Source organism: Peromyscus eremicus, chromosome 2 (assembly GCF_949786415.1).
Source record: "Peromyscus eremicus chromosome 2, PerEre_H2_v1, whole genome shotgun sequence".
Taxonomy (NCBI): Eukaryota; Metazoa; Chordata; class Mammalia; order Rodentia; family Cricetidae; genus Peromyscus; species Peromyscus eremicus.
In genome coordinates, this window is record NC_081417.1 from 62,862,208 (window position 1) to 62,933,759 (window position 71,552).

At 45.8% G+C, this 71,552-nt stretch overlaps 2 protein-coding genes across 4 annotated transcripts; both read right to left on the reverse strand.

Annotated features, from left to right (window-relative positions):
* Nucleotides 1-10,329: 10,329 nt before the first annotated feature.
* On the reverse strand, nt 10,330-16,627 carry LOC131903546 (protein SPATA31F1-2-like). The gene is given in 5 exon segments (XM_059254173.1): nt 10,330-11,141; nt 11,143-14,179; nt 15,229-15,289; nt 15,760-15,805; nt 16,390-16,627. Coding segments are annotated over 5 exon segments (3,930 nt in total). The 5' UTR covers nt 16,534-16,627; the 3' UTR covers nt 10,330-10,499.
* A 20,099-nt stretch (nt 16,628-36,726) lies between these two features.
* Spata31f3 (SPATA31 subfamily F member 3) lies at nt 36,727-43,209 on the reverse strand. Of its 3 annotated transcripts, none has more exons than XM_059254175.1 (5): nt 43,020-43,209; nt 42,489-42,544; nt 41,793-41,846; nt 40,295-40,785; nt 36,727-37,283 (listed from the first exon to the last, which is right to left on the reverse strand). In XM_059254175.1, exons 1-5 carry the CDS (start codon nt 43,152-43,154, stop codon nt 37,054-37,056), a joined length of 966 nt encoding a protein of 321 aa, XP_059110158.1. In that variant the 5' UTR covers nt 43,155-43,209; the 3' UTR covers nt 36,727-37,053. The 3 variants fall into 3 exon arrangements, with proteins under 3 accessions (XP_059110158.1, XP_059110159.1, XP_059110157.1); XM_059254176.1 differs by having other exon boundaries at nt 41,793-41,853; nt 42,499-42,544; nt 42,999-43,209; XM_059254174.1 differs by lacking the exon at nt 43,020-43,209 and having other exon boundaries at nt 41,793-41,853; nt 42,499-42,564.
* Nucleotides 43,210-71,552: the final 28,343 nt, after the last annotated feature.

A 71,552-nucleotide genomic window follows, 5' to 3' on the forward strand; every position in this document is an offset into this window, starting at 1 on the left:
GGCTGTCTCCTGACATAAAGACCAAGAATCCAGTAGTTATTCAGTCCATGAGGCTGGACTCCTTGGCTGGTCTTCAGTCTATGTTGGAATCCCAAATAAGTAGGTTCTAATCCCAGTGAAGGGATGTCTCCATAGCAGGGTACATGAACTTGCCAATGAGAATAAGGCTAGCAGACAAAAAGCAAGAGCTTCCCTCTTCCATGTCCTTGTATGTGGGCTGCCACAGAAGGTGTGGCCCAGATTTAAGGAGGGGCTTCTGACCTCAACTGATCTGGATTTAAGGTGGGTCTTTCCACTGCAAATGATCCAATTAAGAAAAATCCCTCACAGCTGTGCCCAGCTGCGTGGGTTTCAGTTGATTCCAGATGTAGTCAATGAAAGGCTCTAGCAGGCAGGACCATGGCAAACAGAGGCCGGAGCCACGGCAAACAGAGCCCGGAGCACGGCAAACAGAGGCCGGAGCATGGCAAACAGAGGCCGGAGCACGGCAAACAGAGGCCGGAGCATGGCAAACAGAGGCCGGACCATGGCAAACAGAGGCCGGAGCATGGCAAACAGAGGCAGGACCATGGCAAACAGAGGCCGGACCATGGCAAAAGGAGCCCGGAGCACGGCAAACAGAGGCCGGAGCACGGCAAACAGAGGCCTGAGCACGGCAAACAGAGGCCGGAGCACGGCAAACAGAGGCAGGACCATGGCAAACAGAGGCCGGACCATGGCAAACAGAGGCCGGACCATGGCAAACAGAGGCCGGAGCACGGCAAACAGAGGCCGGAGCACGGCAAACAGAGGCCGGAGCACGGCAAACAGAGGCCTGAGCACGGCAAACAGAGGCCGGAGCACGGCAAACAGAGGCAGGACCATGGCAAACAGAGGCCGGACCATGGCAAACAGAGGCCGGACCATGGCAAACAGAGGCCGGAGCATGGCAAACAGAGCCCGGAGCCACGGCAAACAGAGGCCGGAGCATGGCAAACAGAGGCCGGACCATGGCAAACAGAGGCCGGAGCACGGCAAACAGAGGCCGGAGCACGGCAAACAGAGGCCGGAGCACGGCAAACAGAGGCCGGACCATGGCAAACAGAGGCCGGAGCACGGCAAACAGAGGCCGGAGCACGGCAAACAGAGGCCGGAGCACGGCAAACAGAGGCCGGAGCACGGCAAACAGAGGCCGGAGCATGGCAAACAGAGGCCGGAGCATGGCAAACAGAGGCAGGACCATGGCAAAAAGAGCCCGGAGCCACGGCAAACAGAGGCCGGAGCACGGCAAACAGAGGCCGGAGCACGGCAAACAGAGGCCGGAGCACGGCAAACAGAGGCCGGAGCCACGGCAAACAGAGGCCGGAGCACGGCAAACAGAGGCCGGAGCACGGCAAACAGAGGCCGGAGCCACGGCAAACAGAGGCCGGAGCATGGCAAACAGAGGCCGGAGCACGGCAAACAGAGGCCGGAGCACGGCAAACAGAGGCCGGAGCACGGCAAACAGAGGCCGGAGCATGGCAAACAGAGCCCGGAGCACGGCAAACAGAGGCCGGAGCACGGCAAACAGAGGCCGGAGCACGGCAAACAGAGGCCGGAGCATGGCAAACAGAGGCCGGAGCACGGCAAACAGAGGCCGGAGCACGGCAAACAGAGGCAGGACCATGGCAAACAGAGGCCGGACCATGGCAAACAGAGGCCGGACCATGGCAAACAGAGGCCGGAGCACGGCAAACAGAGGCCGGAGCACGGCAAACAGAGGCCGGAGCACGGCAAACAGAGGCCTGAGCACGGCAAACAGAGGCCGGAGCACGGCAAACAGAGGCAGGACCATGGCAAACAGAGGCCGGACCATGGCAAACAGAGGCCGGACCATGGCAAACAGAGGCCGGAGCATGGCAAACAGAGCCCGGAGCCACGGCAAACAGAGGCCGGAGCATGGCAAACAGAGGCCGGACCATGGCAAACAGAGGCCGGAGCACGGCAAACAGAGGCCGGAGCACGGCAAACAGAGGCCGGAGCACGGCAAACAGAGGCCGGACCATGGCAAACAGAGGCCGGAGCACGGCAAACAGAGGCCGGAGCACGGCAAACAGAGGCCGGAGCACAGCAAACAGAGGCCGGAGCACGGCAAACAGAGGCCGGAGCATGGCAAACAGAGGCCGGAGCATGGCAAACAGAGGCAGGACCATGGCAAAAAGAGCCCGGAGCCACGGCAAACAGAGGCCGGAGCACGGCAAACAGAGGCCGGAGCACGGCAAACAGAGGCCGGAGCACGGCAAACAGAGGCCGGAGCACGGCAAACAGAGGCCGGAGCCACGGCAAACAGAGGCCGGAGCACGGCAAACAGAGGCCGGAGCACGGCAAACAGAGGCCGGAGCCACGGCAAACAGAGGCCGGAGCATGGCAAACAGAGGCCGGAGCACGGCAAACAGAGGCCGGAGCACGGCAAACAGAGGCCGGAGCACGGCAAACAGAGGCCGGAGCATGGCAAACAGAGCCCGGAGCACGGCAAACAGAGGCCGGAGCACGGCAAACAGAGGCAGGACCATGGCAAACATGGCGCCAACAAGCTTTGCCTTTTACCCTTCTCCCGCTGCTAAACCATAGATTCCACTCCTAAAGCTAGCCCCCAAAGCCATTCCCTTATTTGGCCACTGACTCATTCCTGAGACTGATCACCAAGGTCCAACTATCAAAACATCAAGGTCCTGTAATCAACATCCATTTTTTTTTTCTTTTCGGTGTTTCGAGACAGGGTTTCTCTGTGTAGTTTTGGTGCCTTTCCTGGAACTCACTCTCTAGCCCAGGCTGGCCTTGAACTCACAGAGATCTGCCTGCCTCTGCCTCCTAAGTGCTGGGATTAAAGGTGTGCGCCACCGCTGCCCGGCTAACATTCATTATTTTGAGTAACCTAATTAAAATACCCAATCAGAACTTACCAACATGCCCTAGCTCATTCTAACACAGACCTCCCCTTTTCCCCTCTAAAAACTAATACTTGCAAAGTTATTTGCTGTTGTTTCTGCCCAATTCAGATTCAGCCACCTCTCTTTGCCTTGCTTGATAAAGGATCTCTTTGTGTTTGGTTTGTGCTTAGAAATTGGTGTTTGAGTGTGTGCTCTGTGCCTGATCCGGGGTCCAGAGGGGAACACCCAGCAGTATGTGAGTCCCTTCGGTCAAGCTGGCAACCAAGATTAGCCATCACACCTGTTAACTTCCAGGAGCTCTGTGTACCTCCAGTTTTCCAGTTTCATGGTCCCTTCCCTGCTCTCAACCCTTCTGTGTCTTCGCTGGCAGCCGCCTAGTTCTGAGAGAAACTCTCTTCTCTAATGTTACCATTTTTCTACTGCCAACAAGATGTCTGTGCTTTCAGATAAGACCAGGCTCTTGAGTTGGACACTCCGTCACTGCCAGCTTGTGTTACTCTGAAAAAGAAAATGCCCATGGTAACTAGAAAAGAGGAAGGCTGTCTTTTGACTCTCGGTTTCAGAGAAAAACTGCTCATCTCAAAATGGCCAGGTGCCGGGCGGTGGTGGCACACGCCTTTAATCCCAGCACTCGGGAGGCAGAGGCAGGCGGATCTTTGTGAGTTCGAGGCCAGCCTGGTCTACAGAGGGAGATCCAGGAAAGGCGCAAAACTACACAGAGAAATCCTGTCTTGAAAAACCAAAAAAAAAAAAAAATAAATAAATAATAAAATAAAAATGGCCAGGAAAAAACGGAGAGATGAAATAAGAGGAAGCCAGTTTCTGGTACCCCCTTCTCATGCATGCATCCATTGACCCAGTCTCCTTCACCAAGCCCACCCCAGCAGCACCTTCCTGATGATTGCACTTGTTACTTGTCCCTTTGCTGTGCCAAGAAGCCTGATGAAAACATCTAAAAGAGGAAGGGTTAATCTCAGCTCACAGTTAGAAAAAATAACCCATCATTGTAGGGAAGTCATGGCGGCCGGAGCTTGAGGCAGCCGGTCAGTCACATTGTAGAATGTGAGTGCTCAGCTTGTTTTCTCCAGCGTATTGAGTCTGGGACCCCAGGCCGTGAAACAGTACCACCCACATTTAGGGTGGCTCTTCCTGCCTTAGTTAACCAAGTCTGAATGATCCTTCACAGACAAGCTCAGAGATTTGTTTTCACAGCAATTCTAAATGCCACCAAACTCAAGGTCACTCATCTCAGCACTTCCGCCTGGTAACCATGCTTGCAGCCTATGGTCCATTTCAGACCCAACTACAGCAGCTTCCGAAGCAGCACCTGATCTGGCGGTTCTTTCCCTCCTGGCTTTTCTTGCATTATCAATTTATCCTCTTGAACAGAGCTTTCCCACCTGTATTCAACATGCTGTGTCTCTTCTTAAGAAAACCTGGGTGCTGGGGATGGAGTTCAGCCTCTTCAGCACTTGCCCAGCATACCTGAGGCCCTGGATTTGATTCCCAGCTTCTCAAACAACAAACAAACAAACCCACCCTCCGTGGACTTCTCCGTTTCTCCCTATGACTTTTCTACACCACTATGGAATAAACCTCTTGAAAGTGATTACAATTGCAGTTACCAGTCGCTTCCCTCTGTTCTCACATCAGGCCACCTCAGTTGATTCGGGAGAAACTTGAAGCAGTAACATTGATGTTATAAAGGATTTACTAATAACTTCCTTAGGAGATGTCAAGTTATGTAGGATCTAACCAAAGGGGTGTTGACTCCAATAAGACAATAGCTTTGCTATACAACTCTCACGTCTGCCCAAGTGGCCAGACTTGCAGTCCCCTGTCTCTATTTAAGTTAAACCTGGGGCCAGGATCTAAAAGAGATTTAATATGACAACGTATGTGGAGTGCATAAGCCCACAGCGTATATAAGTTAATAAAATCTTCTATTTGAGGCCAGCCCCTCTTTAGGCATTAGTCAGAGCCAGATACGTGCTATTATTAAAGGGCTTTTCCTTTACTAATCTCAGGTGTGAAGAGTGGTTTCTCTCACTGGCAAGGCAGTCACACTTTTACTCCCCCTTATCCCTGAGTCCCTTCTGAAGACCATGAATTTTCTCTCTGTCGGTAAATCTAGATTCCATCTTCCTTAGTCAGTTGGCACCTTTTCATGCAGTTAATTACTTTGTCCTTGAGATGTTCTCTTGTCTTCTATTACATCACCACTCTTCCGGTTTCCCTGCCCCCTCAGTGGTTCCTGCTTTCCCTGCTTATGGGCTGTTCCTTTTCTAATTTTTTTCTTAGCCATATCCTCTACATTTCCCTTTCTTCTGCCTTTTCATTCCCTCCTTCCCGTGTTTTTCAGTTTCTTAGAGTTATGCCTAGTTTCAGTCCTTAGATTTCCCCTTTATTTATACTCACCCTTGATGACCTTACCTGGTGTCTTGGGGTTTCTATTGCTGTGAAGAGACACCGTGACCTTGGCAACTCTTATAAAGGAAAACATTCAGTTGGGGCTGGCTTACAGTTCAGAGGTTCAGTCTATTCTCATCATGGCAGGGAGCATGGTGGCACACAAGTGAACATGGTGCTGGAGAGGAAGCTGGGAGTTCCACATCTGGATCCAAGACAGCAGGAAGAGGACAGTGAGACACTAGGCCTGGCTTGAGTTTCTGAAACCTGGAAACCTACCCTCCAACAAGGAAATGTCCTCCAACAAGGCCACACCTATTCCAACAAGGCCACACCTCTTAATAGTGCCACTCTCTATGGGCCTATGGGGACCATCTTTCAAACCACCACATCTGGTATCAAGGCTGTCTATTTTAGGTAGTCAGAACTAGTTCTGTGTTAAATCAGAATTAGTGATTGGTGATAGTGTCAGGATAAATCAGAGACTAGTTATGATAGTACCACAGTAATGAAAGCAGGAAAGGTCATGACATCTGGTCATAGTCGGGATAGAATTCTGAGGGAAAATACAACAGGATTTACTGACAGATTGGATGTGGTCTGTTAGAGGGAAAGTGAAAGATGGCACCACTATTCACAGTCTGAATAACTGGAAAGATGGAGCTACCATTAGCTGATATAATACTACTCGATTTTGGAGCGGATATGGTATTCGTGTATAGGTTTCGGTCAAGGGTCCAGAATTTTATTTTTGCACAGTTTGAGCTATCAGCCTTTTAAGTGTATACATTGATTAGACAATTTGGATGTGTGTCTATCACCTGCATGCTGGTTGGCTTTTGTCAACTTGACACAAGCTGGAGTCATCTGGGAAGAGGGAACCTCAAGTGAGAGGGAAAACCTTCATCAGAGTGGCCTGTAGGCAAGTCTGGGGGTGGGGAGCATTTTCTGGATTGATGATCGATCAACGTGTGAGCATCAGTCTCAGCAAGCCAGGAGGACAAAGCCAGTAAGCAGCATCCCTTCATGGTCAATGCTTGAGTTCCTGCCTCCACGCTTCTGCCTTGGCTTCCCTCAGTGACTGACGGAGATCGGGATGTGTAAGGAAAACCAAACCAAGAACTTTCCTCCCCAGGTTGCTTTTGATCGTGGGCTTCATCACAGCACCAGAGAGCAAGCTAGGGCAGCATGAAATCAGGAACTAAGTACACAGTAGCAGGCCTGGGTGTTTGTCATAGTGGCGGACACATTGTAACATATTCAAATTGTTATCAAATGAAAGCTGATCCGATGATCTGGAGTTCTCGTCATCAGGTGAGTACTTCCTTCCGTGTCCCGACTGCACTCCCCATAGGGCTCATCGGATGGATAAACGGACACAGTGCTTGTCAACCTGGCAGCACAGACACTAGATTCATCTATTACTGATACTAGCCACTGTGTTCTAGGTACTCAAGACATTAATAAGTTTCCAAGGCAAGTGAAGGACAGAAAGTGAACTTCAAGGACAGTCAGAGTGAGGGGATGTGAGAATGACCGGGATTAGAGTCCAGTGACCGTCCCGCTGTCTAATAAGGAAGAAGGTGTTTGGAAAACTTTTAATCAATACACATTATCTCCGGAGGAAGATAAAGTTGTGGCTGTTTTGTTTTGTTTTATTTTGTTTTGTTAATCCATCTGTATGATTTAAAGCTCATATGAAATACCAGGGCAGAGAAATGGCTTTGAGAATCATCTTTATTAATATTTTAATGATTTATTATGTTAACAACAGTTGAGGCTTTGGATATACGTGCCGAGTTCTCCTTCCCCACCCACAGAGACACTGGGGCTTAGTAAAGTTAACTGGTCAGAGCTGAGGATTGTTTCCCACATTCTGTTCTCGTCGCTTTGACCTTAATCTGTATCTTTCCCCCAGGGGTCAGACATCTGACGTCAGAATTCTCAAAAAACAAACAAACAAACAAACGAATAAAATCACTAAGACTTTTGGAATGTCTTCCTGTGTTGCACACACACACACACACACACACACACACACACACACTCACGTTCATATTTGTCATCTTAAAGTTATTCTCTGGCCACTTCAAAGTTTCTTTCCAACTCAAATCTTTGATTTTATGACGCAAGCACAGCCGTGAGCTACACTGCTATGCCCAGGCTTTCTCAACAAGTTCGAGTTTCCAGTGTTCTCCCAGGGAGACCAATCCTTGCCCCAGTCCAAGTAATTAGAGGAAAACAACCTTCCATCCTCATAGGTTCGGGGGAATTCGAGGATAATGTGAAGAGGGTTTTTGTGTCCAGGGCCACCGAGGCTGCCTTTGGTGGTCAATCACCCACTCGTTGACAGGGATGGGATTGTAACAGGCCCCCAGACCTTAGCGTAAGCAACACCACCATGGAAGTGCCATTCAGGCCATAAAACTTGGCACATGGACAGCTCCACCTGCCAAAACTAAAAGAAAGATCTGATCCCTCACAGTCCAAAGTTCCGGGAAAGTCTCTGAATGTACTAATCTTGTTTTTTTGGCTTCTGTAGCCCTGCTTCTGGCTACTGTTCTTGTTCACTGAAGTATGTCAACCCAGGATATATTTGGTGCTTGAAAACTCACCCTGAGGAAGGCTTGGGACTGCACTGGGATCCTGAACACCCGGTCTAGTCACTGGCCAGCTAATAAAGACCTCTATTGGCTTACACCCATGTCTAAGAAGTCTTCTCTGGTGGATACCCCTCAATAGAGATGAGCATGGAATACAAGCTGGTTGAGCTAAACAAGTAACAGGAAAGCCTTCTAGAAATGTCTCAGTAGAGCAAGCTCTTTGAGAAGCCCTCAGGCCTCTAGGAGAGACTTCATTTAGTCTGTAAGGGGGAGTGTAGACAAGGCGTAGTTTGGAGCTTACATTTCAGATTCTGCTTACAGTCTCTCTCAGCTTGCCTTTCAGCCTCTTTATTTTCTCCATTTCCTTAGAAGGATTACAGAAAACCAAACATAATATTTTAATTCGTAATAAACAGATGTCCCCCAAACAGCCAAGTAATGGACAATACCAGCAAAAACAGCAAAGGGGCCAGAAGTTTGATCCATGTATAAATTGATGGCATGACCACTCCATGGTTTGGTTAAGGGAAGGTTTTTTTTTTTATTGTAGATATAAGAGAGAGAGAGAGAGAGAGAGAGAGAGAGAGAGAGAGAGAGAGAGAACAGCCAGAGGCATCTAGAAAAGTCCAGAGCAGAGAGAGAAAGCAGTAGACTGAACACGGCCCACAGACTAGAAGAGCGAGGTATAAGAACGAGCAGCTGAGGGGAAGGAAGACCATGAGCTGGGGAAGTTTAGAGAAGGATTGGGGAGGTGAGGAGAGCTAAGATGTTAGCTACACTCTGAAGTGTACAGCAGGTACTTGTGATACTCAGGGAGCTTGGAGGCTAGCACGTGCTTTGGTATGCTAACAGGCACAAATATCTAGCTGAAAGCGGTCAAGGACCTTCTGGAACTTCCACAAGTGCCATCTTCCTGGCCTGCCACAGCTGAAGGACTTCATGGTGGGCATGGATTGAGCCACCAAGCTCCCAAAGCATCCTAAACTGGAAGCCAGGTGGTGGTGGCGCACACCTTTAATCCCATCACTCGGAAGGCAGAGGCAAGCGGATCTCTGTGAGTTTGAGACCAGCCTGGGCTACAGATCGAGTTCTGGGACAGCCAGGGCTACACAGAGAAAAACAAAAAACAAAAACAAAACTCCAATAAAAACCAAACAACAACAACAACAACAACAACAAAACAGAACCAAATCAAACACAAGCATCCTAACTGGAGAAGATCTCCAGGTGGAACCCAGAGCCATGTTGTCTGCCCAGCTGTTCCCACCAAAGGAGATGTCTGTCTAACCTTTACAGTAACATGACATTGTAAGCAATGGTTGTGTGAACAATCTGAGCATATTTGAACGGCAAATCTCAGGTGGACATCCTAATTCCTGACCACTGCAGAGTCCATCAGCTGTGCTTCCTGCAGGATCTGATGCCTGTTTGGGCCCATGCATGCAGGTAATGCAGAGCCACACATGCAGAAAAAACATCCATACACATAAAATAAAAATAAAATGAAAGTATACTGGGAGAGTCAGGGTAGCAGAAGGGAGGGTGGGCTAAGACTGAGGTGCGTGTGGTATAAACAGAACATGGGAGTACGACTCGGTTCAAGCAGTCAGCCTTAACGGTCTCAACTATGTTTACATCACTTCTAGTGCTGTGGATCTTTGCCGAGAAACTTGAAAGCTCCATTCACTCCTTTATCACGCAAGCAGCTTACAGTGACCTTACTCCTATCGCCCACAGTTAGGCCTTGGGCTAGCCTCCTACTTAGGCTTATTTTAGTGCTAAGAAAAATGACCTTTTGCTCCTTATGTGCCAATCAGGAACACAGGGGCCTTGTCCCAAGTATAAGAGCTTCCTCTATGTGCACACCCTCCCCCCCACCCTCTCACTCCTACCCCCTCAACCCCCCATACCCACACCACCATCCCCCCATAACCCCTACCCCCACTCCCCCCCCACCACCACACCACCACCACCCCCACCCACACCCACCTCCACCCCCAACCACCCCCATCACACCCGCAACCACCACCACCACCCCACCGCCTTCCCTGGATCCAGGCACCTAGGCCACACAGCTGAAGCATGAGAACCAGGAAAAAGGGGCTGAAGCAAGCTTCTAGATGGGTTCTGAAAGATATTCCCAACACCAATGGGGTGAACAAGGAGATTCCGTGAGTCAGTTGTGATATTTGTCGTACATGCTTATGTGTGTTTTCTTTTTAGCTACTTGCCCTTAGTAAACTCAAAAGCATCCCCTGAAGAAAGGTGCACTAATGGTTCTTCTCTCAAACAAGCATGAGAATTCGGGGCTAACTCTCCTCTCCTGGATGGGGGGGTGGAGGGGATGTCATCACTTCCTTCATACTTTCCCTTAATAATATACAGCAGAGACAAGGAAAGACAGACTGTTTACAGATACAGAATATATTTGGGGTGGTTCTTTAACCCACCTGTTCATTAAAGAAAATGACAATGCTAGTGCTCTTTAAAGGATACAGAGGAGGGGGAGCCTAGAGGCTGCCCTCACCCTCCGTGGTCTCCATTGGCAGAACAACATTTCCGAGGGGAACCTGGGGACCTAGGGTGGGTTTCTGTATTGAATGGCATAAGCCAATAGAGGACAGTGCCGAGGACAATGTCGGGGCCGGCGTGGTGCTGAGACAGAGCGGAGCTGTCGAGGGCCTGGCCAGAGCTTACTGTCTGAAATGTGGGGAGCAGTTAAGAAGGATGCGATCACTGACTTCTCAGAGGACACAGACTGGGCCTTGGGCCCTCTTCTCTTGGTGAGGCTTTTGGCTTGAGGCAGACCCTTGTCAACATTTTCTTTACTGGTTTTAGCCGCTTTTCCAGGTATTGAGACCTTAGGTTCCACATGTGTTTTGCCTTTTATCTTGGGGTTAATTGCATAAAAAAAGGATTTCATCTTAGTTTTCAAGCCAGCCTCTGGAAGGCTGGGGCTAGCATGAGGAGAAATTGGCATCACCTGCCCCTCTGAAATGTGGTCTTGCCAAGTTTGGCCCCCAAAAGGCTTTCCCTGAGTTGGTGGGCGAGGGAAAGGAAGGCCCCGGGAAGCCTGGGAGGCCACAGGCTGGGGGACCTTAGCAACCTTTGCAGGCTTTGGGCTGACATTTACCTTGGCTTGACTGTCTTGCATGTCATGTTCAGGCTCTCTCTCCACCAAGACTTTTGGAGGTGGCTCTGGGAACTCAAGGTCAGGGGGGCTCCTGGGGGCTGGGCAGACAGGGATCCTCAAGATGAGAACTCTGCCTCTGCTGTGAGGAGCCTTGGGGTGTCCTGTGCAGAGGCCCTTTTTCTGGCTCCTCATCTCCATCATGGTGTGTTTTTTCACTGGTCGGGGAAAGCCCAAGATCTGCATCCCTCTCTCCAAGGTCCCCCACTGCCTTGGGTTTCCCTGGCTCTTCACTCTTTTCTGTCAGCGTGGGGACATGGGCTGAGGACTTGCTCTTGCCTTGAGGCTCAGTGCTAAAGGGTTTCTCTAGGCTGGGCTCGTCCCCACTGGTCTCCATCTGAATACAGTACACTTGGGACTCCATCTTATTCCTGAGTTTTGAGGCCTTGGAGCCCCACTGGGCAGAACCATGGGGCACTGTTCTGGAACTAGGTTGGCTTGGCTTGTGGCACACAGGCTGCCCTGCAGTGGCTGGCTGTTTTTTAAGGTGGACCCTGTTTGCATCTGGGGCTGGAGGAGAGTCACCTGAGCTGGGCAGTTTTTGGAGCTGGGTGCCTTCTGGGATACCTAGACTCCTGACAGGATCCTGCATGGATTTACTCTCTGGGCCTGCTGCATTTAACTCTTTGAGGTCATCAGCTGTTACAGGAAATCCCAACTTTATCTCTAGGACCTTTTTTTTCAGGTGGAAATTCAGTTTCCCCAAGATCTCTCTCTGGCTGTCTAGAGGCACCTTCTCTGTCCTTCTTTTCACCGGTCCTTCAGGATGGACCTCTCCTGTAGTGTCCACAGAAGCCGCTTTGTCATCCCGAGTACAAGGTTCAAGCCCGCTCTGACATGGGTCTTCACGTGGGATCATCTGAGTTAAGGGTTGTTGCTGTGGGATTTTGACAGGTCCAGGCGGCATCTCTGTGGTTGCAGAGTGGCTGACAATCGCTGGGGATGCTGCTCTAGAGGGGGTCACACAGTAAAGGGCAGGCAGGCCTGACAGGAAGGCCAGATACTTATGTCTTAAAGTTGTCTCCAGTTTCTTAATGGTTTCCTCAGGCAGGGCATGGGGCCGCTTGCAGTGTTCAACGAGAGTACCTGATGAAGCCCGCTTCTCCTGGTCGAAGGCCCCTGGTTCCAGAGGAACAACTTTGTGATGTAAGTCAGAGTCACTTTCTGCCTGTAGCTCCAGGGGCTGGCCTGGTGAAATTTTGGAGAAGGGAGTCCCTACTGCTAAGATCCCGGGAGTTCTGCGTTCCCAGGAACTTTGGACACAAGCAGGGACCTTGCCCTGGTGGATCTGATCACATTTGGAATCAACATGGCTCTTCAACTTTGCCTTTGCCTGGATAAAGAAGTGAGGCATGGGGACTGACAATCTGTCCATTGCAAGTGCAAACATGTCACCAGACCCATCAGCCTCTGGGTGGCCTGGCTGTGGGATGCTCACACTGGGTAGCGCCCTGCTGCTGCAGGACCGGAACTGTTGGTCGGTAGAGGAGAGCAGTGAGTGAATGGAGCGTTGGATCCTCTGGGGCAGGCCCCAGCGAAGGTGAATCAGGTGCTTCTGGAGGTGGAATTCCAGCAGCCTGCGTGTATGATCTGGGATGAAGAAAAGGTCTCTGGTGAGGACTGAGAAGGACTTCCCTGGACAGGAGGCTTTTAAAGTCTCCTGTGGCTTTGTTTTATTGCATGGCTTATATTGTATGTGGCTTTGCACATGGGGAGATCTGGGGGTGACACCTGGCAGACCCCACCGAATCTGAAGCTGTCTTTGTAGAAGGTGCCATTCCAAGGTTTTACACTCAGCCAGAGTCAGAAACGGCACACTGAGCTGAGCGTCTTGATGTTCATACAAAGGCTCGTTTGAGGAAGTTGAGGAAAAGGGAGGGGCTGCCTTCGGTAGAGTGTGGGGCAGCAAGGGGAAGGGTGGGGACTCCTTCAAGAGATCTGGATCTTTGTAGGAGGATTGGGGTGTGTCCTTGGAGAGATCTTGAGTGCCTAAGAAGGAAGTAACCAAGGACTCACTGTGCATAGAAGGGAGGCCGCAGAATAACTGAGTGCATGTCTTCTGAAGATTGTTCCTGGAGTCGTTAGCTTGTCCCTCAGGCAGTAGAGAGATGCCACGTAGAACACTGTGGTCAGGAGTGAATAAGGGCTTTCCCACAGGGCTTGGGATTTCTTCACAGTGTATTTTTTGTTCCAGGTCCACATTAGACCACTCAGAAACCCAAAAGGTCTGGGTAGGTTGGCTGTCTGTACATGAGCACCAGGTCTGGTGGGAAATATTCCCAAACCTGTCAACATAGTTTCGAGAAGTAGTATTCAGGATAAAAGAAACTGGCTGGTTATTTTCAGGCTGGAAATACATTGGTGGGTTTGGTATAAGTTGCCTTAGGGACTCCTCTACACGTCTGGGGAGCCCCCATCTTTGGAAATGCACCAATTTTTTCACATGTAGCTCAAGAAGCCTTAGCACTTCAGGACTGAGGAACGGCTGGGAGACCGTGGTAACAAGAGACAGGGTCATAGGATGCATGGCGCGAGTACTCTCTGGGTTCGGGGTTTGAAAAGAGATCTGTGAGTTGAAAGACTGGTGGTCTTGGTTCTGCTGGATGTAGTTTAAATTGTTGTGCATTGTCCCCCCTGCGGTCATTAAAACCACAGGCTCCCTAAGCCCTGAAGAAGCCACCGTCTCAGAGACCATGGGCATGTCTGTCCGACGAAATTCCTCTCCTACTTGAAGGAGATCAGCATAGCATTGTTGAAAACCAACTGCACTGGTCGACTGTGTTAAGTGTTCTGTCAGGTGTGCTAGTATTGGAGTCCCAGATGCTGGTGGAAGACGTCTGGAGTGCCTGGGACGATGCTCCACGTTCTGCTCAAAAGACACTCTGGATATGGGCAACATCTCCAGGCAAGAAGAGCCCGGGGGCAGCCCCGACAAAGCAGGGGAGGTCTGGGTTCTCTCACTCTGCAGCAGCTGCTGGATCTCTAGAGATGCAGCATCACAGATGTGGCAGCAGGGGTCGACACACAGGAGCTGCCGCACATATTCCTCCTTGGGGAGCCAGCTTTGGCTAGGAAGAGAAAAATGGCCGCCATTAATGATGGAATGATGTCTGCCCCCTTGGAGGAACGTGTCTGGGGACTGCTGTGCTCTATCCTCCGGTCCCACAGTTCCAAGCCTACACTGTGACAAATGAGGTCCTTGTGGGAACCATTCAAAGTATGGGATGTTCCTGCTGCTGTACCCAGGGAATCAATGAGATCATTCACACTCTCTAGAAATTAAGTAGAGGATAAGATGATAGGCTGAAGGTGTCCCAGCAACTGCCCCACCCCCCAGACAGACAGGAGGTGATGTCAGCGGGGTCCAGCCAGACCCAGGGCTTGCTTTGCCCTTGAAAGGGAGGAGCTGGAACAGGTATGACATGGTGACTTCTTCATGCTAAAGCCACTTTCTTGTCAATGTGGTGTCTGAGTGCAACTCCAGCAATGTCCTTTACAGAGTATGCACTAGTCAGTTCTGAACTGCAGAGATCCTAACAGACAGAACTGGGTATCGGGTGGTTCTTCCCTCCTGAGGTGTGAACCATCTCTGCCCTGACAACCCTCTCAGCTGGTGAACTTGCCTCCATGGCGTTTCCCCTTCCGTCCATTAGCCCCCACACCCTCTTTTTCCTTCTTTCATATATATTACATCCTAACAGAAGTTCCCCTCCCTCCATCCCTCCCCGTTCTCACCTCCCTTCTCCCCCAGATCCATTCCTCCTCTGTTTCCCTTCAGACAAGAGCATGAAATTTGCAGACAAATGGATGGAACTAGAAAAAAATCATCCTGAGTGAGGTAACCCAGACCCAGAAAGACACACATGGTATGTACTCACTTCTAAGTGGACATTGGCTGTTAAGTATTGTGCTACAACCCACAGACCCAGAGAGGCTAAGTAACAAGAAGGGCTCAGGATGGGATGCATGGATCTCCCTGGGGAGGGAAATACGATAGATTTTTGTGGACAGACTGGGGGTAGGTGGGAATGGGAACAGTTACCCCTTTTTCCACCTCTGGCCCAGACTAGGCCAAAAAATCATTACAGCTTAGAGACCACAAAGGTCAAGAGGTCACCTTTTCATGATAGTGAGCAGCTCCCAGGGCTTCTCAGCTTCTTCCCGGGAAAGTCTCCTGGCTGCGGAATCAGGACACAGTGTTATGTGGCGGATGAGCATTTCAAGGGTGTCTCGTAGGAATCTGAATAGCATGTCTTTAGCTCAGCAAGAGGAATCTGAGGCCCTAGAGCTAGCGCTCTAGGGCGTGTTTGGATATAGGATTCCTATTTCCAGTGCACTGTCCCCGGAGGGGTAGTTAATGCTATGCTTATTTTATTGATAAACCTACCGGTGAAATGAATTCTAGTAAATGACTGTTAAGGACATCTTAATTCTTCAGTTCTCTGTTGTCAGGAGAGTAAGACAGAGAATTTTTTTTTTAACATTCTTACATTCTGATTTCCCATTCAGAGCAGTCCTTTGAAAATGTCACCGGTTAGTGGCTCTGGAGCCTCAGAAGTTAGAGCACTTGGCACTGGGCAGGGTCATAGAGAAGAGGAATGTGGGAGCTCTCCCGGGGGCGGGGAGTCGGGGGACACTGGGACTTTACCTCTTGATGCGGCATCTCTAGCCCTCTGCCTGACTTTTCGGTGACGCTTAAAAAGAAAAACATTACAGTGTGAAGCTGGGACTGTTTCCTTTTCCATGTCTGTAACGTGACAAGGATCACACACGTTTCATTTTTCCTTTCAGTTACCATGTGCCCTTTTGACACTCTCCTACACTGCCCCTTGCTGTCCTCTACCCCGCTTCACCCTGACCTCCCGTCTCTGCATCCTTCTGGTTCTCATGGAAACTGATCTGAACTCTATTTCCTAACCAACTACTGAGTGAAGTCCTACTGGGAACTGCGGATAAAACAATAGACCCATCATAGGATGTGTTCTTACATAAAAGACCTTTTACATATAAATGACATAACAAATTGAACTGGGAAATTCTCCTGTACTGGGAGATTTGAAATAATGATAGTCTTCTATTTAAACCAATAGAAAGATTTTGGGCTCATCACTCATGAAAGTCCTCGTAAGGGAAGGCTTCCAGCCTCACAGAAGAAAGGTATTATACTCTTGAAAGTATCACATCCCATCTGTCAGATAAGGGTAGCGAGGTCCTAAGTAGAAGGTGGGCAGACACTGGAACTTCTCAGCTATCTCAGTCGTGGTCAGGGTTTCCCTACCCGGCAACAGCTCCTTGTGTGTTCGCACTTCAATCTGTGGTAATTCTGTTGCACTTGCCAGATAATTAGGATAATGATGAAAATGTAGAAATAGGCGTATAAGGAGTATTCAGTATCCCACAGAAAGTAGGTAGAGCTCAACATGGTCTAAACCTCATCAGTACGAGGAGACCAGCCATCCCTATTCCTAGGACATTCAGAGTCCTAGCGCCTAATATCTCCCAGGGCGAGCCTTGTCATGTCTACCTCACAGAGGATAGAACCGGGCCACCAGACTGCATCACAAAGCCCTCAATTCCGTAGGAGAAGCTCATGTATGTGGTAATTTGGTCTGTAGAAGAGGGTATGTGGTCATCGTATAGGTTGTGTACCCTGGATCTGAATATGTCACATTCACAAAGTGTGCCTGGTCCTCATTGGCACTTTGCACTCACTGCTGACACACCAGCCTGTTGGCTTGGCTCCTTTCTTCACAACTGTGTGGTTGCTGCTGGTGGCCAGAGTCTGGGCTTGGCACTGCCAGGTTCTTGACATATTATTCATTGAAATGAGCACACACAGATTTGCAAAGTGGGAATTTTATTCAAAGCCAAGTGATAGTATAGATTAGAAAGAAAGAATGCCATTAGAATAGTGACAATGGGCACACGAGGAAAGGGCCACAAGGTCCCCAGCTACTGTTTGGCGCTTCCTTTTATGGAATTTAAGAGAAGGAAGAGATTGATTGCATGGGTGACTCTTGTCTTGATTGACAGTTATATAACCTCTGTGCTACTGTGCATACTCTTTCCCATAATGCATCTGATCTTAACCATATTTGGACTCAATCATTATGTGTAGACATAGTCCTTATGCACAGGCATAAGATGGTAAATAGGGGATTCTCCCTAAAAGTTCACTCAGAGTACATACTTTCACCTTGTTACACATGCACCCCAAATTAATTCAAGCCATACCAGTTCTTCTACCCTCTTATGGGATGTATTTGAAACATCTTTGAATAGAAACTGTCCAAGTTTGTTGGTTGTTAAGAGTGCAGAAACTTATTCAATTCTTTAGAGATAGCTATGCATGCAGCTCAGTACATAAGGGGGTCCTAAGTTGCTAACGTGTTATTAGGTATTTTGTTTGGAGAGGGGTTCGTGTGCATAGTCCAGGTGCACTATTAGAGGGATGTGTGCATAGTCCAGGTGCATTATTAGAGGGATGTGTACATAGTCCAGGTGCACTATTAGAGGGATGTGCTGTGGGATGGTCTGTATGTCAAGTGTGTTGCTGATTGGTGGGGCAAGAGTTTCCACCTAAAACCTGAGAAAAGATTCTAAAATGGAGCTAAAAACAGCTTCCTAATTGTCTCTCTCAAATGAGCGGCAGCTGCTGGTTTGAGCTACTGGCGGGTTCCTAGCGTGTGAGCTCGACCTGCAGTATGGCGGGAATGAGGCCTCTGCAAGTGGCACATTAAGCTGCGTGGATTTAGCCTTTGCTAGTACAAAACAAAAAAAGAGGTTTCTGGGCTACACGCTGCTTTGATAGAAGCATAGACCCACTATTTCTGAGAGTTGATGGCTCCCAGAGCTGGCTGAAAATGTACCACCGCCATGTTGGGAAGCTGAAATGGGCGGAGCCAGCAGCCATAGCGCCAGTGCTGTTTCAGGCTTAGAAGGCTGCAGTTTAAAGCAATAGGCTCAAGCTAATATAAAAAAATAAGCCACCTAAAGATGAATATTACACAGAGAATCTGGATTGTGTTGTCTTTGGGATTTTTAACTGCAGAAAAACATTTGATTACAAAAGCTGTTGAGTTATACCAAAATGTATATTTTAAAGGTACCTTGACTTCAAAATTTGGATGTAAGGATATGTTGCTTTGGAAAGGAGACTCTGCTTTTGTTTCCACAGAAAGCCAGAGGCTATGGATTTGTTCCAGATTAAGATACATCAGGTTTGACCAGCCAAGACCACCTGAAAGGTCCCTGATGACACCATGGCCCAGATGATCCAACATCCAGAACCATTTCAAGGCAACTGGCTCAGACGATACACCCTCATGGACTACTCCATAATCCTAAAATATTCTTTGTGTCCCCATAAGATACAGCGCCCCCCTCCAGCAGGAAGTAATAAGAGAAGCTACGCCCAAATTCCCAAATATACCAAGCTGACTTTGGAGATGTGTAAAGGTTAAAACCTTCCTTTTTAAGAAAAGAAAAGGGGAAGTGCTGTGGGATGGTCTGTATTTCAAGTGTGTTGCTGATTGGTCAATAAATAAATCACTGATTGGCCAGTGGCCAGGCGGGACTAACAGAGAGGAGAATTGAGAGAACAGGAAGCTGGGTGAGAGAGACACTGCCAGCCGCCACCATGACAAGCCGCATGTGAAGATCCCGGTAAGCCACGAACCATGTGGCAAGGTATAGATTTATGGAAATGGATTAATTTAAGCTATAAGAACAGTTAGCAAGAAGCCTGCCACAGCCATAGAGTTTGTAAGTAATATAAGTCTCTGTGTTTACTTGGTCGAGTCTGAGCGGCTGTGGGACTGGCAGGTGAGAGAGATTTGTCCTGACTGTGGGCCAGGCAGGAAAACTCTAGCTACAGGGATGTGTGCATAGTCCAGGCGCACTATTAGAGGGATGTGTGCATAGTCCAGGTGCATTATTAGAGGGATGTGTACATAGTCCAGGCGTACTATTAGAGGGATGTGTGCATAGTCCAAGCCTAGTGGAGTCCTAGGCTGCTAAGCTATTCTTTTTTCTTCTTTCTTTCTTTCTTTCTTTCTTTTTTTTTAATGAGACAAGGTTTCTCTGTGTAGTCCTGGCTGTCCTGGAACTCACTCTGTAGACCAGGCTGGCCTCGAATTCACAGAAATCTGCCTGCCTCTGCCTCCTGAGTGCTGGGATTAAAGGCATGCACCATCACTGCCCCACTTGCTAAACTATTCTTAGGCTTGTCTACTTATAAGTTAGTCATCCTCAAAAACCTGAGTATTTTGGCACACCAGGCATGTCGCAGGAAGAGTGGCTGGGACAGAGGAACTTCTGAACTCTCCTTCCTTACCTGGAAATGTGTCTGAGAAGCACACAGGGGCTCAGGGAGAGAACCTAGTTAAGGGTCAGAAATGAAGATCTTCAATATTTCACTGAAGGGATAACCAGATATCAGAGATTCAAGAAGGGCTGGTGTGGCAGGAATGCTAAGGTGGCCACACTTTTTTTTTTTAATTAAGCAAACTTTTATTGAAACTTGCATTGTAGTACTGAAATGCATTTGAAGCATAACACCAACTAAAGGAAATTATGACACCAAATCCACGCCCCCCAAACACACTGAGATCTACCCAATCTACAGTTTTCATTTGTTTCTCCCTAGGCTTTGTTCCACACAAATCTGTGCAAGTTTTCAACATCAGAATTCTTAATTCTGCTTGAGGGAAGGGAACAAGAATCAGACCTCAAGCCAACAATATGTCGCTAGATCTACTAGGTTACTGTTCACATCCAGTGTAAGTACGGGGTCCTCAAATAAGTCAGTCCTTAGGTGCTGCACTCCGATTTGATACATAGCATACTTAAACTAAAGGCCCAGGCAGTGATCCCCCCACAAAGGCAGCACTATCTTTAAACGGCACTGTACGAGCAACGAGGAGAAGCTTCCCGTTGGAGCGGAAAGAGATGTGAACACTGCTCTCCATGGAGGCTTACTGACGCAGCTTTCTTGTGGAGCTCTGTCTAAGGCTTTGAGTGTCTGGAGGTCTTTCTATCCATGTCACATCCTGCCTGCTCAGGGCAAATAGTGCCTGCCTGCACAGAGGGGTTAGTTGGCCACTGCCAGCCTGAATAATGAAATAGCTGCTAGTTGTTGCTGTATATTCTTTTTTTTTTTTTTTTTTTTTTGAGACAAGGTTTCTCTGTGTAGTTTTGGTGCCTGTCCTGGATCTCACTCTGTAGACCACGCTGGCCTTGAACTCACAGAGATCCACCTGGCTCTGCCTCCCAAGTGCCGGGAATAAAGGCCTGCACCACCACCGCCCAGCTCTGTTGTTGTATATTCTTATAGGAATTTTGCTTATTATATGTGAGTTTAAAAAAAATCTAAGAAACAGCTGGAGAGACGGCTCAGTAATTAAGAACACTGTCTGCTCTTCCAGAGGTTCTGAGTTCAATTCCCAGCAACCACATGGTGGCTCACAACCATCTGTAATGAGATCTGGTGCTCTTTTCTGGCCTGTGGTGCACACATGCAGGCCAGAACACTGTATACATAATGAATAAATAATGCGTAATTAATAAATAAATAAATAAATAAATAAATAAATAAGTCTAAAAAAATAGAAAAATCTAAGAAACAGGGCAAGTGTTTTGCAGGTCATTTCTAGGGCCAATCACTCTTGTGTTCTGCCATTAGTTTATGCATTTGCATTACCTGCTTGATCCCCGTGGATATTGTGACATTTCTGTAACGCTCAGGATTTCTGAAAATCCAGCAAGAATGGCCTTATAAAAATCTTTATATACCAGATCTGTGAAGAGTCTATGTCATATTTCCCCCAGCATCCAGCCTTTCTCCTTACTGGTGTGATGAACACTTATTCCCAAGTTGAGTAGTTCCAGGGTGTGTTAGGTATCTTCCCATCTTTATGACAAAATTCTAGATTGTCAATCATCTGGAGAACAGGAAGATAGTATTTCTCAAATGTGTTTCTCACTTGTGTTATGGTTTGGATCTGAAAAGACCCCCAAGGCTAGATTACTAGATTCTCCGTGGGCCCAGGGGAGGAAAGATTTATTTAGACCCATGGTTTCAGTACACCGTCACTTGGCCCCATCATTCTGGGTCTATGGGAATGGAAGCGGAGCCTCTTGATGGGGATGGAAGCAGGTGGCAAGAAGAGCTCCACTCACCTCATGAAAGCTAGAAAGTAAAGAATGAGGGAGCAGAAAGACAAGCTATATCCCCCAAAACTCATCCCAAGGACCCACTCCCCTTAACTAGATTCCACCTTCTAAGTTAAACAATCTTTACACATTTATTTAGTGTGTGTGTGTGTGTTTGTGTATGTGCACATGCATGTGTAGGCGCACATGTGTCAGCACGTATGTGGAGGTCAGAGGACAACTTTCAAGAATTGGGCCTCTCCTTCCACCATGTGGGTTCCAGGGATGGAACATAGGTCATCAGGCTTAGTGGCAAATGCCTTTATCCCCTGATCCCTCCCACCCACCTTTACTTCTTAAGTTTCTACTACTTCTCAATACCCCATTAAACGATGAACCTATTAATGGGATAATCCACTGACGAGTCAGAGCCCTCATGATTCGGTCACTTCCCCAAAGCCTGCCTCTGAAGATTGCTTTTCAGGTCCAAGCCATAACATAAGTGTATAAATACTTTGGAGAAATACTATCTTCCTGCTCTCCAGACGATTGACAACCTAGTTTTAAAGACAAGGCTCATTCACAAGTCAATGGTTTATTTCAAATCATTTTATCTGTTCACACTGAAAGTTCCAGGACTCAAAAATAACTTTTAAAGGGTGGGTAAGATGACCCCACAGGTAAAGCACTCGCCGTACAGCCCTGAAAGCCTGGATTTGACTCTGGGACCCACAAACAGAAGCTGCATCTGTAATGCCAGCCCCATCACTCCTGAGGCAAGGTGGGAGGATGAGCCAGGAGGACCAGCGGTGCATGGGAAGCCCGGGTTCACAGCTCAGTGGCAGAAAGAACAGGAAAGAGGCTGCCTTAAAAGCAAGGTGGAGGAGTCCATCGGTTGAGGGCACTTGCTGCTCTTACAGAAACCCGAATTCAATTCCCAGCACCTATGTGGCAGCCCACAGCCATTTTTCTTCTTTTCTTTTTCTTTCTTTCTTTCTTTCTTTCTTTCTTTCTTTCTTTCTTTCTTTCTTTCTTTCTTTCTTTCTTCCTTCCTTCCTTCCTTCCTTCCTTCCTTCCTTCCTTTCTTTCTTTCTTTCTTTCTTTCTTTCTTTCTTTCTTTCTTTCTTTCTTTTTTCTCCAGACAGGCTTTCTCTGTGTATCCTTGGCTGTCTAGGCTGTCCTGGAACTCCCTCTAGACCAGGCTGGCCTCAAACTCACAGAGACCTGCCTGCCTCTGCCTCCCAAGTGTTGGGATTAAAGGCGTGTGCCACCACTGCCCTGACGCTCAAGCCATTTCTAACAGTTCTGGGGATTTGGACTCTCCTCTGGCCTCCTTGGGCACCAGGCATGCACATGGTGCACTTACTTGCAGGCAAAATGCACACAGTTTTAAAAATGTCTTAAAAGCAAGGTGAATAGAATCAATTCCAGAAAAGCTGTCCTCTGACTTCTCCATGTTTGCCATGGTCTATGTGTACATATACATACACTGAATAAAAATAAATCTTTTTATTATATTTTTATTATTTAAAACAATTTTTTAACTTTAAATATATCTTGATCATATTGTTGTCCCCCAGTCCTTCCAATCCTCTCCTCCTCCCTACCCACCCAACTTTAAGTTCTTTCTCAACAAACAAAAAACTAATGCAACAAACCCCCCTAAACCAAGGAAACAACAACAACAACAACAACAACAACACACACACAGACACACACACACACACACACACACACACACACACACACACACAAAACAACAAAGAACCTCACCAAACTGTAACCAAATAAAAGAGCACACACAAAAAAGACTGTGGACTCCATTGTATATTGATCAACTACTCCCGATCATGAGGCCTGCCCTGGAGTGGCTGATATACCCAGTGCCACTCCATAGGAGAAAACTGATTTTCCCTCTCCCAGCAGGTGTAAGTTGACGGTTCAGTTGTTAACCTTTACCCTGGTGGCTACGTTTTCTTTTATTCATTCATTCATTCATTTTTTTAAAAATATAACAAAGTTGGCCAGGCGGCAGTGGCGGCGGTGGCGGCGGCGGCGGCGGCGGCGGCACACCCCTTTAATCCCAGCACACGGGAGGCACAGGCAGGCGGATCTCTGTGAGTTCAAGGCCAGCCTGTGCTACAGAGTGAGTTCCAGGACAGGCTCCAAAGCTACACAGAGAAACCTTGTCTTGGAAAAAAAAAAAAAAAAAAAACAAGCAAAAAAACCCCACAAAGTTAAATGTAATGAGATATATAATATATGTAATAAATATCACATCGACGTTGGACAAGACAAACCAACAGAAAGAAAAGAGTTCAAGAGAGGGCACAAGAGTCAGAGACCTACTTGTTCACATACTCAGGAATCCCATAAAACACTAGACTGGAGGCCATAATGTATGCAGGGAGGACCTGGTGCAGACCTGCGCAGGCCCTGTGCACTCTGTCTGTGTCTGTGAGTTCCTATGAGCCTTGCTCAGGTTGATGTAGAGGGCCTTGTTTCCTTGGTGTCCTCTGCCCCTCTGGCTCTTACACTCTTTCCACATCCTCTTCGGAGGGAGTCCCTGATCCCCGAGGGGAGGGATTTGATGGAGACCTACCATTTAGGGCTGAGTGTTCCAAGGTCTCTCACCCTCTACATAATGTCTGGCTGTGGGTTTCCATGTTTGTTTCCTTCTGCTGCAGGAGGAAGCTTCTCTTACGATGGCTGAGCAAGGCACTGATCTGTGAGTATAGCAAAATGTCATTAAGAGTCATTTCATCATTGCACTTTTTCTCTTTTTTTAGATCAGTATTATTTGGTTTTACCTTAGGTCCCTGGGCTAACTGGTCTCAGGTTCTTGGTCATCCATGCAGTGTTGTGTAAGGGTCCCGTCTCATGGAGTGGGCCTTAAGTCAGACCAGCTATTGGGTGGACACTCCCACAAGCTTTACTCCATCGCTGCACCAGCAGATCTTGCAGGTACTACACCAGTGTAGACAGAGGGCTTGTGGCTGACTTGGTGTTTACATTTCTCTTTTGACGGCATTCAGAGCACAAAGATGCTGGAACACAGGGGTGAAGGCTCTATGGAGGCACCAGCCCGACATCTGCATCTTCAGTGAGCTGTGCAGGTGTTGTCTTCAGCAATGGGGCTTTGCTGTCAGTTTGTGGATGGCAACCCATTGTCTTGGCAACATCCTAGACTGTTTGGGGATTCCCATGGGGCCCTTTAGATGTAACCCAATCCTGGTACTGGAAGCTTTGTTTGGTAGCAAGAATCGGCCAGTTGGGGTTCTGTCTCCCCCAATATTTGGCAATTTCATTTAGATCACATATATATATATATATATATATATATATATATATATATATATATATATGGAAGTTTCTACTGTATTAGGTTTCCACACTACCCCTCAAAATATCCATTAATTTTAGCCATCTCTCCCTGAATTCCCTCCCACAGCCCGCTCCCCTCCCCCTCCCCACTTGATCCTCCCATTCAAGCCCCTCCCCCATCCACCCATATCTATCTATTCTATTTCTATTTCCTAATAAGCTCTATCTGTTCCCTCTTGTCCCTTATTCTATACCTACCATCTGTGGTCTTACGAACTGTAGCTTGGAGATCATTGACTTAACAGCTAATATCTACATATAAGTGAATACATACCGTATTTGTCTTTTGGGGTCTAGGATACCTCACTCAGTATAATTTTTTCTAGTTCCATCTATTTGCCTGCAATTTTCATGACGTCATTTTTTAAAACTTCTTTTAACTTTATTGATTTTCTGTGGATTTCACATCATGCATCCTGATCCCACTTATCTCCTTGTCCCCTTGCTTCTGCCCTCTGCCCTTGCAACACCCGCCCCAAAAAAAGCCCCAAACAAAACAAAATTTAAAAGAAAATCCCAAAACCAAACAAACACAAAAACAGAAGAATCTCGTCATGAGAGCTGTTGAGTCACACAGTTCACCCCTTAGTCCACTCATCTTTACTTGCAAATATTCATTGCCACGGGTCATTGGTCTGGCTCAAGTCCTCTGGCTTCTGCTACACCACTGATACTGGGCCTTCACTGGGGCTCTTCTTGGACATCCTGTTGTTGTCCTGTGTCATGGAGGTCCTGCTGTTTTGGATCTGCAGGTCATAGATGAGGTGGATGTTGTACTGGGCTAACTCACAGCCCTGGTTCTGGGCCGGGTGGTAGCTGGGTTGGTCAGCCACCAGCATTCCCTCACTGTCACCACCTGGGCTGGCTCACCCAATGCAGCCTGCAGCAAGGACCAGGGCCAGTTGTCCCGCTCTCGGTCCTCGGGTTCTGCTCACCCACACACACCACCAGAGACAGCTCCACTGTTTTGCCCAGGCGAGGTGCAGGGGTCATTCCCCCGATTGCGCTAGGGGGCATATGAGGTATGGGGCAGGATCAGCTCTCCTGCTCTCACGTCCTCGGGGGCAGCTCTAGTGTGCTACCCAGATGGAGGGCAGGGCTCCCTCTCTGGTGTGCTGTGCCTGGTGAGGGGCAGGACTAGTTCTCCCACACTTGTGACCCCAGGGCCGGCTCTCTCACCTGCCCCAGGCAGCCAGGGGAGGGGCTGGGGCATCTTTCCCTCACCCATGCCACCACATGGCAGACAAAGGGGGGCCCAGGGTCACCTCTCCTGCTCTCATGCCCTCAGGGCTGGCTCATCTGCATCCGTTTCAACAGCTCTAGTGTGCTGCGCAGGTGAGGTGCACACCTGTGGTGAGGGGTCGGGCCATCTTTCCTGAGTGCAGGGGTTCAGCTCTCCCTCGAGAGGTGGGACCAGCTCTCCTGCTGCAGCATTCAGTATTCAGGGGCAGGGGCAGCTATCCCAGGGCCAATGAAGGGTGAGGACAGCTCATCACAGGCTTCAGACTTCAACACGTATGTTCCTATGATCTGCTGTGGTAGCATGGGCCATGGACATCAACACAGACCTCAGCTGCAGCAGGATCATGGAACCAGACATGGCCCTAGGCAACAGCCCAGGCCTGATGTCTCCATGGCCCTAGGTGACAGTGCAGGCCACTCATTATATGGCTATGGTGGCAGCATGGCCCTTGGACACCAATGTGGTGCACCAATGTGGACCCCTGACATTGGCATGGCCTTCATGGTGTCAAGAGCTACAGACATCAACACAGACCCTGGCTGCAATAGGGTCATGGACCCAGTAAGGTCATGGACCTAGACATGGCCCTCAGCAGCAGTCCTGGTCCAAATGACACCATGGCCCCAGGTGACAGTACTGGTCACTCAAACCGGCATGGCCCCTGCAGTGGCACAGCCCTCAGATACCAATGTGGTTTCATGTTGTAGCCTAGACCCTGAGCATCTGTGTGGTCTTTGGTGGCAACACGGGCCACCAGATGATGTCATTTTTTTGATGGCTGAGTAATGCTCCATTATGTAAATGTTTCACAGTTTCTTTATCCATTCTTCTGTTGAGGGATGCCTAGGTTGTTTTCTCTGGCTATTATGAATAGAGCAGCAATGAACATGGTTGAGCAAGTGTTTCTGTGGGAGGATGGAGAATCCTTGGGTGTATGCTCAAGAGTAATGTAGGGGGATCTTGTGGAAGATCAATTCCCAAGTTTCTGAGGAACTCCCACACTAATTTCCAGGGTGGCTGTACAAGTTGGCACTCTCACCAGCAATGTGTGGCTGTTCCCCTTGCTCCACATCCTCACCATCCAAACTGTTCTGACAGGTGTAAGATGGAATCTCAAAGTCCTTTTGATTTGCCTTTCCCTGATGGCTAAGGATGTTGAATGTTTCTTAAAGTGTTTCTCAGCCATTTGTGTTTTCTCTATTGAGAATTCTGTTTAGATCTGTACCTCATTTTTATAATTGGGTTGCTTGTTTTCTTGATATATAGGTTGGTTTTTTGTTTCGTTTTGTCTTACCTTGTTTCGTTTTTAGCTCTTTATGTATTTTGGATATTCACTCTCTATTGGATGTGTAGGTGGTTAAAAAAAAATCTTTTCCCATTGTTGCTTTGTACAAATGATGTTGTCCTTTGCCGTGCAGAAGCTTCTCAGTTTCATGAGGTCTCATTTATTGTCGATTTGGGTGCCTATGCTAACAGTGTTGTAATCTGAAGTTTTCCTGTGTCCTACAACTGCTCTCAAATAATCACTCGGAAGCTTAATATAAATTATAAATGCTTGGCTGGTAGCTCAGGCTTATTACTAACTAGCTCTTACACCTAAATTAACCCATAATTCTTATCTATGTTTAGCCATGTGGCTTGGTACCTTTTCTCAGTATGACAGCCTCATATTGCTTCCTCTAAGTCTGGCTGGCAACTTCTGACTCCACCCTTCTCCTTCCCACATTCTCAGTTTGGCCTTCCTGCCCAGCTACCCATCTATTAGCTTTTTATTAACCAATGAGAGCAACATATATCACAGTGTACAGAAGGACCATCCTATTGCACAGTGTTCTGTTCAGAAAGTCTTTTGCTGTGCCAATGAGTTCAAGGCTACACACACATACCCACCACCACCTCCAAAAAAAACCAAACAAACAAACAAAAATAAAAAACTTCAGAGAATGTTCCAATGGGATCAGCAGGGTCAGACAAGACTCCTGGGATAGCAAATTGGAGTTTAGTCTAAAACTACAGGTTTTAGGAATGAGAACTGTTCCAAATGGGAAAGAAAACTCTAACAAATCCAGGACAGTGAGGAACGGGCCCCAGAGTTTACTTGGTGGTGAGAAATGCTGGTTCTCTGTAACAGAGGATCTGGTGGTAGTAGGTATGCAGATGTGGAGAAAGGGTAAAGGAGGAGCAATAGAGCTCCTGGCTGGAGGGTCTTGCATTTGCTTTATGTTAGTCACTAGCACCGGTGAGACAGGGCCTCACTCTACAGTTCTGGCTGGCCTGAAACTCACCAGGTAGATCAGGTTAGCTTTGAAGTCACAGAGATCTGCCTGCCTCTGCCTCTGAAGTGCTGGGATTAACGGTGTGTGCCTAACTAATGGTGTCCAGTCTAATGTTGATTTTTTTTTAAGAGAAAAGTCGGTGTACATGTCCATAGTACAAAATGCAAATGGCAAAGGAAGATGAAATTTGCTCTGTAGATCATCCTTCTGTAGGCCATCCTTCTTCTGTAGGCCATCCTTCTGTAGGACATCCTTCTGTAGGACATCCTTCTGTAGGACATCCTTCTGTAGGACATCTCATCTCACACTTTCATTTTGTTGTTGTTGTTGTTGTTGTTGTTAGTTTCTTCTGTATTTCCAGCTATCCCAGTACACTTTGAGGGAAAAAGATTCTGTCTCCAGTGAATTCTATTTTTAATTTGTAGCAGCTATTTGTGATTTCCCTTATAATCTCTTCATTCTGCTTCATTGCTTTGTTGTCTTTTTCTGAATTCTGTGTCTGGATTAACTTATGAAGCCTGATTATACAGTTTGTAAAGACATTATATTAGTAGACTTCTCATAAATGTCCTTTGTCAGGTTGCTGATGTGTCCTTCTATGTCTTGTTTAATGAGAAGTTATTTTTTAAGTTACTTTTTAAAAAAAAATCTTGAGTAGATGTTGAATTTTATTAGATATCTTTTCTTTATTGTTATGATCATGTAATTTTTCTTCTTTATACTGTTATGGTAATCTACACTGATTTTTCAAAAATTTGATTTAGCATTAAGCTCCTGGAATAATTCCATTTTGGTCTTATTTTATATATTGAAAAGCTGGACTTACTAATATTTTGTTGAGGATTTTTGGTTTCTGCATTTATGAGTGACAATAATGTGTATTTTATCTATTTGTTTGTGTTTGACTATCAGAGTAAGTCTGACCTCAGAAGACGAAGTGGAGCTGGGAATGGTGGTGAGCATCTCCTAGTGCTTAGAAGACTGAGACAAAGAGGGAAGTCCAACCTCAAGGATGATATGGGATACACAGTGTGGTGGTTTGAATGAGAACGGCCCCCAGAGGCTCATATAGTTGAATGCTTAGTCACCAGGGAGTGGGACTGTTTGAAAGGATTAGAAAGATTAGGAGGTGTGACCTTGTTGGAGGAAATGTGTCACTGGGGGCGGTGGGCAGGTGTCCATGCCAGGCCCAGTCAGTCAGTCAGTCAGTCAGTCAGTCTCTCTCTCTCTCTCTCTCTCTTTCTCTCTCTCTCTCTGGATCTGGATCTGGATGTAGCTCGCAGCTACTCCCCAGCCCCATGCCTGCCATGCCTACCACCATGCTCCCTACAATGACAATGCACTAACCCTCGGAAACTGTAATCAAGCCCCCAATTAAACGCTTCCTTTTGTAAGAGTTGTCTTGGTCATGGTGTCTCTTCACAGCAATGGAACACAACTAAGACAGAAGTTGGTACCCGGAGCCGGGTATTCCTGTGACAGGCCTGACCATGCTGCTTGTTGGTGGAATGTGGACTTCGGGACTTTGGAAAAGTAGTTGAAGCTTTAAGAGGGGTTTAATGAGGCATCCTAGCATGAGCCTGGAAGACAGTGCTGCTGAGGGCAGTGTAAATTGTGAGGACCCAGTTCAACCGGTTTCAAAGGGAGGACTATTAGTAAGTTGCCTAGAGACAGTTCTTGTGATATTTTGGGCAAAGAATGGGGCCGCTTTTTGCCTTTGTCCTAAAAATCTGCCAGAGAACAAATTGAAGAGTTTTGGATACAGGAGACCCTATCCCATGCCTGCCTGCTTTCAAAACATTATTTGGGAAGTGTTCCTGATCTTCTGTTTTCTAGAAAAGTGTGTGTGTTAGCAGTGTTTCCCATGGTTCTAGGTAGAATCCATCACTGAGCTGTGGCATCTGGGCTAGTGTGTGTTCATGAAAAGGCTACTGACATCAGCTTTAATTTCTTTAACCAACAGAGAGCATTCGGGTTACCAGGAAGAGAGTGAACTGTGCTACACTACAGCCTGCAGACGCTGTCTGCTCCAGGCAAGCTCTCCAGTGCCAGGCACAACTCTGCAGCACTCCTGTTCCTTAATTCCTATGGCACCTACAGCAATGTCTTCTCTTCTGTTCCTCATGTTGGCAAATTTCACCCCCTCAGGAGATATGATTAGAGTTTTATTGTTTCAAGGAACCAGATTTTTCAATGACGTTTTTCTGTTGTTTTTTTTTTTCTACTTTCAGTTGGTTTTCCTCTTTATTACCTCGTTTTATTGGCTTGCTTTGTGTAGAATTTATTTTTTCTAACTTTAGTGATAGGGATTATTGTTTTTTAATCTTTTCTAATAATTTAGTGCTATAAATTTCTTTGTGTGTGTACGTGTGAGTACACCAGGTGTGTGCCAATGCATGTGGAGCCCAGACATCAACCTCAGATGTCATTTTTCTTGAGACAGCATCTTGTTGTCAGCTTGGAGTCTGCCAGTTAAAGGAGGCTGATGGTGGACTAGAGAGTCCCAGGAATCTACCTGACTCTACCTCTTCAGTATCATGTCTAGCTTGAAAATATTTTTATTTTTGAGAATTTCATACATACACACAAATATGACCATACCAACCCCTTTTATCCCCTCCAGCAAGTGCCTCTCCTAACTTCATGGCTTTAAAAAAAAAAAAAAAAACAACAACAACCCACTACATCCAGTTAGTGTTGCCTGTATTGGGGTGGGGGACATCTAGTGGAGCATGAGACTCCAACGAGTGACCACATCCTCAGAATGATTCTCTCTGGCCTCTGCGCACCAGACACATACATGGTACACAGACACACATGAAGCCAAACATGCACACACATTAAAATAAATGAAGTTTAAAAAAAGCCCACAGCTAGGGAGGCCATGGGCACTGGGTGGAGCCTTCATTTTGTGAAGGGGGTCACTGTTGTGACTTGAGATGCTCCCCATAGGTCTGTGTATTTGAACACTTGGTCCCCAACTGGTGGACTGTTTGAGAACACTATGGCACCTTCAGGAGTGAGAGTCTTGCTGGAGGATGTAGGTCACCGGGGGTGGTCTTTGCCGTTTTATAACCTGGCCCTGCTTCCGGTTCTCTCTCTGGGTTTCACCTGTGTGAATGAACTGTGACCAGCCAGACTCCTGACAACCAGGCCTGCCTCGCGCTCCTGCTGCCGCGCCTTTCCTGTTGTGATGGACCGCATCTTCCTGGAAATATAAGCCCAAATAAACCATTTCTCCCCTACGTTGCCTTTTGTTGGGGTATTTTATCACAGCAACAGAAAAGTAAGTATACGCCAAATATAATAATAACCAATAATAATAACTAATACCGTCATGTTGCCAAATTGCACTCTGAATATTGATGTTTGTACCCACGGGCCCTGGCTGCTATTGACCTTGATCAAAGGAACTGCCTTTGCGGTGGACGTCAGTCAAAGCAGAGACTCACAACTGGTCCACGTGCGGAAATAAGAGACTGAGTACTCATCCCTAGACGGGACATCTGTATTCACTCCGCAGGCACCAAGGCTCAGAAACATTGCAGAAGAGGAGATGGAGTGGATGGAAGGCAGAGGATGGGGAAGAGTGCTGTGGAGTGCTGCCCTCTAGACCAGGCGTGGCTCACATCATGAGTTCACTGCAGCTGTGGCTACCTGCTCAAGATCAAGCCAGCCAAAATCCTGGTGGAGATGGGGGTGATGATCTCCAGGCCCCACCCCTTACTGAGGAGCTATTGGTGGTCACTAGCTGCTGGGGAAGGGGAATCATTATTTTTTGAGGCTGTGGCCATTGCTAGGTTTCCCGTGCTCTGCTGGATGGCCCCACACCCACGCACATACAGGCAACACTAATGGGACTTAGTGGGTTACCAAATTAAAAAAAAAAAAGATATGAAGTTGAGAGAGGATATATTAGGGGTATAAGTGAGAGCTGGAGGGGCAAATTGAGGGTTGTGGTAGTTTCAATGTAATTGTCCCCCATAAGCTCATAGGGAGTGGCACTATTAGGAGGTGTGGCCTTGTTGGAGGAAGTGTGTCGCTGTCGGGGTGGAGTTTGAGGTCTCCTATGCTCAAGCTACACCCAGTGTGTCACACATTCTCCTTCTGCCGCTAGTGGATCAAGATGTAGAACTCTCAGATCCTTCTCCAGCACCACGTCTGCCTGCACACTGCCATGTCCCACCGTGATGATAATGGGCTAAACCTCTGAAACTGTAAGCCACCCCAATTAAATGTTTTCCTTTGTAAGAGTTGCTGTGGTCATAGTGTCTCTTCACAGCAATAGAAACCCTAAGACAAAGGTGAATATGATATTTCATTGTGTGAAATTCTCAAGAATGAAAAAATTATAATAAAAAAATTTAGAGATTAGAAGAAGGAAGAAAGAAAGGAAGGAAGAAAGGAAGGAAGGAAGGAAGGAAGGAAGGAAGAAAGAAAGAAAGACAGAAAGAAAGAAAGAAAAAAAAAGGAAACCATAGCATGTATAATGCAAATAAAAACCTCTGCTCAGCGGGAGTGACTCAAGGTAGGTGGTATTAATACATGAGCCACAGCTTCCACTCAGCCTAATCAGGATGACAGCATCGCAGTCAGGGCCACCGTGAGTTAGAGATCAGCCTACGTACCAAGACTTTTTCTTAAAACAAGACAAAACCAAAAAAGTCAAGGAGACACCATGACTTCATAGCCAAGCCTGCAGTATGAAAGTCACAAGAGCGCTTGGCCAACGTGGTGACGTCCTGGGCAAAAGCTAGATAAAGAGCTTCGACATGGCCTGTATGGTCCTTGGTCTGGGGTTAAAAATACATGGAGACTTCTCCAGAGAATGTATAAAGACATTGCTGTGTGTGTTTTCCGTGATGTTTGATGCTTTATAGTGGGGCTATCTCCATCCCTCACATCCAGCTGTGAGGCTCCTGAGTCTGCAGCCAAGTGGGGCTCCTCCCAGTCCTCTACAAAGGAAAGGCTTGCTGGTGTCCCACTCACCAACCACCCCAAGGTCTCCTGGAGCTCTCCTTTCACCATTTCAGCCGCTTAGGAATTCTCACTCAGGCAAGCAGCTCCCTTCCTCTCCTCTGCCAGTTCCAAGGTTACCAGATTTCCTAAGTGGATTCCTGCCCCTTCCCTTCCCACCACCTGCACCTGCACCTTTGGTCTATTTGGTGCCATTTGCTCCCTGTTTTGCTGAACCAATCACTGTCTTTGTAAAGATGTTTAAATCAATAGCCAGTGAGCTTAGAAAACAAAAATGAACTGTAATGTACAAGGTGGACATTAGTAATTCATCAATATTGGTTCCTCAGCTGTAAGAAAGAAAGATACCACACTAACACACGATGCAATAATAAAGGAAACTTCCAGGGCAGGAAAGGGTTAATGGGAACTTCCTATTTTCCCATCAGTTTTCCTGGAAATCTTAAACAGCTTTTTCAAAGTTAAGGCCCCATAATATGAATATTTTTGCGAGCTATGATCATCCATTAACATCTTTCCTGGGACTCAGCTTGGTTAGGCAAAAGTAAGCTGAGGTGGCAATGGAGAGGTATGTTAAAGGGTGAGGTTGTTAAAACGTGAGATTCAGAGGAGAACCTGGGAGCTAGCTGCTGTACACAGAGCACATGGACAGTTTGAGGGGATAAGCGGATTAGGAGCCCTAGAGTCTGATTGCCCACCAGCTGAGATGTTGAACAGGGCCGGGGCAGGCATTTCTGCCTCTGCTCAGGGTATCCCAGCTGCTGGCAGGCTAGAGGCTGTCGCGATAAGGCTGAGCAAAGCTAGGGCATGAAACGTCCCACATTCACTCCTGGACTCTGCATGCCTTAGGACCTCCCTTCTGGGATAGAGTCAGGTGGGGCTGGTGAAAAGGTTAAGAGTTTGTGGGGAAGACAATGTTTCTTTGAAGTTATCCAGCACCTCTGGTTCTTACAGTCCTTTCCACTTCCTCTTCTACATAGATCCCTGAGCCTTGAGGGAGGGGTTTTAATAAAAATATCCCATTTAAGCGTGAGTGCTACAAAGGCTCGCATTCCCTCCATATTATGCAGCTGTGGGTCTCTTTGTTAAGCACCATGGCAGAGGGTTGAGTGGTGCCCTGATTTACGGGTATCATAAATTTATGGGTAGCAATATGTGGGTAGTGAGGATCTGGAAGAAGTTGGGGGAGGGGAAAGAGTGTGATCAAAATAATTCTATGAAAAAGAAATAAAATAAAATAAAATAAGAACTGTTAGGGATCAGTTGCCTGGTTTGGCCATGAAACAGGAACCAGTTAACAGTGTGCAGGAGGGCATGGGAAGAACCCACTCCATCGTAAGTGCGTATTAACTCGGGTTCCCACCTGAGCCAGTCAACTCCCTTCGGGAAGGCCTCCCTCAAACCACCCCCAACCCCTCCACCCCACCCCACTCCCGCTCTGTGGATTTCTGCCTAGCTTCCAGCGGGCAGAGAGGATGCCTGTTGGAAGGCCCGCTGATCTTTGGGGATGCTTCAGGAAAACACCTGGCAAGTGTTGGCTCAGCGAGCCTGGGCCTTGTGTTTCTCAGCTTTGAGGATCAACTAAGGGCTGATCTTCCTTCCTTTAGGCACAGAATCACCATCGAGAGAAGGGATGACACACACATCCACACTTTTTTCCCACCTGCATTTTCTGCATCCTGCTAGCAGTGAACACATTGTGCTAAACACTGGGGTCCTAGGAGAGGAAGCAGCTCCCATTACCACTTCCTCTTGGCCTGATGAGGTGGTGACAGGTCCTGGGTTTCCTTATGAACCAAGGTCCCCTACCCCTGCCTCATACCACATTACATGGAAGCCCGGTGCTTCCTGCCTTTGCTTCAGCTCTCCTCCGAGGTAAGCTAGCCACACGCATCAGACATGCTGCCTTCTGAGGAACACAGTGGCCCACAGGGATCCATCCCATGTATTTAAGAGTGGCCCCTTTTCCTCTCTGCCTCCCCATTTTCATCCCCTGGTCCACTTCCAAGTCCTCACTGATCCATGCTGAGCGTAGGATGTCCCCGCCCTGTGTCTCTGTCTCGAGTCCCTGCTCCTCCTGGATCCCGCTCCACGAATTAGGGGCTTTCTCTGAGATCGCTCTTGCTGCTCCCAGTTTCAGAGCACCTGCTTCACACCTGTGATCAGCAGCTCCACCATCTTTCCTACCCACCTGGGGTCTCACGGCCTCCAACTCCTCAGTTACAGACAGACAGTTTCTCCAAACAGTAACCTCCAAAAACCTTCACCTCCGGCTCTTCAATCACTCTTCCCCCTTAAAGCCAAGGCTCTTTCCCAGCTCCCTCCCTCCTCCCTCTTCATCTCTACCCACACTCACTTGTAAACTTCATTAATAACACCATGTAAAATGTCATGTTAGCTACTCTTCAGTATGGGTGCTTATTCTTGCTCCTTCTAGAAGTTCTTCACTTGCTTCTCAAATAATCAGTTTATCTCTCTTGACTATCTTTGCCATCAACTGCCAATGAACTGTTTGGTTGTGGGTTTCTTTTTGTTTTATGGTGTTTTTTGTTTGTTTGTTTGTTTTGTTTTCTTTTGGCTTTTTGAGACAGGGTTTTTCTGTGTAGCCTTGGCTGTTCTGGAACTCACTCTGTAGACCAGGCTGGTCTCTAACTCACAGAGATCCACCTGCCTCTTCCTCCCAAGTGCTGGGATTAAAGGCATGCACCATCACTGCCCAGCAGAACTGTTTTCTATCTCTAAAAACACACAAAGACCAACCCAGGAGGCAGTTGACCCCTACCTCACCGCCCCTTGCACTGAACTCAGTAAATACAAAACACAGCAAAGCCGCCTTCGTGGACCCCACACCTCTTCAACTGTGCTTCCGTGGAACAAAGGCCCTCGGAAGCTTAATTATATGTGTTATCACCAATCACTTTCCTGTCCATCCACTGCAAGTCTTATCTGTTCTGTGAGACTAATGGTCCCAGATCGTGAAGGGTCTCTATATCTCTCAGTGTGACAGGGCAGCGCCAAGTTCTCATCTCACACTCTGGATTGGCTGCTCTTCAATGGGCTGATAATTTTCTGCTTGAACTGTTTCCTTCCCTGGCTTCCAGGTACTACACTCTCACGCTTCCCTCCCACCACACTGGCTGCTGCTTCCTAGTGCCCTGTGCTCACTGGATTGTCTCTTCTTTTCTCTTCCTTTCTTTCCTCTCCTTCCTCCATTCCTTCTTTTCTTTCTGTCTCACCTCGAAGCTAATTTATTGAGTTTCTGAAGTACATGAAGCGTCAATTTGGGTGGAGCGACAGAATAAGTAAGTTGTGAAAGGGATCGGTCAACATAGAGATAAACTGAACATTTTTAAAGGAAAAGCTAGGTCGCTCATTTCTTACGGGAATTCAAGCCTCATCTATACTTTTAGTGTATCTTAAACAAGGGCCCTTCCTGCTCGGCCCAGGTCCCTCTACCCACAGGAGTTCTGTAGAAAGCTATCCCATCAAAACGAAAGGCAGACTTGAGCACCTAGACCACAGGAAGAGCATTTGCTACTTTATCACATTCAGCAAGGAAAACAAAAGAAAATACAAGCGGCGCTCGGCTCATAGGTACAGAGTATATTTGGAGAATACCATGCCTCACTTGCACGGCAGTGGAAATGATGATTGACAGCCTTAGCTGGGGAAGGTGCAGAGCGTTGGGAATCCACAAACTCTTGTGGCTTGAAATGGTTATCCTGTCTGTGCTAACCAGTGCCTTCTGCTGAGGAAAGAGGAGATCTGACGGTGGTTTCCTAGCTGGGTGATACAAATCAATGGTGGACAATTTTTGAAGCAGCTGTGGAAGTAACCATGAGGCCCAGGGTTGGTTGGGCTGACGTGGGTTTCGCTGGAGCTGTGCAGGCACTGTAGGAGTCGAGGAAAGTCAAATGTTCTTCTTGGCACCGAGAGGCTTGGCTTTTGGGTCTTTTGTAGTCTTCTCTGTGTTGGCTCTGATGGGAGTTTGACTCTTCTCTGGCTCCTTAATCTTGGGTTTGGCCTCTGTTTCAGACTTAGACAGGACAAAGGGTTCCTCCAGCCTGTTGCATTTCACCTCGGGGTTGACCCAGTGTGAAAAGAACGTCATCTTATTTTCCGCATCAGCGTCTGGGGGTGCTGGAAAGGTGGAACTCCAGTGAGTATCGTCTCCCCCATCAGACCCTCCAACTCTCAGCCCTACCAAGTTTCACCCCTGCAACATGGCCTGAAAGAATTCCACCTTGAAATTTTTCTGTTTAAAAAATGAAGCCCCTTTGAATATTGGACTCGAAAATACTGGGCCATCAGATGTTGGCCCAATAAGTTGGCATTTTAAGGTCTGGCCTTGTAAGAGCTGGGTACCCTAGGCTGAGCATTCCCAAGAACCCTTGGGTGAGATAATTTGGTTTGCCCTAAGAGCTGTGCGGATCATTTCCATCTGCCCCAGGGAATCCTGAAGGATGCTCTGGGAGCCAGTGGAGGAAGTGGTAAAAGGGTCGGCATGGAACCGAAAGCCTAGTGGATAGAGATGCTGCTCTCCACTCATAGTCTTACCAGTCCCTCCTCACTGAAGGCAACTTGCTTAAACTAAAATTCTACCTGAGAAAGGTCCTAAAGGGGCAGCCAGAAGCCAAACAGCCCTGGGGTTCTTCTTAGAAATCCTCTACTGGCCCATGAGCCTCAGCAAAGTGTCTATTTGTGCTCTGTGATTCCACTGGGTCCTCTGTTTTCCCTGCTTAGGTAAGGACTGGGCTTCACTCTGGTCTAAGGGGTCCAGGGGACCTTCGGGTTGGATTATTCACTGTGGCCCCCAGCTACACACAAAGAACCTGGGTCTCCAGTGTGTCCCAACTGGACTCTGAGATGTCAGCGGCTCAGTGGGCAGGACCTAGGGCATCTGCTCAGTCCAGGGTGCCCTTGGCTCTACTCTACTGTCTTTAGTTTAGCTCAAAATTCTTCTTTCAAGCAGGCCCACTCTAGGAACGTGGGGATCCTGGTGGGATAGGAGTCTTGGATCGGTGTTTTCCTTTGCTTGTTTAGATTCCCAAAGGTCTCCTGTGTGGAGATACTCTTTGGCCAAAAAGTGCTCCCTGTCCTCCTGTCTGAATGGGACTTTTCCAAATTTATTACTAGAAATTTCTTTTTGAGGTAAAAATTTAGTTTGGGAATGATAAGTGCTTTGCTTAACAGGATCATGTCCTCAGTTATACTTTAGCCTGGAATACATCTCTGCATATGGTGTACTGGCACTTTGAACACACGACCGGGATTTAGTATGCCACTATTAAGGTAAGACTGAATCAAAGATTCTAATGGGCTCAGGCCTCATCTCTGTGATTGTGTATTGGCTAGGATTGCCGTGGTAATAGCCCAGAGAGAGCCACAAAACAGCAGGCAGCCCTGTCAGGAAAGCAAGCTTGAGCAGCCTAGAGCCAGAGTCTCCTACTGCTGGTCAAAACCTGTCAGTGTTCAGCAGTCTGATCTAAGTAGGGCGCTGACTACTATCTATGTGTCTCAGACTTGTTTTCCAGGGAAGAGCAGAACCAAGTCCCTGTTGGAGCTCCTGGAATACTGTAGACAGTGCTTTTCAGTCTCAGAAATTATGGAGGCGGGGATGGTGCCCTTGCAGATCTTCCTACGTGTAGTCTGTGGGCTCTGCCACCATGTTTTGGTCTAATCAGCCAACTGCCAATTGGCCCTATTGCTGCAATAGATCAGTATAGGTCATCATTCTCAAGGGCTGCTAGAGTTCTGGCTGAGAAAAACTCGCTAAAGATTGGGTTTGTGCTGCTTAGGGCAGGAGCTGCTGCTCAGCAGGGGCTAGAAGCAGCCCGATAGACTGCTGGATCTTTAGGGACCGGTTCCAGCAACAACAAGTCAGCCTGCTGTTTCAACCTCTGCTGGAGGTAGAGCTCCGGCAGGCACACTCCAGGACAAGGCTGCTCCCCTCTTGAGGTCAGAAAAGGCCTTCATCAGGGAGATCCCTGGATCTGACGAGACAGGTTCTAACACATCTCAGGGTTTATACGTTATGTGGCTCTCTGCATCTACAGAGCTCTCTGGATGAGTGGCAAGCCCCCCTGAGGCCACCACTGCCATATTCACGGGTGTCATAAGACTTCACACTTGGCCAGAACTGGGACCTTCTGGGTTGTCAATGGAAATGCCCAAGTTTGAGAACGTGGGGAAGAAGCTGGTAATAACTGAAGTGTAGAAAATTTTAGGCAATACAGAAATAAAGGAGTAACTGAATAAGAAAGGGCCATAATGGCCCTGTTGTGGAAAGATCTCTAAAGGCAGACTCAAAACCCATTGTGCAGAAGATAAACTACAGAAAGAGACCTAGAGAAGGCCACTGGTGTTTCAGTGTGACCACACCCCCCAAACTCCTTCAAGGCCATGTATAAAGGCTATTGAAATAAAAGCTAAAAGAAGGAAAGAGTAGAACCCAGGCCATGGAATAGAGTTGGAATCTACTCTGTAGTGGCCTTCTATGGGTGCTAGAGTCAAGAGGATAGTAGGCCGTCCTTCAGTGGTTGTCAGTTGTTGGGTTTCTGGGCTTTGAAAATATGGGAAATGGGGGGCTGGAGAGATGGCTCAGTGGTTTAAGAGCACTGGCTGTTCTTCTAGAGGTCCTGAGTTCAATTCCGAGCAACCGCATGGTGGCTCACAACCATCTGTAATGAGATCTGGCGCCCTCTTCTGGCATGCAGGCAGAACACTGTGTACATAATAAATAAATAAATCTAAATATACATATATGGGAAATGGCCAGGAGGTGGTAGTGCACGCCTTTAATCCCAGCACTCGGGAGGCAGATCTCTGTGAGTTCGAGACCAGCCTGGTCTACAAAGTGAGATCCAGGACAGGCACCAAAACTACACAGAGAAACCCTGTCTCGAAAAAAAAAAAAAAAGGGAAGTGGCGAAGTGGTGTGTGCTACAAGATGCCCCCAGGAACTCCTCCACAGATCAAGGAAAACTTCAGGGTGAAAATGCATATTTCCCTATACTCACAGGCACCTCGGGGCCTTTGGGACATAGGAACAGCCGGTGATGGGAATATGAGGTCATAGGGTATTGTTTCAGGTTCAGGAAGCTCTGGGTCCTGGGAAAAAGAAGAAATGTAGTACTCAAAGGGCTGCTGACCTTGGTCCTTCAGGACAAACTTCTTGGTTCTCTTTCTCCTCTTTTGCTGGTTTGCAGGAACCCCGGGTTCTTCCACACTTGAAGAAGACAGAGAGCCTGCATCCCGGGACACGTTTGACCCTTGAGGTTCCTGCTTTTGCGGTGGATCCGGACAGTAATATTGCACGTTGGAATCACCAGTTGATGGGGCAGCTGACTGAGTGGAAGATTTCTGGTCTGTTGATTGTGACGGCGTGAGGCTGGATGCCTGTGAAACATCTCTGGAGTGTTGGGAACAGAGCTCTGGGCTCTTGTCAAGCTCCGCTTTCGAGGAAGGCAGGGCCTCCAGGCAAGGAAAGCTCTGTGAGGCTCTCAGTGAGACAGGAGAGGCCATTTTGTTTTCTATCCCCAGCAACTGCTGGATTTCCATGGCCATAGCATTGCAAATTGAGCAGGAAGGCTCTGAGCACAGGAGCCGCCGGACACTTCCTTCCTGAGGAAGCCAGCCCTGGCTGGGAAGGAAAATGGTAACTGTTAAAGACAGCATGGCACCTGCCTCCTCAGAAGTGGGTGAAGATTGATTTTCTTCCCTCGTCCTACAAGTCCTGGGCCTATACCTCCTGATGTTTAATCACTCTGCTTTTCTTCCTGGGAAAACTTCAGTTGGGAAGGTCTGGGGTTGAGCTGAGAGTCTGGGGAAAGGTCTCAGACAACCTCTCAGAGGTACAGCCCTCAGAGAGGACTGGAAACCTGGGTCGGTTTTCTGCCAGCCTTATCGAGAAGCTGAACTAGAAGAAAAGAACCAGGCAGATAAGAGGTACCAAGTGATTAGCTGACAGGCACCACCAAGGACACCACCACGTCAAGCCTGAATCAGTTATAGGGGCGGGCGGGCAGGGGCTGAGAAACTTGGTGCCTGGTAAACAGTATATCCAAACGGTGAGGAATGAGGTCCTCATTCTAAGAACTGTGGATGTTCCTGCTGCTGCCCCCAGTATCTATTAGGAATCAATCCCATTCTATAGAAGTCCTAAGGGAGAATATAGATGATTGGCTGAGGGTATCCCAGAAACTGGCCTTATGAAAAGAGGCCTTCAGAGGAGATATGTGTGTCAGCAGAATTCAGCCAGACCCAGAGCTCCTCTACCCTAGAAAGGCTGTAGCTGGAAAGAGATGGGACAGTAATGGCTTCTTTATGCCAAACCTATTCTCTTGAGTGAACCACTTGTCTCATACAGAGCAATGCCAGCACGAGTTAACCCTGAAATGCAGAACCACTAGGGACCCCGGAGTAAAATGGGTGGCTCTTCCCTCTTGAGACACGTATGAACCCTCTCTGCCCTGGTGGGCTTCTCAACTTGGACTGATACGCTCCATGGTCTCTCTCTCTCTCTCTCTCTCTCTCTCTCTCTCTCTCTCTCTCTCTCTCTCTCTCTCTCTCTCCTCAACACCCCCATTCTCATCTTTTGCCCAGTCAAGCCAGGCTGGGAGTTGGAAGACCACAGAGAGCAAGAGTTACCTTTTCATGATAGAGAGCAGCTTCTGCAGCTTCTCGGCTTCTTCCTTGGACGTTCTCTTAACTGAAGGAGGAGGACACAGGGTTAGACAGAATGGAAGGTTGGGGGGGTAACCTACAAGCTAAAGGCAGCTGCTGGTGGTGGCACGCACCTTTAACCCCAGCACTCAGGAGGCAGAGGCAGGTGGAACTCTGAGTTCAAGGCCAGCCTGCTCTACAGAGTGAGATTCAGGACAGCCAGGACTATAGAAAACAATGAAACTCTGTCTTGAGAAACAAGAAGAAGAAGCTGAAGGCTTTTGAAGGGTGGGTGACCCATAACCCCAAGAGTAAATGCTCTGTGTACAACAATTTGCTGTACTGCCCTGTACCCAATTTCATTTGCTCTTCACAACCACGCCATTAGTGCCCATTTTGTAGAGAACAAACATGGAGGTAACACGGCTTCTACAGGGCATTAAAACTCGCAAATGACAGAATTAAGGACATTGGCTCCACATCCTTGTACTTTATCTCGGGAAGGCCAGACAGAAGATGGAGTACGTCTCGTCTCTTTCCCGCCTACATAAGTCTTTAGTTGTCACTGATTAATATAGCCCAGTCTTCAAGGGTTGGAAACACCTGGCTTCTTGTGCCAGTCATGATGGAGGGTCGGGATCTGTGGAAACCTCACCCACAGAGGTAGGGAGTCAAAGAAACTGGGATTTACCTCTTGGTGTTCTGTCTCTAGGCCTTTGTTTGACTCTTCCGTAACACTTGAAAGAGAAAAAATTAGAATATGAAGTGGAAACACCAACTTTTTTCATGTCTAAAGTGAAACAAAATCCAGAATTGTCCCCTAATCTTTTTCTGTATTCCATCTTTAATCTCCCCTACCTTCCCTTCCCAGCTCAGCACCCTTGTCCTTCTCTTCTTACTCCTGATTCAATTGGAGGGTCTTCCATATGCTATACCTTCCATCCCATTTCATGGACAAGTTCTGTGGTCCATGAGGCAAGAAGAAAGGTGGGACAGAGTAAATGATGGGCAATACGAGTAACCAAAGGGCTTCAGTTATCAAAGGTCCTAAATGTCCACCAACCAAGGTAATCACTCAAATCAGAGCTGATCTGGGATCCAGTGAAGAAATCCTCATTTTAAAAAAATCAAGGGGTAAGATAACCAAGAGATGGTGAGGGAATAAACTTCTTATAAACAACATATTCAGGCCTGGTCACAGTATTTCCCTACCTTGTTAGCTCCCAACCTTAATCCTTGACGGTTCCTTTTAATATGCCAAATAAATAATGCAATAATGAATAGAGATCCATAAGTATATAATGGGTATCCCACATCCCACAGAATAAAAGTAGGGCTCGACATCATTGGACTTCCTTAGTCATCCCTCTCCCAGGCTTCCAGAGTGTTAGAATGCAATGCCTCTGAATTCTAGAGTCCGACTCTTTGCCTCACAGAAGATAAACCCAGGCCACCAAACTACCTCACAAAGCCCTCCTGTTCCACAAAGCGGCCATAGAACTGCAAACCTTCATCTATCTTGGATAAAGTCATGTGGTGACTCATCATTGAGATAATGGTGTCAGTTGTCTATATAGGCTGCAGAGCCTGTGACAAAAGATGTCCCTATTGGTGAAATTATTAAGGCCACTCCACGAAGTTAAAAGGAGATTTATTTAATGGCGTAACTTACAAATTAAGGGATAGGTAGGTCGCGGGGTCTGGGGAAGGTGTATCCGCAGTCCAGCAGTGTTCTCTGGAGCTCTGCTTGGCCCACCTCCACCGTCCAGGGTCCCAGCACAGAGAGAGTGCTCGCTCATCCAGATCTTGGGTCTCCAGGCGCCTCCCTTGGCCCCACCTTGCAGGCGTGACAGTTGCCGAAGTCTCAATGGGGGTTGGAACTTCCAGATCAAAGCTGGAATGACTATCCACTACATGTCCCAGTCACAGGGGGCATATACCCCTTCATGCTTCCCTACTCCCTGTACTGTGACAGCTCAGTTCTTTGTTAATTCCACAGTCTGGCAATTGTCTCCAGATAACTGAGTTCTTATGCACACTACATACATTTTAAACAAGACAGGCTAAGTCAGAGGAATCCATGAACTACATTGTCTACTGGGGAGATAACTAAAAATCATACAACAGGGTTGGGCAGGAATTACACTGTTAAATCTTAAAAGCATCATTTTAATGCCACAGGCAATGACTGATAGTATTGAAAGGTTTAGGAAGAAGATCATGTAAAATAGGTTGGGAGAAAACAAAACAAAACAATAAAAACCTATCTGGCTGCCATCCTATATAGTTCTGAAAATTAAAGGACTTATGCTAGGCTGTGTAGTCTATCTTGAAATGGGTGGATGATATAAGCAGCACCTTTCATGGAAGCACATGAATAAGACTTAACTTTGAAAGCTCCATCCAAGGCTCGATTCTTTACAATTGTCTCTGCAGATCTTGCAGCACCTGGCTTATCCCTTTAGATAGCTTACTGGCAAGACTTTTATCAAGGGCTACAAACTTGGGAATCTTTGGTTGAAACCACTATGGTTACAATATTGAATGAAACAGTGTTTATGAAAATCTGAACACCCTTAGGCATAGCAAGATTTCCCCCGTTCAACCCCAATACTTACCCTTCCTATGCCCACTGATTGACACATTAATGTCAACTTCATGGCCCTTAGTGACAGGACAGTATGTCTCCAACAACTTCCTTGAGAAAGTCTTGTTTTGATTAAGAGTGGTCTTGGTTCAAAGCATCTGAAAAGGCTATTTGGTCCTTACTCCAGCATCCAGCCCTCCGTCAATCAGACATGGTAAGTATTTGATATGTGATTACCCTGAGTACCAAAAGGTAGATAGGTAGATAATAATTGCATTGCTTGCTTATTCACAGGACACTTAAAAAGACTAGTCTCAAAGGCAAGACTAACTCATTTGAAGCAAGAGTCATCCTTTCCAGGCACCGAGAAAGTATGAAACAGTGTTTACCAGGGACACTCTTGTTCTGGAAATTAACAGTGTTGATGACACTTACATTGGAATGCCCGTCATGCTTCTGAACAATCCTCTTAGAAATGAGTAAGGTATGGGCACAAAGCTCAGTGAAAGACTCTTTGTCCAGTAGGTGTAAAGCTTTGGCTTGATCCCCAGCACCAAATAATATAATAAGTAAATAAATACCAAGAAAAGTTGTTAAAATGGTGTTTATTTTATGCTAAGTATATCATAGCAAAATTTTAAAAATTGTGGCTATGAGGACTTTTTTTTAAACTAGTTACAAGGAAGAATATTCTGGAAATTATTTGATCAATGCATCAGTGAAAGTTTTCCTTAAATGTCTCTTATCTGCAAAACAAAATCAAGTTTTAAATGAAAGATTATTTAGGGAAAGTTTCCATGTGAATATGAGATGGGATTGAGCCATTTCAACATCCTTTGTGAATTTGCAGATATCAAAATGAGATAGGAATGAGAGAATCTCTTCAAACCAAGAGTACTAAATGTCAGGTTACTGAAAGCCAAGTGGAAAGCGATATGGAGTCTGGAATAATCCCACAGGCTCATATTTTGACTCTGGAAGGCTCTGGAGCCCTCAAGAGGGGTCTAGCTGGCAGAAGTGCTCCCCCAGGGCAGGCCTTTGCAGGTTAGAGATCTTGGTCAGTTCCCCTTCTCTACTTCTTGGCCCACCACCATGGGAACAGCCACTGCCTCGTGTTCCCACTGCCACAGGCTAAGTCACTCTGCCACGCTTCCCACTACGAAAATGGAAACTGTAAATAAGCCAAGATAAATCTCACCCTCTTGTCTGTCAGGTGTTTTGGCCCCAGTGACACACACTTCATACGATCAGCATGTCAACGCTTTAGCAGCAGGTCCACGGGCCTAAAAGTAGTAGATTCCTTTTACTGTTGAGAATCCCTACTCTGAAACTCAAGAGGTTCCAAAATCTGACTTTCTAAAAATTCTACATGATACCACACATGGAAAATTCCATATCTAATCTCACGTGACAGGTGCATTAAACAGCCTTGAATCTACATCTATGAGGTTTTGATGAAACTTAAGTGACTTCATGGTAGACTTACGTATGTGCAAATATATCTAAAAATCCAAAATGCTTCTGATCTCAAACCCTTCAGATAGTCAATCTGTATAACTTTTATATTTTCTTTTATTTTATTTTTGAGACAGGGTCTTAATAAGTCACCCAAGCCAGCCTTGAACTCCTGGGTTCAAGAGATGCTCCTCAAGCTCCTAAATTCCAGGACTGCAGACACTCTCCTCCAGCACACCTCGTGGTGTTTTAATACATTCCATTGACGGCGTCTGCTGCCCTCTAGGCTACAATGGCAGGTCTTGGGCTTTAGTCCCAACTTCTTACCCAGGCAAAAATCAGCAAATTCTGTAACCCTTGCGTCTGCTGCCCTCTAGGCTACAATGGCAGGTCTTGGGCTTTACGTCCCAACTTCTTACCCAGGCAAATATCAGCAAATTCTATAACCCTTGCACCTGCTCCCACTAGGGCACCATCTACTGCACGGCTGACCCACAGCTGCTGTGAGCTCGCCACGCCACCAAGACTTGCCGCTGCACACTCCTCTCCACTGACTCCCTGGGCACTGCTGCTCTCTCTCGGGGCGGAGGAGCCGGAACCCCGTACTAGGGAAAAATGTGTGTTTGCAGAGTACCCTCCAGCATAGGTTTCTTTGCTAATTTGGGGCTTGTCAGCAGGAGAGCACGGTGGGAGCTGAGTTCCTGAACAAAGGCGCCATCAAGCGGTGGACACACTAGGCCATTTTTAGTCATGAGTGTATGCATCATCACGTCTGTCCTGTCTCATGTCTGAACAGGAAACAAGGTAGCTGACGCCTATGACATGCCTCTGTGGACTCTGGGTGTCCACGGCACAGTAAAGGACCCTTACTCACTTGTTTCTAGGAAACGTGCGGAAGTCAGACTGTTTCCATTGTCAGGGCAGTGCCACAATTATCGTCATCAGGTTTCTCCAGGAAGCTGTTCATGGCTGTAAGCTCAGAGGTGCTGTGGGTCACATAGCCTTGTAAAGAAAACTGAGCAGACACACCATGGGTGCCAGTGTTGTCTCCCAAGAAAGCCTTTGGAAAGATATGACTGCGTCTCACATTCGAGAAACAGTAGTGACACCTGAGATGGTCTAAGGTTCTGGGGACAGAGATCCATGACCACTTTCTCACACGAACATCTTTGCTAATGCATTGCACACAATCCAGTACCCATTGAAATCATTAGGCACCTTGAAACGAGAGAACCTCCGCAGGGCACTAGAGGGCAGCACAAGCCCACCTATAGTCCCAGTCCCGGGCAGGGGCTGCACTGAAGAGCCTTTATAAGGTCATCCACTCCAGTAGCTTCAATCCTTATCTTGTGTCAGATCTCAAGGAGGCTGTAAAAATATTTTTATTCAGGTCTTACCTCAGACAAAATGAATCGGAATCTCTAGGGTGAGCACCGAGCAACTTATCATATTAAGTCAATATTAAAATTAAAATCTCCAGTATGCATGCAGGCTCCACAGCTGTTGTTCTAAAAAGTTCGTGAGTTCCTTTGAGCTTAGTTCAGTTGTCTCCATAGATTTCCCCATCATGATCTTGATCCCCCTTGCTCATAGAATCCCTCTTCCCTCTCTTCAACTGCACTCCCGAGCTCGGCCTGGTGCTTGGTTGAGGATCTTTGCATCTGCTTCCGAGGCCCTCTGCATACAGGAGACAGTTGTGTAGCTGGGTCTGTTTGAGGGCTCCTGGCAACGGGATCAGGATCTATCCCTGGTGCAGGAGTTGGCTTTCCGGATCCCATTACCTGTGGTTGGACACCTTGCTCAGTCTTGATGCAGGGGGGAGAGGCTTGGTCCTGCCTCAACTGAATGTACCAGGCTTTGCTGACTCCCCATGGGAGGACTTACCCTTTTTGAGGAGGGATTGAGGGTTGGGTCAGAGTAGGAGGAGGGATGAGAGGGGGATCTGTGGTTGGTATGTAAAATATAAAAATATTATAAATAAAAATAAAATTAAAATCTTATGCAATAGATTTTAGGTTATTTATACATATCTGATATGAACTGATCTCCAAAAGGGGGAAATTTCTAGACTTGGATGAAATTATGTCCTATCTTTGGTTTTGGGTTGTTTTTTTTTTTTTTTACTTCCTTTCTTTCTTTTGTTTGTTTGTTTTGAGACAAATTTTCTATGTGCCCCTGGAGGTTTTGGAACTCACTATGTAGACCAGGCTGGTCTCAAACTCAGAGAGATCTGCCTGCTTCTGCCTCCCCAGTGCTGGGATTAAAGGTACAGACCATCTCACCCAGCTTATGTTCGTATCTTCAAACTCGATTTTTTATTTAATATCGGGACATGGACTTATTGTGGACATCCTAGGAAACCCTAGAAACTTGGTTAAGAAACTTCAGTATGATGCACACCAGGCCAGGGAGCAGAGGTAGGCTGTGGGATCCTCATTAAGGGCAGAATCCTTCACAGTCTAGGAAGTTATAGGAAAATGGGGGGTTAGGGGTGGGGAGAAGGTACAAACTATCAATGCTGAGAATGAAAGAGGTAACAAATCCCAAATTCCAAAGATACTAAAAGGGTAATACATTTGTAAAACATTTTAATGTCTATAAATTGACGGCTTCAATTAAATGGACTATTATGGCTTGAATACATTCCCTCAAAATACAAATATCAGAAAGTTAACCGACAAGGCAATGGTGTTAGGAAGATATGCCTCTATCAAAGTGACTGAGGAAGCACACCCTCTCTCCTGCTCTTCTGCCCCCTGGGGACACAGACTCTACTACTCCTTTCCCTCACAGCCTGGACACAGACTCTACTCTTTTGCCCTCCTGATTTCTGCCGTGTGAGGACCCAGTAAGAAGTTTTCCATCAGAGCCTCGTGTTTTCAGCGTGGACCCCCCCAGCTTACAACTGAGAGAATACATTTCTATTCTTTATAATTTCACCAGTTTGTGGCTTTCTGTTTTAGCAGCACAAAAGTGGGTTAAGAGATTAACAACTTATTTTTTAAATACAGAGGATCAAACAGAAATAGATAACTTGAACAGTCTTCTATCTATCTAAAGAAATCACATTTTTGCTTAAAATCTCATGGCCAAAAACTTACTGCTGTAAAGAAGGTTTCAGGCACGTATTTGTTCACTGGTGAATCCTACCAAATATTTAAGGAAGAAATAACATGAGGGGCTGGAGAGATGGTTCAGAGATTAAGAGTACTGACTGCTCGTCCAGAGGTCCTGAGTTCAATTCCCTGCACCCACATGGTGGATCACAACCATCTGTAATGAGATCTGGCACCCTCTTCTGTATACATAATAAATAAATAATTTTTAAAAAAGAAATAACATAAGTTCTATACAAATTCTTTCCAAACACATACAGAGAAATACAAATCTAAATGTAGATTCCATATATGAAAGAAAGCATGCAGTATTTATCTTTCTGGGTCTGGCGTATTCCTTTTAACATGATTTCTACTTCTATTTCATTGGAATTTTATTTTATTTATGGATGAAAATGTAACAAATTTTCTTTGGCCACATGTCTGTTGATGGGCATCTACACTAGTTCCATTGTTTAGCTATTGTTAAAAATGCAGCAGCAAACAGAGATGTGCGAACATCTCTGGGATAGGACTTGGCGTTTCTGGGTATATTCCGGGTGTGGGACAGCAGGATCCTAAGTAGACCTAAGGCTAGCTTGTCAACAGTTCTTTTCAGTGCTGCCCCTGAAGTTCTGACCAGTTCGACCAGACAAGAAAGAAGCAGAAGGCAAGTGTCAGGGAGAAAGACACAAAACTGCCCTAATTTGCAAATAGTGTGAATAGACAACACATGGACTCTCTCTCTCTCTCTCTCTCTCTCTCTCTCTCTCTCTCTCTCTCTCTCTCTCTCTTAAGCTACCAGGAGCAAATGAACTTTAAAAAATTGAAGGATACAAGATCACTGTACAAAAATCAACTGGATTTTCGTGTACTTGAAATAATTAGAAATTGATTTTTTTTTTTGAAATAGGGTCTCTCTATTTAGCCCTGGCTGCCCTGGAACTCACTATACAGACCAGGCTGGCCTCAAACTCACAGAGATTTGCCTGCCTCTAACTCCTGAGTGCAGGGATTAAAGACATGTGCCATCATGCCAAGCAGAAACTGAAAAAAAAATTAAATGTCGTTTACATTTGCACCAAAATTAAGACAGAGTTAAATCTAACAAAAACTGTAAAAGACTTTCACAATGAAAGCTACAAAATCATTCTTGAAGAGTTTAAAGACATCCACAAAAAGATAAACTCACATTGTTCATGGGTCACAAGACCTAACATAGTTCCTCAAATTATCTAGACTCCAGGAAATCCCCAACAAAATCCCAGCAGTCCCTTTTGCATGAATTGATCACCTGACTCTAAAATTCAGGGTAATACCAAGATCCTAAAACAGTAAAATCTACTTTGAAAAAGACTGAAGTTCGAGTCTGGTTTCAAGACTAAATCAAAACTCTGTGGCACTGACATGAAAACTGACCATAGATCTGTGGAACTGAGACAAAATGGCCTAACTCCCTAGACGGCAGGCAGGTTAAGCATTGCTAAATACCGTTAAGTACTGTTGAAGGCGGTTGTGAAGGCTTGTTTTGTGGAAAGATTTCATAAGCACTGTAAGCACCCTACACTGTTTTCTCTGTGAATGAGTGAAGCTACTGGGAGAGGATCGTTCTGGCTTTTAAATGACAGCAGAAAGAATTTTTCCGCAGTCCAGCAGCCTGGAATAGGGAATTGGCAGTAAGCAAGCCATTCTCTGGAGAGCAGCCGCATGGCTGCCCAGCTGTTCTGAGCACTTTCTGGTATCTGGCTGCAAAGACCACTGCAACTGAAGCTGCAAGTTCTGATACAGAAGACCTCGCTTCAGTCACAACTGTTGTAGACTGCTGGCATTGGGCCTTGACATGCAACGTTCTGAATAAGACAAGACTTGACGGATCTTAGACGCCTCTGGAACTAGTCTCACTCAAAGTGGGAGAAAAAGTACTCCCCCAGTAACCCAGCAAAAAGCCAGTAATGAGTTTGTATTGTGTAGCAGTTTCCACTGAGGTTAAACCTCTCAAGACAGACAGGGAGGTGAAATAACAGTATGTTCTAAGAGGAGGTGAAATATGCAGGGAAGCTCCTTAAGACAGGAAATGTGCAGCTCAAAATAGCTTCAGGAAGTTCCTGAAACTGACCAGATTCACTAGGATCGTTCTCTCCAAGAATATATAAGCAGTAAAGGCTTCCTAAAGTCACTCTCAGACAAGCCCAGCCACCTAGAAGAAGCAGAGACCGACTGAGCTGCCTGGAAGAGGCTCAGACCACTTGAGGCACCGGGAAGGGACACTCTAACCGGTTGAATTGCATGCAGGCTGTGCAGGATGTTCCAGGTTTCCCAGCTTTTGTGAGCTGCCGCCCATGTTAGTGTGGGCTTTGGTGATGCAGCTGTCTTTGAGTCGTTTCTACTCCTATAAACCTCTCACCTATATTCCTAGAAGTCACCCCAATAAAACTCATTGGTTCACCAAGTTAGACTTCAGTGGTATCCATGCTTTTGTCTGTTATAGGCTCCCCATCTAGGGTGAGTAGGCATTCAGTGTGTGTGTGTGTGTGTGTGTGTGTTTGTGTGTGTGTTTGTGTGTTTGTGTGTTTGTGTGTGTGTGTGTTTGTGTGTTTGTGTGTATGTGTGTGTGTTTGTGTGTGTGTGTGTGTGTGTGTGTGTGTGTGTGTTGCATCTTCTCAGAAAAGCCTGTCACACAACAGTGTGATTCGGGACTTATAATTGATTCTTATGCAGGGCCTGTGTGGTCCCTACACAGGGTTTCTGGTTGGTAGAACTGGAGTCTGTGCTGTGATTATCACAAATACAATCCTTTGTCTATAGGTCACACCCATACCACATGCCCCTCCTGGATACATAAACAGGTTGTCCCACGCACTTATTCAGTCGGCTTGTAGACACCAACTTGTGCTACCCATGGTGTCGCAACATTAGGCCCCCAAAAGAGTTTCTCCACCAAGTCTTTTCTTGCCTGTTTCAGTCTTCATCATGGGTAGAGCAGGCTGAGTTGGTAACATGGAGACAGCGGCAGCCACAGCGGTAGCAGTGTGCAAGGTGTGTGGAGAATGAAAAGAACAGCAGTATCAAGACCAACGTATGTACGAAGCCAGAAAAAGACCAGAAGCTCTTCCCCAACTGGGTTTCACACAACACATGGAGCATGCTAAGGAAGAACTTGCAGTATACACCTGTGGGAGAGATGGGTGTATGTGGATGGCCTATAAAGGTTCGTGCAATTCACAAGCCAGCACTTTGGGAAAACATGCTCATCCCTCAGCTCACTAGCCAACTCCTACTCTCCCGCATTCTTTCCCTTTCTTAACAAACTGCCTCTATTTCTGTTTCAACTCATGTGCCCTAGGATACAAGAGTCTATATACAGTCTCAAACTCACACTTGTGATAGCAGTGACAAGAAGGTGCAGGAAGAGTTCCAGAGAGTTCCTTGGGGCACAGACTACAATCAATGGTGAAAGTATTGGAGAAAGTTGTGATTAGCCCAAGAGGGCCTGTCACTGGAAGAGTTCCAGGGAGCTACAAATCCTTGGGGTCAAAGGTCTAGACACCTAAGTTCTAAGAAGTACAATACCACTCATTGTAAGTGCTAAAACTCAAGAAGTGTGATCCTAACTGTAGCTGAGAGCACACCAGTGCTGACTGTTGCTACTGTTAACTGCGCTAAGAGGATTAAGTTAGCTGCCAAGTGCCAAGCCCTGGGCAATCAAAGCCCACAGACATAAGCCGAGCACCTATATCCATAAGTCTTTGGCCTCTAGAGCCTCGATCTGTAATCCCCTAGTTCTCAGGGGTTGATACTGTAAGTCTGAGCGAGCCAGCCCAGCCCAGAAGCCTTTGGCACTCAAGGGCCTAAGCCAGACAACACTTGAAGAGCTAGTCCTTGAATGCTCATGATTTTTATCTGAGTAAAGCAAAAGGGACCCCAGCCAGCCACGTGCAAACAGAACGAAACAGGGAATCCATAGGTGGAGCCACACATAACAGACAAATGATTCTTGACAATAATGCCAAAGCAATTCAGTGGCAAAGGAGAATCTTTTCAATAAATGACTTTGGAGTGATTGAAATCAGTATGTAAAAGCAATTTGTTTTAATTGATTTCTCTCACTATATAAAAATATGGCAAAAGAATGAACCAAGAATACAATGATATAAATGTACTTAATACTATTGCACTATACAGTTAAAATGATTAAAATTAGTGAATTTTATATAATATCTATTTTATCATAATAAAAAATTTAGTAGACATTTCATGTGGGAGGAACATATTTGTGGCTGTTCTTATGGTTACATAATAGAGCAGAAAAAGTCAGTATTTACAGTTCTTCACAAATATTCTTGTTGTTTTTTTGTGTCTACATAGTTTATTCTTAGGACATATAGGATATTTCCCTTTTTTTAAAACCAGCATTAAATATTTAAATAGAGAAGTCTTTACAAATGCCATTTAAGAGTAAGACATGTAGTCTCAACCTCTTGTGGAATTATTCATTTAATGTCATCTATATTTATATCAAGATTTTGTATTACTAATAGATTAGAAAAAAATCAACATTTGTCAGTATAAAAGGATTTTGTTAGGTTCAGTGCTCCTAAAAAATGGACAAAATTTTTAAGAATTAAGGAACTGAATATATAACCTAAAATGAAAATTTTCTGGAGAAAACCTTTGTGATCTTGGATTATGCAAATTTTTTCATATTTTACACCAAAAGTATGGTCCATAGAATGACAAATTAACAAGTTTTGTTTCTTCAGAACTATAATCTGATCAGGTGTGGTGATGGGCATCTGTACTACCAGGTTGAGGTAAATAAACCATGAGTTCAAGAGCCAGCTTGGGATACATAGTGTCTTCTAAACTCACCTGAATGTCCTACTTAGGGTTTCTATTGTTATAATAAAACACTAGACCAAAAGCAAGTTAGGGAGCAAAGAGTTTATTTGGCTTACACTTCCATGTTATAGTCCATCATTGAAGGAACTCAAACAGGGCAAGAACCTTGAAGCAGGAGCTGGTGCAGAGGCTATGGAAATGTGCTGCTTACTGGTTTGCTCAGCCTGCTTTCTTATAGAACCCAGGACTACCAGTCCACGGATGGCACCACCCACAGTGGGCTGGGCCCTCCTACATCAATCACTAATTAAGAAAACGCACTACATCTAGATCTCATAGAGGAATTTCCTCAGTTGAGGTTCCCTCCTTTGTAGACGACTCTAGCTTGTGTCAAGTTGACATAAAACTAGCTATTGAACTAAAGAGAAAAAAAAAACACTAAAAACTTCAACATCAGACTTTGAACATTATAATGAATTAATGGATATAGCCATTAAAAATCAAATATCACTAATGTTATATATATGTGTGTATGTATGTATATATATTCAGGTATTATGCATATTCTGAAGAAAGTATTTAATACCACTTATAAAGTATTATTGCTAAAAGGAATTTAACTTAAATCTCTTCAAGTCCTTGGATCTAACTACCATTTTGGGGGAGGAAAAGTAGAGGGAAAACAGACATGCCCAAACCAGAGGGATGCAATTAGTAAAACCAAGACTGTAGTCAAATGACCTAGTTTCTTTAAGATTAAGGGGGAAATGAGATCAATTGAGCAGAACCTATGTATTAATAGGTATTTACAGGGGCGGGTGGAGGATTAACCAAAATGAAGAATGCATGAAAGAGCCATATGGAAGCCTGTTTTCTAAGCTAATTTTAAAACATACTTTTTTGGAAAAAGAGTTTGAAGGGAGGTACTTGCATGGTTGGATAACAGCTCTCAGAAGCCATAGGTTATTAAACAAAATCCCCAGTGTCAGATGTGGGCACCTCCTTTTGAATTGCTGGTCAAAGAAGACTCAGAAGCCCCCCCCCCCCGCCCCGAAAAAAAAAACAATACAGGGTATTGTCATTGCTCCTGGTTGCCCACCAGAACTAGATGACAGGACACTGAGTAAGCAAAAAGAAAATAAAATCCAGATGACTGGAAGCAGTGATGTGACACACTGTCTTCTGGACGTGTCACGGCTGGGCACACCATGAAGTCACAACAGCAGTGGCTACCTGCACAAGACCGTCCCAAGATCGTCCCAAGACCGTCCCATCATGGATGAGGGAGGGGCTCGTGAGGACCCAGCCCTCCCTGAGAAGCCCCAAGCAGTTAATGGAATGGAAGAACTGTATTCCTCCATGGTTTAGCCATCAATAACTTGCCTTTGCCTGAAGAAATAATTTGCCACCCATGCTCATGCAGACAACCCTAATGAAATGCCACACATGCACCAAAGCATGAGAAGAGGAGAGGGACACATGGGTAGAAAGAAAGGGTCTGATGGAAGAGGGACAGAAATAAGAGAGGATAACGGGGGATGGAATATGATCAAAGTACATTAAACATATGTATACATGTACATACATGACTGTGAAAGAATAAATAAGTCAATTAACATTGGACATTTAATATTAAGAAATTATTATAAGCCAAGCATGGTGTTATACTCCTGGAATCCTAGTACTTGGGAGGTGGAAACTGGAAAATCAGACATTCGAAGGCATCCTTGGCTATATAGTAAATCCAAATCCACCCTGGGCCACATGAGAGCCTGTCTCAAAAAAGAGAGAGACTGAAACCTCCCAGGTTTAACCATGGCAGCTTAGTCACTTTAAGTATGTTTCCCAGCCAGGCAGAGTGATAAATGCTTTTAAACTCGGTACTTGGAAGGCACAGGCAGGCAGATATCTATGTGTGCAAGGCCAGCCTGTTCTACATAGTGAGTTCCAGGCCACTCAAGGCTATATAGTGAGACCTCATTTTTTTAAAAAAATGTATGATTTCTGATCTACACTGAAATATTTGCTGTTATAGCTGATAGTTAGGATTTGCCTTAAATTACTTGAGTGGGAGTATAGAAGACAAAGGATTTGATGAAAAGATTGAGCATTAAAGTTAGGAGACAGGCATGTAAAGGTATGTTATCCTGTTAAGAACTGTAGCACGTTTGTCCCAGCAACAGAAAGGCTGATGCAGGAGGATCATGAGTTCAAGGCCAGCCTGGGCTACATAGCAAGACCCAATTTCAAAAGAAAAAAAGCAGTCTTATTTCTGTCTTAGAAACACATCGCTGTGGTGACTCCCTGCAGTCAGGGAAAAATGACCAGAGTGAGGTAAGAATGAAACTCGACTCAGCCCAATTTTACTGTAACTGGTGCAGGACCAGGACTCCTAGAGTCTGGCCTAGATCATTTTACTTTGACCATATTTAAGCACAGAACAATTTTGGGGGAAAGTATTCAGATAACAATTAACTCAGCCCTCTGAGTACAACAAAGCTTAAGACATGTATACATTGAAGCTCTTTGCAAAGTCCATACAGCTCTATCTAGATGGATTCTTGTTGACTTAGAAACAATGCTCAAAGATCTGGGGAGATTGACCGAGATAAACTTACTGCCTGTGGTGTCAGAATTGGCCTGGCCCTAAAATAACATAAAAGTCAATTGGGCTGTTGTAAGGCACAAATGATATCTCTCATAAGGATGGGTTTTATGGCCTAAATGCTCAAGATTTAGAGGAAAGGGTCTGAGATAAGTAAATTCTGGGAGATAGGGACAGTGCTTGTCCTATTAGACAGTGAAAGATCTCCAGGTTGTTAAATTCCACCATCCCTGGCGATCCAGGAAGAGCAGCTAAGCACTTCATTCCACTGAAGAGGTGAGCCGTGTGCTGTAACTTTCCTGGCTTCTCAGGTGCTCATCTGTGTGCACAAGGCCTTTTTGCCCTCTACACATTACTATGATTACAAAGACGAATTCTAAGTATCATTCTTATATAAAGCATGTTATTTGTATTAAATACTACTGAGTTGCCCATTCAACCATAGAAAATACATTTCCATCTGCCTGACTACTACTACATCTCAAAGAAATTTTGAAAATGATATTTGATTCAGGATTTTTGCATTTCAGGATCTACATACCCTCCCATTGAAACAAATGCTTCTAAACATTTTGAAATGTAATTACTACTTGTGAAAGATTTCAGTTAAAAGCAAAAGAGCTTTTATGTGAAGAGGCTGAGTAAGGATTGGTGGGAAAGATCCATAGAAGTTAAAGCAACCCTGTGGATGGGATCCATAAAAGCCCTTCTGTGGAAGGTGTGTGTGTGACTGTCTCTGACAAGGATCAGTTCTGGACTATGAACTATAAACAGAGGTTGAAGAATCTAGAAACATAGAATACCGCTAGTCACATGGCACATGAAGAAACTGAACCACCAAGAAATAAAGTCACCAGCCCACAGGAACACAGAAATATGGTGACGATAAAAAGGGCAGTTTTCAACTCATTAACCCTTGGCCTCTAACTATCTGATAGTACAGAATATTCACATGCCCAGTGGATTTACTCACTGTTCCTTTGAGTCAGGGTCTCCCTATGAAACCCTGGCTGCTGGCCTGGAACTCCCTATGTAGATTAAGCTATTCTCAAAGTTGTGGAGATCCTCCTGCCTCTGCCTCTAGAGTGCTGTGATATGACATGAGCTGTGATGTCTAGCTACACAGCAGATTTTTAAATATATATATATTTAAATATATATATAAATATATACTATATATATATAGTATTTGAAAAGAAAATGTAATTATATCATTTCCCCCTCCCTTTCAGCCCTCCAAACTTCCCTATGTACCCCCCGCCTTGCTCTCTCTCAAATTCATGGCCTCTATTTCTTTAATTGTTGTTGTTGGTGGTGGTGGTGGTGGTGTGTGTGGGTGTGTGTTCTTAAATATATAAATACAACCTGCTCTGTCTGTATAACATTACTTGTATGTTTAAGATCTCAGGGCTGACTACTTGGTATTGGATAACCAGTTTGGTACCCTTCCCTGGGAGGAAAGACTACTTCTGCCTCTCCCATCACTCCTTAGTTGCCTGTAGCTCTTTGGCTAGAGTGGAGGCTCTGGGAAATTTCCCCCTTCCATTTTAGCATGTCTATTTGTGACATCCTTGTTCAGGCGGCTGTGATGAGGGGTCTTCATTGGGTGTGGCTTCTCTGACCCTTCTAGGAGACACAATCTCACATCAAACTTCCTGTTCCTCTGTCTCTCTGCCCCCCCCCCTTCTATGATCCCCACTTAGGTTCAGGAGTTGTGATGTAGATGGACGAGCTGGGGCTGGGTACCACATGATCCCTTGTTCTCTGCATCCTGATCAGTTGTGGTTTTCTGTAGTGGTCTCTGTCTATTGCAAGAAGACATTTCTTTGTTGAGGGGTGAGATCTACACTTATCTGTAAGTATAAGGATAAATATTTATAACGTAAGTTACGAATTATACTGGTGTGATGAAGTTCCCGATCCTTAGTAAAAGACCCTAGACTCAATCCAATTATAATTAAATGATGCATTGATTGCAAGCAGGACAACAATCTCTGAGATTGTCATGAAAAAGAGGAGCAAAGGAAGGGTTTTATTTATTTATTTATTTTAGTTTTTTTTTCAAGACAGGTTTTCTCTGTGTAGCCCTGGCTGTCCTGGAACTCAACTCTGTAGACCAGGCTGGCCTTGAACTCGGAGATTTGCATGCCTCTGCCTCCCAAGTGCTAAGACTAAAAGTATGTGCTACTACACCCAGCAAGGGAAGGATTTTTAAAGGTAAAATCCACAAGAAGACCTTGAATATCTATACAAGCAAGCCAAGAATCAGTTTGCTCTGCCAAGATTAGGTAGTCAAGGTGATCTGAATGTCTGCATAAGCAGGTTACAGAAGCCAAAAGCAGTTTGTCATAACATAACAAATAGATGGTCATGGTTGTACATTTCTGGGGGAGAGGTCACTGAGTCCTCAGGTTACTGGGAACTTATCCTCCAGGGACTAGAGTCAGAGACAAATGGCTAGTGAGTATCAAGATGGATGCCTAACATAAAATGGAGAAGGTGTTTTTTGGGCCATCACACTGGTTTAGTATAGAGATGGCTGTAGATTCTTCTCAAAGACTTCCAGTACCAGGCATGGATTCTCTCTTGTTGAGATGGTTGTAAGTTCAACTAGAGCAGATCTTAAGTCCAATTAAAGAGCTGCTGGTTACTGCCAAGGTATGCATGCCACTACTACACTCTCAGGGATATTAGTGTGTTGTTATTGTTGTTGTTGTTTTGAGAGAGAGAGAAAAAAGAACCATCTTAATAGAGTCTGAAATAGGAAACCAAAGAGGAAGGCTGGACCCAAAAACCTACAGTATCCTACGGGTGCATACCTGGTCTTCAGACTAAGTGCACGCCTCAGGTATTAACAGAGGTCGGCTGTCCAGCCCAATGATCGTAGAACTGACACATCCATGCTTCTGACTTGATTGTGAGTTCATCAATCACCTTCCGTAACTAGACCTACAAGGAGAGAGTGCCGTGACCACCAGCGTGGCAGCATGCCAGGTCCCTGGAGGTGGACGAGGTTTCCCACTGTAAACTAGGGTATTAGCATTCTCATGTATCCTTCCAGCTCATTGCAGTTTAATTTCAATGGCTCCATCCCAAAGAAACCACTTGGCTCAAAACTCATCAACAAAGCAGAGGAATGCTGACGCCTGGTCCTCCCCACCAACTGTGCCTCCCATTCTCACCCTGCTGGCCAGATGCAGAGGCAGGGAGACAATTCTGAGAGTCAGGTCTGTGATGACCACAACCCCCAACCTTCTAACAAAAGAACATGAGTGCCACTATTTCTCCTCTAAGCTGATCTCTTCTCAGTGTTCTCCCTCCGAGATGAAAGCATTACCCACTAAAGCTTTTTGACTATAGCATTGTGGAGGATATAAATTAAATCTGTCTTGCTAACTTAAATATTACATCTGAGCCATGGTAGCACACATCTTAATCCTAGCACTTGAGCGTTCAAGGTCAGCCTGACCCTACCTTGTTCCAGTCCAAACAAGGCTACACAGTGAGACCTTGTGTCAAAAATATAAATCAAAAATCACATGTTTTGAAGCTGTTGAGATAGCTCAGTCAGTACCTATAGCTCTTCAGAACCTATGTTTTAAAAAAAAAAATCAGGTGTAGTGGTATACTCTGGAAGTCCCAATACCGGGAAGACAGAGATGGAAGGATCCCTGGAGCTCACTAGCTAGCCAGCCCAGCCCACTTGGCAAGTTCCAGGGGAGAGACTTTTTAAATGAATGATGCACTGGGAATGATACTTGATGTTGTCCTCTAACCTCCATGTGCATGGACGCACATGTGCATGGGTACCAGGACATGTGTACCCACACACAGAGTTACACGTTTTCTGAATAGTAGGAAGTACTAGGTATCCATCCATACCATAGTAATCAAAGTATCTGAGGTGTGCCTGGAAGATGAGCTGCTATATAGATCTCCAATAAAGAAGAGAGGGATTGTTTGGGCTGAAGCAGTCTGGGAAAGCTCCCTGTAGACAAGGGTATTTAAGCCAGTGCTTGGAGAAGAGAGGGTTTTTTTTTTTTTCTTTTCTGTGAGTGATTTGAATGTGGGAATCAGCATGTGTAACCTGCTGAAATCTCTGTGATGCTATGTGGGGCTAACAGGAGGATTCCATAGCTTTGAGAGCGTTTTATTTTGTATAAAGCTAATCTGAATTCAGTGAATTTGGGATTTCATTTTGTCTCTGTGTGGAAACTGGGTTTGTGGATGTCTCCCTGTGGGTATATTTTTTCTGCATCACATGAGCAGAAACTGTGGAGATGGGTCTTCTGAACCTGACCATATGTGTTTCTAGGTATAGACATCTGTGTGGGAGCATTTCTCCACAGAATTTTTGGTCTTTGTGGGTGTGTGCACATGCAGTCCTAAGAGGATGAGAAGAAAAGAGAAAGGGGAATAGAGGCATGTAGAAAGGAAGAAAGGAGTGAGGTTTGTTGAGGGAGGCCCTGCTCAGAAGCCTTGGGGCTTCACACATTACACTTCATGTAATCAATAACCGAAAAAGAGTCTACCACAGTGACATGTGCTTGAAACCCAAGAGCTGGGGAGGTGGAGATGGGCGGATTCCTGCGACTCGCTGGCCAGCCATCCTAACCCAGTTGGCAAGTTCTAGGCCAGTGAGAGATGTGGTCTCAAGTAAAAAAAAAAAAAAATTTTTTTAATTAAAATTTAAAAAATGTGGAGAGCACCCGAGTGAGGAACCTGCTTGTCCTCTGTCTGTCACACATATGAACATACATGTGCACCCACACCATGAACATGAGCCTGTAGATGTAACCATCTTGTTAAATAAGAAACACAGAGCCAATTGCAAAGTTAAAAAGCCCAAGAGGTCAGAGCAAAAGCTAAGAGCTAAAATCCTTACCCTTCACTGCCGCTGCTGTCCTCCTCAGCAAGAGACCTACATCCTGTGTGTTTGTCCTTTTTATTGACTTTCTATTCTGCCTTCTCACTGGTTGTAAACCCAACCACATGACCTCCTCGTGCTGTGGGATGTATGGCAAATGTGTTGCTAATTAATCAATAAAACACTGATTGGCCGTTGGCTAGACAGGAAGTATAGGCGGGGCAAGGAGGAGAATAAAGCTGGGAAGTGGAAGGCTGAGTCAGAGAGACACTGCCAGCCGCCACGATGAGAAACAGCATGTGAAGATGCCGGTAAACCACGAGCCATAAGCCATGTGGCAAGGTATAGATTAAAGGAAATGGATTAATTTAAGCTATAAGAACAGTTAGCAAGAAGCCTGCCACGGCCATACAGTTTGAAAGCAACATAAGTCTCTGTGTTTACTTGGTTGGGTCTGAGAGGCTGTGGGACTGGCAGGTGATAGAGATTTGCCCTGACTGTGGGCCAGGCAGGAAAACTTAAGCTACATCCTCGTCACTGCCTGTCTGTACAGACCTCCAGGTCTTCTATGGTTGGTATTGAGATTAAAGGCGTGTGTCTCCATGCTGGCTATATCCTTGAACACACAGAGATCCGCCTAGCTCTGCCTCCCAAGTGCTGGGATTAAAGGCATGCACCACCACCGCCCAGCTTCTGCTATGGCTTGTTATTGGCTCTGACCCCCGGCAACTTTATTTATTAACATACAAATAAAATCACATTTCAGTACAAATAAAATATCACCATTTGAGCCCACAGTGTTCTCACCAAATAAGTACATACTTAACTTTCATTAGCTAGTCTTCAGTTCTCACTTGTTTTAAAACATGTTTACATAATAAATCTATCGTCAATCCAAATAAATAAATATGTCTGAAGTCTAAAGGAAAAGAAATAGTTATCAGACAGTTCATGGTTCTTCCTGTGAACACTAAGCACTCCGTTGCATAGTGGTCTCTGTACTACAGCTATGTGCTGACAAGAAACAGGTTTAGTTCAAAGCCAGTGTAAGAAGTTTGGGCACAATTCTGGGTCTCTAAAATTTAGCTTACCTTACAAAGACACCAACACACAAGATTTTGCTTTTAAAAGATAAGTGAATAAGCCGGGCGGTGGTGGCGCACGCCTTTAATCCCAGCACTCAGGGAGGCAGAGCCAGGTGGATCTCTGTGAGTTCCAGGCCAGCCTGGGCTACCAAGTGAGTTCCAGGAAAAGGCGCAAAGCTACACAGAAAAACCCTGTCTCGAAAAACAAACAAACAAACAAAAAAAAAAAAAAAAAAAAAAGATAAGTGAATAATTTCCCATGACCCAAAGTCCCTAATTTTTTCTAACCTAGTTTTCTGAGTTAGGTAAATTATCCCTTCTACCAAAACTTCCTCTAAATTTAAAAATGTATGCATATGTATGTCTAAATGCATTGATAATCATGGGTGCCTTTTTGAGGGGGAATAATTTTATGAAATTGCTATAATTGTAAAAGTCATAAGCATGTGTTTTAAAATAATTGTGACTTTCATACTGGGTTACAGGTCACCGGTAGAATGCTTGCCTAGCATGCACAAGACTCTGGGTTTGCTCCACAGCAGTGCAAGAAAACTAAACCAAAACCAGCCTATCATTTTCAGATCCTTAACTAACCTTAAGAGTTTAAATAAATTATAGATAAGTTTTGGATACATGAAATCTTCCAAGAAACACCAAAACACTGCTCACTAAATATAGTTTTGATTTACACCTTTTTTTCTTAGAATAGCTATCTATACATGTGTAAATGTATTAGAGGATTATCTGCTATCTCAAATTTGTTGGCATGGTACGTAGAGGATGCTCATGAAACAAACTAGCTAAATAGCTTGTGGTTTTCTGTCTTCTCATTTCCCATTGTACTCTCTAGAAAAAAAGAAAAGTTGCTTATTTTAGTTAAAGATGATCATATAATTGATTGACTATATAAGATGATACATATAATATACCATAGAGAAAAATGGAATTAAAATGATAGTTGCTATGATTTACCACCTTCTCCCATGCAAAAATATCCTTTCATGCTGCAGTTTAATCCACATTGTGAGATATTAAGAGCAAAGAATCAAAGGACTTGAAGTTAAGAATAATAAAAATTTTCAGTTTGAAAAACATGAGCTCCTGGGTAAAGTGAGGTGTGTCTCCAATGCTGTCCCTGTGTGATTAAGTGGAGGAGAGTGTAGTGAAATATTAACAGGGCCATGCACCTGGCATTTACCGTGGAGCGATGGTCACTTAGGCCTTGAAATTATCTATTGTAAATATCAGTGCTTGTTTTCTGAAATTTATGGGGTTGCTCTTTCTTGGGGATTTCAAAACCTTAGCATAACCCTGTCATAAGAGGTTCCTGGCAAACCTGGAATTCTTATAATGACTGTGTTTGCTTAGGTAATGGTTCCTTAAGACAACTCGTAGCTCAGATAAAAGATTTTGGTATTCAGGAATTGACTTGCTAAAAGGCCTTTTGTGTATCAATAAAAAGAGCTTCTGCAGAGCTCCTAGTCTGTCAGTCCATCGAGACTGATTCCTCCTGCTGCTTTTGCTGAGCCTAAATTCATTCCATGGTGTCTCTCTTTCATTGTCTGCCTGCATAACTCAGAACACCGATAGGAGAGAAGGTCAGAATACGAAAAAGTGGGCTTGGTCCTGTTGTTGTTGTTTGTTTTTAGTCTTTTGGGGGGCCCACCATCCAGCTCCCAAATAAATCAAACACAGAGGCTTATTCTTAATTATAAATGTCCAACCTTAGCTTGGCTTGTTTCTTGCCAACTTTCCTTAACTTAAATTATTCCTTCTACCTTTTGCCTCTGGGCTTTTTCCTTTTCTTACTTCTGTAATCTCACTTTCACTCTTACTCCATGGCTGGCTGTGTAGCTGGGTGGCTGGGTGGCTGGATGGCTGGATGGCTGGATGGCTGGGTGGCTGGGTGGCTGGCCCCTAGCCTCCTCTCCTTGCTCTCTTGCTCTTCCTTTTTCTCTCTCAGATTTCTCCTTCTATATCTGCTCTCTGCCTGCCAGCCCCACCTATCCTTTCTCCTGCCTCCTATTGGCTGCTCAGTTCTTTATTAGACCATCAGGTGGTTTAGACAGGCACAGTAAAACAGCTTCACAGAGTTAAACAAATTCAACATAAACAAAAGTAACACACCTTAAAATAATATTCTACAACATTGTCCCAAAGAGTGAAATAGAAGAAGAACATGGAAATCCACAAAAGTGAAAAGATCCTGGAAAAGAGCCGGGGAGGGAGGAGAGAATGTACAACACAGAAATCAGGCTTCACACAGCCTCAAACAGTTCAGTCCCCTGGCAAGGGGGTGAAACAGAGGCCACATCCCCAGGTAACAGGAAAGTTAGGCAGTCCTACCCACAGGACAAGCCCACAGCCTTTCAAACTGCAAATGCACTTAGGGTTTGCTGTCACAGTGATTCTTCCCATAGTTAAGACAGCAGTGACAAATTCCAATGTGCCACATTGTTTGACTTAGAAGGAAGCAACTGAGCACCATCTTAAAAATCTATTGTTGGGCTGGGCATGGTGGTGGATGCCTTTAATCCTAGCACTGGGGAGGAAGTGTCAGGTGGCTCTCTGTGAGTTCAAGACCAGTCTGGTCAACATAGTGAGTTCCAGGACAGCTAGAGCTATATAATAAAAACAGTCTGTCTCAAAAGACCAAAACCAAAATCTATTGTTAAAAACCAAACTACTCTGGGAGCCTGAGATCAGGGAACATCCACAGAGAGGGGGCCTCGGTTTGGCCTGCCCTAGCCTCTGGGTGAGAGATGGCTCAAAGAAGCAGTTGTGGGGAGAAGGCAGTTTGATCCCCAGATAGCTAACCCAACCCAAAAGCTAAGCCAGCACCAGACAGGATACTTAGAGGAATGTTAAATACAGAAAAAGAAGAGCACAGGAAAAAATATTGATTTTTATAGGGGAGAATAGATGAGCAAAGGAGAGCTCAGAGGGACCACATCATCTCTAACGGTAATCAATTAAAACCTGGGTACCAACAGGGGAGAGAGAAAAGAATAAACAATGATCCAACCAGAAAAACAACTAAAAAAATGAACAGTAATTAGTAAAAATCCCCCAATAATAACATCAAATCATAAATTAAGAAATATAGACTGGCTGGCCGGATTGATAAACCAGATCCGTGTGCTCAAGAAACACACCTCACAAGCAAAGATGCCAGCAGAGTGAGAGTGAAAGGAGAGGAAAATGCTCTAACAAGTGAACAGAAACAGAAAGCAGGCTGGTAGAGTAACCAAAGCTGGTCAGAAAGGATACAGGTCAGCAGGTGGGGATGGAGAGACGGCTTGGTGGGCTGCTCTTCCAGAGGACCCAGGTTCGATTCCCAGTGCCCATATGAAAGCCAATAACCATCTGTGACTCCAGGGGGTCCAGTGACCTCTTCTGGCTTCTTCTGTCATGCAAGTGGTTCACAGACATAAATGTATAAGCAGGCAAAACACCAACACACATGAAATAAAATTTAAAAAATTCTTTAAGGAGGGGCTGGAGAGATGGTTCAGCAGTTAAGAGCACCGGCTGCTCTTCCAGAGGACCCGGGTTCAATTCCCAGCACCCACATGGTGGCTCACAACCATCTGTAGTGGAGTCTGATGCCCTCTTCTAGTATAAAGGCACACATGCAGATAGAGCCCTCATGCACATAAAATAAATAAATAAATCTTTGAGAAAATCAGGATTAAAAAGGACACCACACAGTAATAAAGGGAACAATTCACAAGAAGACTTAACAATTATAAATATATGTGCACCAACTGTTGGCATATAAAAACAGGGGGAGGGACTATTTGGGGTACTAGGGAGAGCAACAAGAAGGATTTAAAGGGAGGTGGGGGCCATGAGGTGACAGATAACACAATATAATGATATATTATCCGAACACATTCAAGAATGGAGTTGTGCGAGGGGAATTCTGAGTGCTTGTGAGAAAACTCCAAGGAATCCAGACAGGAGTCCTGTAATCTCCGCTTCTCCATAACACAGGTTGTTCTTGGAATGTGCGTCCACGCCCCTCCCGGGTGCATCCCATAGGAGTGGGTTCACTTTAGATTATTCGTTACAACTGGCTGTTCTTATTCACGTGCTTCCATGGAAACACATGCTTTTGCCACCTGCGGCTTGTCCTTGTGATTGGACGCTTTACTCAGGTGACTCTTTTTAACCCCCAGCATACAAACTGTCTGGTGCTCTGAATAAACTTGGCTACTGCATAAGACTTCAGACCGCCTCATTTTTAGGCCCTGCCCTGCCAGGTTCACGCTGCCAACTAAAGCAGTAAATAATATATATGTATGAGAAAAAGGGAAATATCTAAAATTATCACTACTACCACAGAGACCTTTGGAAGAGTGTCAGAAGAGCTGAGTTAATGTCAGAGGACCATAGGGACAAAACTAGACAGGCACAGAAACTGTATTTGAAGAAATGATGGCTGAAAATTTAGTGCAAGTTATAGATTTTCAGATTCAAAAAGCTTGGCGGTTCTCAGCCAATGAAAGAAGTCCGTGCCCATTGATGTAAGAGTGTCGTCCCAGCATCCCAGGAGCGGCTGAGGCAAAATGATCACAGTTCCAAAGCCTGCCTGGCCTGCAAACAGTAAAGGCCAGCTTGGGCAACCTACAAGGCCCTGTCTCAAAATACCATTTTTTTAAGGGAAGGGCGTGCGAGGGATATAGCCCAATGACTTACCTTGTATGATAAGGCCCAGGTTCAATCCCTAGGACCACAAGGCGTAAGGGATGATGGAGGGAGGAAAATGCAGGAAAACCATGTCTTAATCATTGGGGGGGGAGGGGAGTGATAGATTTATTTTCCTAACCTGAAAAACTCAATTCTTGTGATAGAGAAATATGTCTTATAATTCACTCTTAAAGAATACTGTAAAAGGGCCAGAGCTATGGCTGCTCTTCCAGAGGACCCTGGTTTGGCTCCCAGCACCCACATGGCAGTTCACAGCCATCTGTAACTCCAGTTTCAGGAGATCCGCTGGCCTCTTCAGAAACTAGGCATGCATGTGGTACACAGACGTACACGCAAGGAAAACATTCAAACACATAAAACAAAAACTAAAAGAAAAAAAGAATTCTGTAAAAGTCTCCCCATAATTCTATCATCTTCATTATCTAGGAAATGTTAGGAATATTAATGGAATCCTAAAACTAAACTTTGCGTAGTTTAGATTTCAGAAATGCTTGGATTTTAGGGCCTAATGCAGTGGCCAGCGAGTTTTTCTGTGAGGAACCAGATAATAAATAATGTAGGCTTTGTGGATAGTTCTCTAAGAAGGGGCCAGACCGTAAATTATTTAGGCTTTGCAAATCCCATGCTGGGAAACCCTCCTCCAGTCTCCTTCCCAGGCACTGCAGGCAAGGTGAGTAAGGAGCTGTCCCTGAGCTCTCAGGAGCTGCCCTCGCCTGCTCCTGTGTTTGGGGACCCAGGCTTTCTTCTCAGTTTCTCTGGAGCAAACCTTTAAATGCTGCCACTTTGGGGAGAGGGGATATTGCAAGTGTGTGAGGCGTGGGAGAGGAGATTTTGGGGTCTGTCTTCATATGTTCAACATACCACCCTTCACACAGACACTCGCTTTCTGAGATAGCTGATGCACGAATCCTGGGCCCTTCCAGAGTTTGTCTTTTTCTTTACCCAACTCCATGGCGTTTAGCCGTCCCTTTCTCTGGGCTCCCAAGCCAGGCACCACCAGTCCATCTGGTTTTCAGCTCTCAAATTTTGACAGTCTTTATCAGCTTTCATCCCACTCTTTATCCATCTGCTCCATTTTCTTCCTTTATTTTTCCTAGATTATGAGTTTATTCCTTCTAGTACCCCCTGTGTGTGTGTCTGTGTCTGTGTGTGTATCTATGTGTCTCTATGTGTGTGTCTGTGTATCTGTGTGTGTGTGGGTGTGGGTGTCTCTATGTGTGTGTGTCTCAGCGTGGGGGTGGGGTGTTGGGTGTCTGTGTGTCTCTATGTGTATGTGTGTGTCTATCTGTGTGGGGGGGGTGTTGGGTGTTTGTGTGTCTCTATTTGTGTGTGTCTCTGTCCGTGTGTCTGTGTATCTGTGTGTGGGGGTGGGTGGGTGTCTGTGTGTCTCTATGTGTGTATGTCTCTGTGTCTGTGCATGTGTCTCTATATGTGTATGTCTCTCTCTCTCTCTCTCTCTCTCTCTCTCTCTCTCTCTCTCTCTCTCTGTGTGTGTGTGTGTCTGTGTGTGTGTGTATGTGTGTGTGTCTATGTCTGTGTGTATGTGTGTGTGTCTATGTCTGCGTGTATGTGTTTGTATGTTGATAGTGGGGAAGGATTAGATGTAAATGAATATGATTAAAATTTGACTACAAACCCGAGTCTCCCTAGGATGTAGATAAGCACCACTCTGTTAGCAGGAAATAGTGAGGCCTTTGGGCACAGTCCGGGCTCTCCTTTCCTCTCAGGTGAGTTTTCTTCTCTTGCACCTGGAATTTTTCCTTCTGCTCCCACCCCCAGGACGAGCCTCTGATTTCCACCTTTGTCCCTGAGTCTTGCTCTTCACATCTGCCCTGGAGTTTTTGGTTTTATGGCCGAAAGGCAGTTCGAAAGTTCAGTTCACATGTTGGGAAATCTCTTTCTTAAATTTATTATTTTATGTGCATACATGTTTTGCCTTCAAATATTTCTGTGCACCATGTGCATGCGGGGTGCCCCTGGAAGTCAGAAGAGTGTTGGGTCCCCTGGGACTGGAGTTACGGACGGTTGTGAGCCACCATGTGAGTGCTGTGAACGGAACCCCCGTCCTCTGCAACAGCGCTGCTCCTAACCACTGAGCCGTCTCTCAGCCCCAGGAGTCTCGTTTTTTGCAATTCCAGCTGAGCTTACTATGTGATGCTTGTTTTATTGCAATATTCTCTCTCACCTAACACCTTTCCAGCTTTGTCCCGGTGACTCTGGAGTTTCTGGCCTTTTGGAATCATGTTTATTTGTTACTACCTGTGTTTTATTGAAAACACCAGCAGAAGTGATCGGTAATGTCTGCAGCATTTCGGTGCTGTGCCTTCCCAAGTCTTCAGGTCTTCCGAGAATATGGATTGTCAAAGGTCCATGATGGAACCTTTATTTCCACCACTGAGTGAAATTAAAAATGTCCTGTTCTGAGCAACAACCCAAACAAAGACTAGGCAAAACCGAAAACAACCACATAAAGATGGGAAGAGAGAACCAGTTCCACAGAAGTTGTCCTCTTACTTCCACACGTGGCACACCCACCCACACATACCACACAACAAAATAAATACATTGTTTTTTCAAGACAGGCTTTCTCTGTGTAGCCTTGGTTGTCCTGGAACTCCCTCTTCAGACCAGGCTGGCCTCAAACTCCCAGAGATCCACCTGCCTCTCCCTCCCGAGTGCTGGGATTAAAGGCGTACGTCACTATCACCTGGCTAAAGCATATTTTTTAAAAAAGAAGCAACCAAACAAAAAGATAAGCGAATAGGAGGAGACCTGAGCTGTCCTTCTGCTGACTCCAGGGGCGTGGCCTCATCCTGCTCATTCCTACTTCATCCCTGTCAATGGCATCTGTCCTTCACCCCCCTTGGGGATGTAAAATGCCACCACCAGAACTCTGGGGCAACAACTTGCCTTCTGCCAGCGTCCAGTGGCACAGACACCTGCTGATCTTGCCATCCTCTCAGTACCCTGGGGCCACCCAGGAACCTGTGAGGCTCTGCATTCCAGCTGTGCATCACTGGGAACCCAGGTGATGTGGGAGTCCTAACTACGCCCACACCTTTGTACGTCAGGAAGCTTCTGCCAGGCTGGCACTTTGCCAGTGGGTCCCCTGTCTTAAAGTTTCTTTGCCTTCTTTCTTCATACTCCTACCTTAGTGGCACAGCTTGTGAAGATGCCGGTAAGCCACGAGCCGTGTGGCAAAGTATAGATTAATGGAAATGGATTAATTTGAGCTGTAGTTAGCAAGAAGCCTGCCACGGCCATACAGTTTGAAAGCAACATAAGTCTCTGTGTTTACTTGGTCGGGTCTGAGAGGCTGTGGGACTGGCAGGTGAAAGAGATTTGCCCTGACTGTGGGCCAGGCAGGAAAACTCTAGCTACAGAGAATCTCAGTTCTAATCTGGATAACTTCATTCCCTGCATAGCTTGTCTGTAACATTACAAACCCAGTATCCCTGCATTTCTATGTTGTAAGAATAAAGAGTGCCATTACCGAACATCACCTCATATGTATAATTACCGTTTCCATGTAAAATGAGTGAGAAAAAAATGTTGGTTGTCTCCCTAAAATCTCAGAGGCTTAGCCAAGCCTGGAGTTGAAGTCTCCTGCATCAGGAAGGGGCCACCTGCTTGCAGAGGCTTCTCAGTGAGGGTGTATACCAGGGGTTTCTTGTCAGAGGCTGACCCAGCCAACTTGTCCTCTGCTAGAATAGAAGGAACCTGGTGGCTGACACACCACTGGGGGTTGTCACTCAAGATGTTTAATGGCTCTTGTTCAAAGGGCAGGCACAAGACTTTCCTTATTAAAAGTCATACCCTGAATCCTACAGGCCTAGTGACCAAAATAAAGAGTGCTGGGGGTCTTGTGGCTAGTTCCTACCCAGAGCAAATCAGAAGATATGTCAGAAAAGATATTAAAAAAAAATAAAAGAGCCCGGATGCGGGTCCATGAAAATCAGGAACAGTTTACTCATGGTATTTATGAAGATTCAGAGTCATATATTACTGTCATTTTTGCAGATCTGACCATCAGGAACTGATCATTTAAGCTGTACAGAAAAACTAATGAAGTTTTGAGGCAGTGAAGGGACACAGAGAACTGATGTAGAAGGCCTTTTTGACATATTTTTCAAGCTAGTAATTCTAATGTTAACGATTTTAAAAATGGCTCTAAATGTACTTTAGTGTCAAAGGTGAGATTAAATTGAGAGACTGGATTCCAACTGGAAACATATCTAGGTGAGAACCCAGCCAGGAAGAGCTGACAGAAGCCGAAAGAGAGCACGAAACTGAGACATCAAACTCAAGGCTGGCATGTCTTTAGGATAGCATTGGAGAGACTCGAACCCCCATCCAATCCCATAGGTCAATACTCAAGGGAAACAATGTAAGCTTTTCTGCTGTCACATACAGGCAGCCAAGTCCCTAGGAAGTGCCTGAGGTCAGAAGACGACAGTGGAACCCTCCAGTGCTCCTCTCTGCCTCTGGAACCTTCTCTC

Coding starts and splice junctions, on each gene's coding strand:
- Spata31f3 (XM_059254176.1), bottom strand. CDS start 43,154: ATGATGTCGAGCCCTACTTTTATTCTGTGGGATGTGGGATACCCATTA. Junction 42,545..42,998: donor TAGGGAAATACTGTGACCAG/GCCTGAATATGT, acceptor TTCTCTTTCAAG/TGTTACGGAAGAGTCAAACA. Junction 40,786..41,792: donor CTGCTCTCTATCATGAAAAG/GTAACTCTTGCT, acceptor TTTCCTTCCCAG/CCAGGGCTGGCTTCCTCAGG.